This window comes from Harpia harpyja, chromosome 12 (genome assembly GCF_026419915.1).
Source record: "Harpia harpyja isolate bHarHar1 chromosome 12, bHarHar1 primary haplotype, whole genome shotgun sequence".
Classification (NCBI taxonomy): Eukaryota; Metazoa; Chordata; class Aves; order Accipitriformes; family Accipitridae; genus Harpia; species Harpia harpyja.
The window spans coordinates 40,575,722-40,647,810 of NC_068951.1; the positions used below are offsets into that span (position 1 = coordinate 40,575,722).

General features: G+C 37.3%; 1 protein-coding gene across 5 annotated transcripts; it reads left to right on the plus strand.

Annotated features, from left to right (window-relative positions):
* Nucleotides 1-1,822: 1,822 nt before the first annotated feature.
* Nucleotides 1,823-30,246, plus strand: ZBBX (zinc finger B-box domain containing). 5 transcript variants are annotated; one of them, XM_052804587.1, is made up of 20 exons: nt 1,823-1,919; nt 7,067-7,132; nt 7,823-7,947; nt 8,524-8,637; nt 10,204-10,297; nt 12,661-12,709; nt 12,859-12,968; nt 17,294-17,461; nt 17,924-18,098; nt 19,009-19,129; nt 19,692-19,819; nt 20,048-20,151; nt 20,487-20,593; nt 21,538-21,569; nt 24,215-24,462; nt 25,275-25,434; nt 25,979-26,134; nt 27,109-27,345; nt 28,915-29,050; nt 30,027-30,246. In XM_052804587.1, the coding sequence occupies exons 3-20, from the start codon at nt 7,880-7,882 to the stop codon at nt 30,100-30,102; spliced, it is 2,283 nt and encodes a 760-aa protein (XP_052660547.1). In that variant the 5' UTR covers nt 1,823-1,919; nt 7,067-7,132; nt 7,823-7,879; the 3' UTR covers nt 30,103-30,246. The 5 variants fall into 5 exon arrangements, with proteins under 5 accessions (XP_052660547.1, XP_052660545.1, XP_052660544.1 ...); XM_052804585.1 differs by having other exon boundaries at nt 7,860-7,947; XM_052804584.1 differs by lacking the exon at nt 1,823-1,919 and adding an exon at nt 3,944-4,654 and having other exon boundaries at nt 7,860-7,947.
* Nucleotides 30,247-72,089: the final 41,843 nt, after the last annotated feature.

A 72,089-nucleotide genomic window follows, 5' to 3' on the forward strand; every position in this document is an offset into this window, starting at 1 on the left:
TTATCTTTTCTGTTCCTTCTTCGTTTTCAGTACTAAAGGAACTCATAGCTCTCCAGCCTCAGAAAGCTTGAAATCTCGGGTCCGGGACCTCACCTTCACAGGAGGCCATGTCTCCCTGTCTGTATCAGTCTCTGCTGTAGGCACGCTGGTGCTACAGCCCACCACAGACGCAGGAAGGATGGGGATGCTGACTTTTCTGAAGAGAAGCCTTCTCTCCTCCTTTGGCAGCTTACCGCTACAGCCCACCTCTCCGGACTGGCATGCAGCTCATGTCCTCGGTGAATGGCAGGAGGCTGGATGGAAGTAAAATTGGCCAAATCGAGCCCGAGGGCCACAAACTGTATCATAGTCATCTATCTCAAGGGCTCAGCCTTACGGTGTGGAAATGTGGTCAGGGAACACGGTGCAGGGAGTTGATGAGGAATGCCCAAATACCTGGTCTTCATCTATCTGTAAACTGCCCAGTACTGAACTCAACAGACCTTCTAACTTTCCCATGCATCTTTTATCTCCGCATCTTTCATCTCGGCAACGAGTGGGCTAAGTCCTATGTACCTTACCTAAAGTTAAAGAGGAAATCCATTTAAAAACCTCTTAAGAGTTTCAGAGTTCATCAGTCCAGATGCAGTAAAAGCTGCTTCCAATTATTCCACAATAGGAATAAGCAGCCTTTTATTTTGTTTGAAACTCAAGCTTGAAACAAATTTAAGGGTTGCAAATCAAAGTAGGAATGTGGGTTGGTACAAAACCCTGAAAGTCAGTCTTGGTAAGGTTCTTGCCTCTGTGCTCAGGTGTTCTTTCTAACTGTAGCTTTAAATACAGAGTTTCAAAAACAGTTTAAAAATATTTTAATATGGACTGAATAAACAAACCCCACAAATTTAACAGATCTGGTTTCCCTTGTTGTCAAGAGCAGTATGAGAACAAAGGTAGGTAATGGCAACAGGAATAGCCTTAAGAAACACAGAAGGTTTATAACTTATAGCACGACTCCACCAGATGGATTTTAGTTGAATTTCAGTTGTTTTTTTTTCCTTAGTTCAATTTCAGTTGTTTTTTTTCCTTATAAACTTTACATTTACTTTCAAGAAAAGTGACGCTGGGAGAAATTAGGCATGCACTCCTTTATTTTGTGTCATCTACATTTGTGAAAGTTGATTGCCAAAATATGAAATGGTGTTTGATTATGAAAATCAGACCTAAGTAAATGAAACAAAAAATAGAACTGAACACCAGAGAAGACATATAAAATGGCTGAAACTTAAATAATCTCATTATAACTATGGTGACGTATAGAACGCCAGCATCAAATTCTGCATTACTTCATCTCACATGTATGTAAATCTAGTGGTCCAAACCTCATACAAAACAGGCTCTTGATACTCTTCCAGCTAAAGTACTTGATCCAAAGCTCACAAAGTCAGTATGAATCATTTGAGTTTTGGAAGCTGAATGCCAATTTTTCTGCCGAAAATTATCTTACATATAAACTAAAAGGAAAGTCTTGCTTTTTTCCTAGCAGCAACTTTGTAATTAAAAGTAGTCTTCAGTATTGTAACAATGATTGGGACATAATTTATCTAGAATAATGTATTACTTTTACATTCTTTAAAGATAACAGGTAAGTATCCCATGTACAATGCCTTTCAGTATGGCATTATTATAGAATATGTGATATGAAGAACTGTATTTACATGGCTACTAACAACATGGTTTTCCTACAGGAAAGAACATGTTTAAATGCTACAAAACAGCGGTCCAGATAAGGTCCAGAATACACATGGGCTGTCGCTAATGGCACAGTTACACTGTGCACACTGCTCTGCTCTGTCACAACAAAGACAGGACAGAAAGATGCAGACACCGGGGTTTAGGATGGTATAGCCTCCTCTGTATTCAGCTACCGGTCATTTTTAAAGGTGAGGTTTATGTAACCATCTTCTAAAAGTAAATTTTTTCCTGATGCCGATGTCACTTTTTATTCTGAAGTACTCTTTTACTGCTAGGTAAGAGAGCCTAAGCTGGCTCCAGTTTGCATGGTCTTTGGAATTATTTTGTTAACACAGATAATAACTTACTTCTGTATTTTCACCAAAACATTTTTGGTCAAACAGAAAACAACTCCAAATTTGTTTCAAAGAAGAGAGCATTAGGACATGTTTTGAAATTGATAGACATTATGCAAACTACGGTTCCTTCTCAAGATCAAAAAATCCATATGTGCTTCCACAGGCTCTCAACACAAAAATTGCCTGTCAGGGTAAAATCTTGAAAACTGTACTGTAACCAGGATGATGAAGGAAAATTACTGCCAGACAGATTATATAGTCAAGAAAGCCAGTGTAAGTTATTTTGTGCCTCCTAGCTTGAATACATATGGGACAAATGCAAATTTTCCAAATGAAATACAGCTTAGAGTGCATAAATTTCAAACAGATAATAGTTTGCACTTATTAATGCTTGGCTTGGATGTTAAACAGAGTGCTTTTTCCTGAAATGCCAGCTTTTCTGTAAAGACTGTTTTTTCCCCTAAAGGAGCATCAATTATAAATAATGGTCTAGCCACCAAAACTGGAAGGGCTAGACTCGAAGCAAATAAACTGAAAAAATATGATTGATTAAAAAATTATCTTGCCATGCACTCTAGGTATCCTTTGAGGGAATGGCATGGGAATTATTGCTTATTGGCAGATACATAAATACCTGGTCTGGAATAGCCAAGAAGTGATGCACAGATCTACAACAGCACTTATCTACAGGATGGGCATAGATAGGGCTTTTCTGAAAAATTAAATGTCACAAGGAAGCCCTATAGCTCTCTGGGTCCTGAGCACTAACTAAAGGTTAGCATTAGCGGTGGATAATGGGATAACTTGTATGAAAAGCTATTCCAAGCCTCCTTGCACTCAGCTAGGTTGATTTAGATTTAACTGCTTAAAGCATGGCACTGAATCAGCAGGAAGAGTATATTGGTTCCTCCAGAGATGAAGTTCTGAATAAATAGTAAGTTAAAATGAAAACACAGAAGAGCCCAGACACAAAGCTAAACAGAGGCGTGTTTTGCAGTGGCTTTGGGAATAAAGGTTGAAACGTGATGGGAAGACTTGCAGCAGAAGCAGTATGGGTGCTGGGGAGAGGACGCGGCTTCCTTTTGCAGCACAGCCATGTACCAATTGGGTTTATCTACCGAAAGGTGGATCCAAGCCAGCTCTAATTCAGCGGCTATGGGAGGACAGTCAGTACAATTTGAGGCGATTCCCCCATTGCCATGCTTTCCAGGGCATCCCCTCCCACGCAGTTCATACAGGCGTTACCCCGTGCAGTAGCGTGAAAACACCAGCCACGTATTTTTGTTTTCGCTGTAGAAAAGCCTTTGCGCTTATCGTGGGGGAAAACAACCGTGAGGAAAGTACATCCTGAAAACTTAGAAGTCAGGGGACAGAAGCGCTGTGAAGGCGTCACGGTCTCTCAGGATTTTCGGAGGGCCTCGCTCTCGCCTTGCGGGCCCCACGGCTGTCGATGGTGTGCGTGGCGGCGGCAGCACCGCGTCTACTTGACGCAAAGGGGCTTTGAGGGTCAGCTTTAAAGCCAGCGAGGGAAAAATTCAGCCAGAGGGAGCCGGGGGCCTGGCTTCGCTCCTCTTCAGCGACGGCTGGAGCGCGGAGCTCTTGGGCCACGCATGGAAACTTCTGGCGGGAACGGGGCCTGCAGGGCAGCCCTTGGACAACCGAGAGACGTAGCTCACAGGAGCCGGTGCTGGCCTGGGGGTTTGAATTTAGCTCAATACGAACGTGGCCTCACAGGCACCTCCACAGGAGCCGGGGCCCGACTGACCGCCCCTGCTGAGCACAACCCCCCCCCCCGCCGCACGGAGTAGTCTCTCCCCACATCCCGCCCACCCCCACAGCCTCAAATGGACTCTCCTTCTCCTCACGCGGGCCGCGCGGCCGCCGCTGCCATGGCAACGGCGCACCGCGGGGCGGGAAGCGGCGGCGGCGGCGGCAGCGCTGAGGGGAAGCGGGGCCGGGAGCGTACCGGACCGGGAGCGGTACAGCACCGGTTCGCCCGCGGAGGGGTGAGCCGCAGGGAGAGCCCCAGGCGGCGGCCAGGGGGGACGTTAGGTGCGGTGGGACGCGGGGGCGGAAGCCCGAGCCTGTTGGCGGGGAGGGGGCGGCCCCGCCGTGGGGAGTTCTCCTCAGGGGCGAAGGTTCCCGCCCGAAGCAAGCGCGTCCCTCCCCGGCAGTTGCCGGTGCCGAAGGGCTGAGAGAATATTTGGGGGCAGGTGCAGGCGGCCCCTGATTCTGCCTGGGAGTGCCCCCCGCCGCCTACCCTCACAGTTTGAATTTGTATTCCTTCTCTACACTTTTCTCTTAAATGTAAATCTTCCTGCCCTCCCTCACGGCTTTCTGGTTTTGGGTTACAGTTCTAGGCAGTTTCCTTCTTCCCTGTCCTTCCTACCTTTCGTCAGTCGTCTTGAAAAACAGAGCCATCGGTAACGAAACAAACAAGAAAAGCCCGCTGCTTTGACAGCAGGGCTTTTTTAATTCCCTTTTTTTGTCTGCCCTTGTGCATTATTCCTGGAGCTGTCGTCTGGACTGACTGAAATCTATAAGCGTTGCTTAGCAGAGACTAGAGTTTGATAGAAGCATTAAAGGCAAGTACTGACTTTGCTCCATTTATTCACCTGTTCTTATCCCCACCTGCTCCTTCACTTGCTCTGCTTGCTTCTGGGCAATGCTTCTGCAGAAGTTCACAGGGTAGTTACTGTAGCTGTATAATGTGGATGCTAAGGCATTTATCTCATAAAAAATACTTGGTAATGTGATTTGATTTTTTTTTTTTTTAGTAGACTGCTTGGAGAGAGCCATTCTGCTAGTGTCTTTTGTGTCTGAAGTTACTTAAAATGTAGTTGACATCGTAGTTTTTGGTTAAACAGTGAAGATGCACAACTGGTAGAAATAGGTGTTGACTTTGCTGAATCAGTGAGACTACATCCTTCCAACGTGTGACAAAATTTCTAAGTGTGGGGAAAATAATTTAGGGAAAGTATTATTTAGCTGTTTTAATTTGGTTTTCGTGATCTTACTTTATACATGTTGTATGGCATTAAACACAGAAATGGATAATTTGTTTAAAAATAGAAAATAAATTTTGAAATGGTTGATGTCACAGATATTGGGGCATGGGGAATATGAGTTTATCCCAAGAGACATTAGCATACCTGACTGCTGGATTTAGACTAGCTGTTTACAAGGCAATCAAAGTTTGTCTGTTTTTTTTTTTTAATGCGACTTTTTTTTTTTTTAATTACTAACTAATGAAATGATAAATGGCATTGTTTGGAAGGACCAGAAGACTCAGAGTGTCAATTGATATAATTAACAGTAAATGGGTGGAGAGCAATGCTAGACCAATTCTTTGTTACACTAAGAATTCTTCTTCAAAGGAAATAGTTTGGTTTGAATTATTGGCAAGTGGATAGGACTCAGCCTAGCATGAAATCCATGCTCATGGTTATGATAATTGGATGTGAGCTATTACATATACGGTAGTATCCCTTTGGATTTTATGGGTTTATTGATGTGAGAAAGCTGTTGGAGTTTAGTCTGTTCTAGTTAAACTCCCGTTGTCTGAAATAAACTGCACCCCTCTTCAGCTGTCTTTAAGTTATAAAGCTATCTTTAAATTGATTAGGAAGAAATTTAAGCTAAGTGGAGATACAGGGTATATGGAATTCATGTTCATTTAGCTATGCAGGCTTTAAAATTAAGTTGACTTAAATTTCATTTAGCAGAAACACCAGTTTTTGTTTTGTTCGGTTGCACTGTATATCCATTAGCAGCACTGAGGGATCAGCTGGAATGATGAAATTTGAGTACTAGTGTGCGTAGAAGAGCAGGCAGAAAGGCTGTGGATAATTAATGCTTGATTTATTTATGTTGATGAGTTGCTTTACTGTTTGCCTCACTGGAAAATTGTCTTCCGTATTAGAAAGAGAAAAGGGATTCATTAAACAAAAAGCACACAGAAAAAGAAAACTCTTGTCTGTATTTAAATTACAAGTCTGTTTCCAAGTACGGAGTTTGTTTCTGAGGAGTTCGGGTTTGCCATATTAGTCCTTGCCTTTGGTGGATGTCCCTGGCAGTCCTGACAGCCCATCTCATGGGTACTGAAGGATGCCTTACAAGCTAAGTGTGCATATTTCCCCAAATAGGGTATGTTTAACTTTGAATGTTACAGTCTCAGTGTTTAACAGCTGTTCTTATAAAAAAATTAGGTTTATGGTCTAATAGCTGTTAAATGAATTCATGTATTTTTTCAGAACAATTCAGGTTTTTGATCTCCTCCTGTCTATCTATATACCCTGTTATAGGTAACTTGATGCTTTTTTTCCCACCCAGTATTACTGTATTCCTGAAACTTTGCAGATGATACTGTCACAACTTTTAAGTTACCTCTTTAAATATTTGCTTTCACTGGAATATGTTAAAAGTTTATAAAAAAAAAAAATCATTTATATGAGTTAACTACTTTCCTTCCTTGAGCTTGGTATGTTGGCTTCTGTCGTTTACCTCCATTTTTACTATTATGTAGAATTTGGGCTACATCAAAACCAGCGTGTTATCCCTGCCTGTCTAGATGCGCTAGTCCTGTTAGCACACGCTCGCCAATAGAAGAACCTTTTTCTATTTAAACTTAATAGAATCTTGTTTTATCTTAGAATGTGATAAAAGAATAATTGTTTCAAAACGATAAGGAAGAATTGAGTGCTTGGTTTTTCTGGCATGGTAAGAACATGTTTTGTGCACTGTCAGCACAGCATTTCTGTCAGCACTGAAATGTCATTGCTTTTAGGTTCTGTGGCACCAGATGTTTTAACTGTTTGTAATGTTCCATTGACAGGCGTTTTGCCTCGTGGACTGACGTATTATTTGGACACATTTTAACTGTATTAATGGTCATTTTCAGGTTTATGTGCAAACAGGCAGCTGAGCTTTTGCTCTTGAGCTCAGTTATACGTTTGATGTACTTAAAGTACTAAGCTTCTCCACATCATTTCAATTAGGTCCTGCTTTCAGCTGGAATCTGATAGCCAACAGTTGAAGAACTGTTTCCAAACATCCTGTCAGCTGTAAGTCTCTGGACTATAAAGGTTTTTTTCCTTTTCCATATGTATCCCAGCAGCACAAGTAAATGTTCAGTTTTGGCACTGTGCTTGAAATCGAGTGTTGGCACGTTTCTTCCAGCAGCCTGCTTAGCCTGTACTAGTTACACTGCAAACATTCTAACGCAGGGAGGGTATGGATGTTAAGCTTCAGTTTGGCCTCTGTGCTGTATGAACTTGTTTGTTGGAATATTGCCTTTAAAATACCACTGGCTTGAAGTTTTGAGAGTAGGGAATAACTCTGTTCTGTGAGTTATTGTATTCTTTTGTATCAATTTGTATATGACAGAAGGCATTTATCTCTCCAAATCAGTTGAGATGGTTTGACTTCATAGCCATTCATACAATTTTCTGCTTCTCTGTGCTGTCTATGGGTCTGGTTCAAGAAAGCTGTGTTTTATTTAATATTAAACTGCTTTCATTGAACTTTAGGGAATTGCCCAAATGAAACAGACAAGTAATCCTTTCCCCTGGTATCATGAATGTAATAAAAAGTTTTTCTTTCAGTTAAATTTAATTTAGAGTTGCTGTAGGATTTTATTGGCACTTCATATAAAGAAGTTCTGTGCTCCATTTGTCTCCTTCTATACACTAACATTTTTGTATTTGTCACAAGTTTTTACTGTTTTAATTTCAATTGAATTCCCATTTCAACAGGTTGCTAACTGTAGATCACTGAAATTCTCTTTTTTAGAAGAGATTATACTGGGTATCATGAACATCAATAATTTTGTAATGCTCCCAGGCTCAAAAACTGGAACCTCGGTGAGATTAAAAGCAAAGTGAGTGCATTTTATCTGATTGTGATAGAGATGTTTTTTTCATCATTTTTAATAAGTTTCAATGCAACATTAAGTAGAAGAGCTTATTTGTGTAAGAGCAAGAAGAATCATGATGTGTTTCTTTTCTAGTATTTTCCCTACACTTTTATCCTTAAGCCTTTCTTTTCTTAGGCTTTAATCTACTTTCTGAGTAAGGTACAGGTCTTATAACTCTGTATATCTAACATATATACTTTGTAAACAAACAATACTAAAGAATTCACTGGGATAGTTTGTTTTAATGCAGACACAATTGTATCAGTTTTATGTTGGCCACTGTAAAGCTTATATTGGAGTAGCCATACCACTGTCAGCATATCCCTCTGTAATGAGGTATTCTTGGGTCCAAGGAGTTTGCACCTGCCCTGCCCTAAATTTTCCAGAACTGTTTTCAGTCTTGCTGGGAGATAGAAGGGTGACATGCCTTAAATGATGAATTTTTCAACTTTTTTTTTCTTGCTGCTTTAAACTTATTCAGATACCTTACTGTCTTTCATGTAATTTCGAATGAATATTTTACTCCTTTAACTCTTCCAGAACTGTCAGAGAATTGCAGTTGGAGAAAGTGCAGTTAGAAACAGAAACCAAAGAGATGGAGAAGAAATTAAGGCAACTACAGTCAAACATGAGCAGAGAAAAAGAAGAGAGAAAGTAGGTTAAACTTCTGTTTCAAAAAAAGGAATCCAATGAGATGTTCCCTCCACACGTCCCCCTGCCCTAGATGGGATCTCTTGCAGAGTTTGGAATTCACAATAGTGTTTACTCTCTTCAATCTTTCCTTGCTACCCTATGACTTTCTTCTTCTTAAACTCCTGTGTGGCAGGAATTATTTATTTATTTATTTATTTAGGAGTAAATGAACAAATCCTTCCTGACAGGGATATTCCTTCAGTGACCGAGATCCCTTTTCCTCATTTATTCCCTCTTCTCTCTTTTTGCCCTGTCTGACTGGATTTGTCACTTTAGTTTTAAAGCAGGAGACAGAAAGTAGTTTCTCCTGCACTATTTCAGTCTTATTTCTGAAGTTTCTAAAGAGGATGCTGTTCTTAGTATTGCTTTGATCCTGTTTTGCATGCATCTGTGTAGCTTCTCAGAAAAACATTTTCTGTATGATGGAAAACACGGCTTGGAAAGTAAGCATAATGTAATGAAGCAAGTGCTAGGGTGGCAGTTTAAATCTCTCAGCTCTGTTACTGACTCACTCTGTTAGCAAATCTCTGCAACATCTGTTTCCCTTTCTTTGTATTTCTGCCTGACATACTTTGTCACTGGAGATACAAGTGCCTTAGATACCTCGGTGCCTTAGTGTTGGTAATGCTAAGAGCCTGCTGTTTGCAGCTCTGTAAACTTCTGCTTGAGCTTTTGAGGCAATGTTTTCCACATAATGCATGGCACTTTTCCACCGTATTGTTCTCATGCAGTTGTTCTTGTATTGTTCTCATGGCCTTGTACCTGCAAACCCTGATAGTGGTGTTGTGGTGAATTCAAATGACAGAAATCATTGGCACTTGCACCACTGGTGGGAAGATCATGCCTCTTCCCTCCTACATGTTTTTCTTACCCCTTGTTTTGTATACTTTAGTTTGTTTTGCTCTATGCTTGGTTTTCTGTAAAATGAAATAGATCAGTCATTTGAATACTTGCTAAATATTATGCAATAGTGTTATAAATATATGCAGTGTGCTAAAGCTGAAAATCACAGTTTAATCTCCCTTAGTCTTAAATTCTTCCCCACTGTTTTCCATGTTCATCACATAGTCAATATCTAAACTGATATTCGCTGAAATCTTAATTGTAGGTATGTGTTCCTGGCTTATTAAAAGATGCTGCATTTTAGCTGTGCTGGACAAATGCCCTAGAGTAAATTGGGACAATGAGGACTTATCTAAAGCGTACTTCTGTTACATTTTTATTCTTCTAAAACCAACCTTAGAGAATTGATGGGATTTTCTTGCATTTAAAAACTTAGACCAATTTGATGGTCTAAAAACAAGTACTTTCTTATACATTTGATGTATTTACTACTATTAAAGTAGACATGAAGCAGGTTTCAATGGAGGGGAGGTATCTGGGTTTTGGGGAATTGATAATCCTGTAGACAAGTATTTTATTTTTGTGATGCTCTGTTCTTATTTAAAAACCTGAAGGAAAACTTTTATGCTTCTTTTGCTTACAGAAGACATAATTTCTAAGTTCTTTCTTGCTCTTGGTTCATAGGAAATCAAGTGCTTATCATTGGAAATCTGGACAGGCAGGACGAATGACCATCCAAGCCCCAGTTTTGTCACAAAGCAAAGAAAACAATAATAAGGTAGTAAACTATCAGTATATTTGCACGTAAAGATATTTAAAACAAAACTAGATTTAGAACTAGATTTATGCTACAGACATGGGCATTTTAAATACTGTAAAAATAAAAGGTTAAGCACCTTCTGAGTAAAATTTCTGATTTTTTTATTTTTCCATGCCAAGCTTATGGTTCCCTTTGAGCTGGAGGAACATCAAGTTCTGTTTGGCGATCTGTTGTTTTTTTTAATTGCAATAGATAGCAAATTATCATTGCTTCCACAGATTTAATATTGTAAGAGTCTATTTTGTTAGTGATGGAAGTCATCAGGAGCCTGTCCTTCAAATGTCTGATGTCCATTATGAATCTGAAATACAAGGCTTCACGTGAAGTTTTGAGTACAAGTTCTCTATCTTCACAGATAAAAGCGATGAGAAAGGCACACAACATTAAAATATACTACAGTTAAAGTTTTTTTCTTTAACTCAGTCGCTGTGTAATTGCATCTGCATTCACAGTAGAATTCGCATATGACTCTGTAGTTTGTTTCCCCCCCCCTTCTGCATGTCCTGTAATCTTTATTATGATGCTTCTGGATTTCTTTCAGTAAGTACAGAAGGAGACTGAGAACCCAAGTTGCCACTTGGCCCACAGTAGCTGGAAATGTCTTACATTCATCCCCTGAGGACTGATGGTAGTTGGTCAAGTGTGGGTTAAACAGACCTTTGAAGTATTCTCTTGAACAAGGACTGGACTCAGTCTGTTCTCTTGGACTGAGGCTGAATGCTTCTGAGTGTTTTAAAATGTGGATTAGGTTTATCAATTGACTCTTGTTCTATGTTGTCCTTGCTCAGACCTAAAAGGAGGGATGTAGAACTTTCCTGCTAAATCACTGAAATTTTTTTTTTTCTTTTTAATATGTACTCAATGGGGTATTTTCCCCTTATTTCCTTTTGGAAATGGCTAGGGCAGTTTTGCTCAAACTCTCAAAAAATACTAAGGATAAGGCAGACGTATGGGAATGTTAAAAAGTGGTCAAATGTGTAAGTAGCTGAAGACTGGACCTTGTAGGGAGTGTTATCACTTCCAACTGTAATAACCTAGTCTTAATACTTAATTCTCTGGTGAAATAAATTCATCATTTTAATAGCTTAGGCTCTTGTCCTTGAGGCTTTATACATCATAGAAACAAGCATTAGGTGTATCCGTCATCAAATAACGTTCACGAGTGCTGTTAAAATACCAATTGTGATAACAGAGCTTATGTTCTTTACTTGTTCCATGAATTAGTACGAAAAATCTGTAGGGGATCCCCAAATCCAAACTAATTCAACTTAGAGATACTTCCTCTTTCCTTTAGCAGACATTGATGTGTCTGGAGAGGCACACAAATTGGATTGAGTGGGACATAAAAAGAGTTTTCTCTTTTTTTTTTTTCTTTTTTTTTTTTTTTTTTCTGGAAGCCATGCTATGTATGCTGTGTTGAGATGAAAGCTGTTAATTAAGAGACACGATTTGAAACTGGCTAAAATAAAGCTGATACAAGTCTGAAGAGAAAAACAGACAATGACAACTTCAGACTAAGCCGTCGCAGTTGCTATTTGAAGTCTTTTGAAGCAGCAGCAGTTTGGTGTGAAGGTCTTCTCAGCCAACATGCTCAATTTCAATAAAATTGCCTACTTGCCTGTGAGTAGAAGAGAGGATCAGAATGAAAAGGTTTTCTTTAACCCACCTCTTTCTTTTTCCCTTTCCCTTTCTCTGAGACAAGTAACTCGGAGATGTTACTACTTCAAAGACTTCAGATTTCAGCTGTGATGGCTAAGGAGAAGATGCGTGGGGCAGAATTTTCAAAAGGGCAAAATTAAAATGCCTGCAGATGCATAAGGTGGAGGGGGGGAGGTGAGGATGCAGTGTGGACTCTGTTTGTAGGGAAAAACTGAGGAGCAAAAATGCTGAAAATTATTAGTTACTGGAGTGCTAAATCATGGAAGGGTAATAAGAAGCAGAAGGAAAGCAAACTAACACCTTCCCACTGCAACAAACTATAGGTAGATAAATGTGCGGATTATATGTGCAGTAGACTTCACTGGTGGACGTTTGAGCTTAAGTCACTATGGTTATGAAAGTTCTGCAGGTCTATGCTTGTGGCAAACACTTGCTGTGTACCTGGCTGGGCAAACGAGGACTATGTCATTTGATGAATGGGGAGGGAAACTGGTCATAGACTTAATGGCTGTCATAAGCAAAACATGGAGTTTTCTCTTTAAATACCTACTTAGCTGTTTTCCTAGAAAGAGTAACATATTAATTCTCTAGAAGTTACACTTTTATTCATTTTCATTAGCACTCTATATATATATATATATAAAAAATATTCTTCCATTTAGGTTTCTTCAGGAAAAGTGAAGTTGCAAATACTTAAGGAACAGATTCAAGGTAAACACACCTTTTTTAACTGAATAAAAACTCACAAACTTCTGGTAGAGTATCTGTTTTTTGGAGGTTGCTGCAATTAAGCAATAAAGAAATCAGAGACTGGAGTACTGTTTTTTGGGTTGGTTTTTTTTCTTTTTTTTTCTTTTCAGAGCCAGTGAAAGAACCATTTCAGCATGAAATGGCAAATGCTGTAGCTCATGAAAAATCTGAAGTGAAGGGGATAGCATGTGGACTGTGTGAAATTAAGAGCGTGCTGCTGGTAAGTAAATGGTTTAAAAATTACTCTATAGCAACAGAATATAATGTGTATATATAGTAACTTTGTGGCAGTATCTAGACATATTATAAAGTGTAATACACTGTAAAATTAATTACCTTGGGTTTTTCCAGGCTGTAACCTGTGTGTGGTCTGCACAGACAAGCTATCTGACCTGGAATTCACTTCCAGGCTCCTTCATGAATAGATCTATGTATGGAAATACATATGTGCATGCCTAAAACACAGGTGCAGGTCTAAATATTACACGTTGGCTTTTTGTATGTTAGCTTTTCTGTACAATGCAGTTGCATTATGGTAGTCTGTGGAAGTCGTCATACTAGCTGCCACCGGCCCTTCCGTAAAAAGGAATCATTTTGATGGAAGTATTGCTGCTGCTTTGAAATGATAAAGTCGAAGAGCTCATTTGAACTTTTAGCCTTAGTTTTTCTTGTGAATTGAAGATTTTTGAATATCTTTTTTTTGCAGTTTGTTCTGCTGGGAAAAATAAGACTTCTTTAAGATGGTCAGCTTGAGGTGCCATATTGACTATTAGATGTGCAGCAACTTAAAAAGAGGAAAAAATTGCTTAAATATTTGAGATTAATTTGATCCTGCTTTATTTAAATATCTTACCTTTCTGGAATTGAAATCATAGTAATAGTTTTTCTCATCTGTTTCCCAAAATATGTTGGTGATATCCACTTTAATTCTAGGATTTCTCGCTGTGATAACTACTTAGTGAGCATAAGGTAAGGGGAGGTTTTATAGGCTGACCTCCCTGAATGGCAAGGAAACAGATTAAATGATTCTCTTACCAGAACTGTTATTGGTTCTTTAACAGGGAGTTTCTTTCAGCTGTGTTTTTATTAATTTGCCCAGCATGTCCATGTGACTGAAGACGGATGGTCTCTTAGTTAACTAAAGAACACTACCATATGATTAAAGTAAGATGTATGGTTTCAGGCAAATAGGGCAAAATTGAGTAGTCCATGAATACTTTGTAATTTAAAATACTTTGATAAGCGCCAGGGCACATTTTTAATTCTGACTGCTTTCTGAGCTGGCATGTGCTGGCTATGTTAGGAGTGGAAATTAGTATTATCAAGTATGAGGTGATTTATATTTAATAGAGAGATTTTGCCTTTTAACGAGTATAAATAGGAAACCTAGCCTCTGAAATACGAGATAGCCCCATACTATTCAATTTTTGAAGTACCTTGTGTAAATAGAGTAGTTCCATTGTTGAATAAGAAAACAACGTTTTTATTCTAAAAAGAAAAGCACCTGTCTTACAAAGATTCCCGCCCCCTGTAATACATGCCACGATGTATTTGTATTGCTTTTATGGCAAATTAAACCAGTTGGAGCTGCTAACACTCAAAACAAAAGGAACAGGTATTTTATTTGTGGGGGTCTTTTTAACGGTTTTCCTTAGGAAAAAGTGCCTGTGGATTTTAAATTTCTGTTAAGATTACCTGGCATCAAAGCCACTGGGATTTTGCTTCCTTTGATTCTTTAGGTGTGGGCGCTTTTTTTTTTTTTTTTTTTTTTTTTTGTCAGACTGAACGCCCCCAGCAGTGCCAAGGGCGTGTTTTTATTTCGTGCGAGCTTTCAACGCGCAGTCCCATCTGCACCGTAAATCCCTGGTTTTACACCTCGTTTTGCCCGCCCCGCCCCGGCTGTGCGCGGGCTGCTTGGCCGGGGCCGGCCGCCAGGCGGCGCTGCGCCCCCACACGACGCTCCCGCGCGGGTGAGCCCCGCCCCCGGCCCCGCCCCGGCCCCGCCCCCGTCGCCCTTGCCGCTCGTCCGTGTGCGTCTGGCAGAGCCGCTCTTTCTCCTCTCGGGTGTTCTGCTCAGACGTTCGAAGCAATGGGGCGGGCTAGAAATCGTTACCTTTATGGTGAATTGAGCTACGATTTGCTTTTTCCTTAAATGCTTCCGCCCCCCGCCCTTTAGGTGAAGCTGTACTTCCGAGTACTTCATTCCTGATCCCGGAAAGTCTCCCGAATAGCACCTGTAAGATTAAGACAACGCTGGTGGGGAACAAGGCATTGTTTTAACGCTGCTTAGGTTACGAAGGGATTACTTGCACACTATCACATGTGACTTTCTTACTCAGTAGAAAGCTTTTCAGTTAAAAAAAGTTTTCATAGAAGCAAATAGCATAGCTGTTTTATTGCAATCCTTACTGAAAGAAAAAAACCCCATCAGGCTGTCTTTTTCTTGTGCCTTGATGGGTTTTGTACTTAAGCACGCCTCATAGAAAACGCAGTTAAATTGAACCAATGGTAGTGTTATGTAGTTGGAAATATGTAACAAATTGCTGGGTCAGGAGATTTTTACACAGGCTCTTGGAAATATTGTTATTGGTATATTGTTTGAGGCTTTTCCAAATTGTTGGATGTTGAGCATTTTAGGAAAAAAAAATTATCAGTACCAAAAATGGCCAAAGGTGTGTGTTTGTTCATCAAAGACAATTATATACCCCTGTGAGTATATTTAACAGTCTGTGTTACTTGTAATTTAAATATAAGGAAGCTTGAAACTCTGAATTCCTACTTATAATCATGTCTATTCTGTCAGATGCCATTTTAAGCATTCATGATTCTTTCATAGTTGGATTCCACTCACACAGGAATAAAGTGTGATGAAAGTAAAATGTTATACAGTACAGTGGAAACTTAAGTTGTGTGTAATTTTATTATTCAGCTCAGTAATATTCAGTTTCTAACATACAACTTTATGTCGCATATCTGTTATGAAACAATAAAAATTTTATAATTAGGGTAGCAAAGATTTATCCTAGAATTATCGTGGAACACTTAATTGTAACAAACTTAAGTTTCTCATGCATAATATCTGATTGCATTTCATAAATAGGTCGTAAGAACTCTTTTTTTTTTGGATGAAATTGTACATGCATTTTGGATTTTATCTGTTGGACAAACCCACTGTTTTCGTTCTCCTAAGGTTATTCCAAATTTGATTTTGATAAATGGAATGATTTAGTTTTTTTAATGCCTTTTCAAATAGGTATTATTATGCTTGTTTTAATTTTCTTTCATTCCTGTGTTAATGATGACTGTTTTATAGCTGGACTTAATGCATCAAAGAGAAGCCATGTCAGGAACTTTTTATGAAAAAATGTTTGGATTCATATTTCATTGTTATGATTACAAGGAATCCTTTATTGTGAGAATGCAAACTAACGTAAACGTAGAAAATGTAGATAGGGTCTTGACTGAGTGTAAGTCGATTTAACTATTTCAGTTCTGCTGTATGAGATTTTCATGAAGGCAAATTTTACTTTTCAATGGTGTTACAGGATATATCATGCTGTTACCCTGCTAAAATTTATGTGATGATCTCATTCTTTCTTCCCAGAAATATAATCCTTTTAGTAATGCAGTAAATTGTTAAAGCTATTGGTCTGATAAATACATCCTTGTCGAAATGATCCTTGCTTATAGTATGTTAGTAGAAAGATTACATCATTTGATGGAAAAACTTCAGGTGAGAATTTAAGGCAGTTACAGAAGGATACACCATGCTGTGAGCAATGAAAAGCCAGTGATAAATAATCTTTTTGGGACGATGTGTTATCCGGAGTTATGCAGTGGATATAAAAGTTTTTCCATGAGCTGTTTTGCATGGATATAAAAATATTTCACCACACACATCTAAATACAGAGTGTTTAGCATTTTTTGGTTTTTAATAGACTGTAGCAGATCTCTTAAACCTAGAACTGAAAACTGAGTGGTAGCAGTAGTAAGATAACAATGATAAATCTTGACATTTGTAATGCATTCTCTTTTAGACTTTTTTTTTTTTAAAGGGATAAGCCACTTATCTCATTTTTGGTGGTAAACAAACTGGATTGAGATTTTTCAAACTCATCTAGTTCTTTATAGTTTGGTCTTCCCTGGACTATTTTTTTTATGTGTGAACTGGTATTGCAGTTAGTCCCTTCAATGAACATTTTCATTTTGTTGACCTCTACAGATGTGCATCTGTCTACGGAAAAGCTTCAGTAAGCGGAAGTTTATTAATGAAGTACCTAGCTCATAAATTTGTTTAAATGATATGTGCTGCATAAAACACCTCACTTAGTCTGTCCTTTGTAGTACCTGGTGGAATACTTAGATTATTCAATTTTTGCTCACATGTTTGGACACTATTGATTTTTGCACACTACTGAAATTATGTGCTTATGTCACCATTGCTCTTCAATATGTGGTTACCTACCTGCTTTTAATGTGCTGTTTGGTGGAATGTTTGAGTATGTTTATAATAAATTAATGTTTTCATAATGTTTCATGAACAGACAGAAGCCAATACACATGTTGGAAAATTGGAAGTTGTTGATCACTTCATCAAGGAAGTAAATCTGAATGAATCGAAAATTAATCATGAGCAGAAGAAAGTAAATAGCAAGCATCAGGTCACATCAGACAAGTTTTCATCTCTACTAGCGTCAGTAGGCAGCGCTGAGGTAGTGTACAGTTTGGAAAAAAAATATTCTTTTTATTGTTTAGGATGTCTTAGGTAGAGTGGCCTTAGGTTCTTCCACAGTGTGCCAAGTGAGGTATCGGGCTATCAGACTTGTATAGCCCATTGACCTCTGTTCATGTCTGTCAGCATAATATCCATCCTATACATCGGATGTGGGCTATCCATGGCTACTGCTTTCTGCCTACTAAAAGCACTTAAGTTAAATAGGTTTTTTGTGGGCTTATACAAACTTTTTTGTTTTTCTTATTTTGCTCTTGGTACAACGTTGCAAGACCACATAAAAGATGAGTGATTTTGACTACCAGGGTAGCTAGACTAAGCCCAGAAATCAGGGTGCTGCCTTTCCATAGCTTGTACTAAAAACATTGTTGCTATTGTATGTAACTGGGAAGAGGATTATCACCAGAAGTGCTGTATTAATTATGTTGTGGAACTGATTTAGGAACTGTCCTCAGAATCAACCTATACAGGCCTTGAAAATCAGGACAAAGGATTATTACGAAATGGTACATTTAAAAAGGAGGAATCTGCAGAGTCTTTTCAGGAAGCTTTACTCCAATGGAGAAAAGGTAATCGTGATCACAGAGAACACCTGTGTGCCAGTGAGGTCCTATCAGGTATGATTTTTTCAGTTTTAATTGCATTTTAAAAATGTTAGAAGTCCATTTTGGTGAGTTAGTTTTTTGATTAGTGAAGGCAGATGTTCTGTTAGAATCGTAAATGTTTCTGCTTAAGTTTTCTCTGTGTTCCTTTCTAAATTAACAACAACCTCTGATTTTTTTTTTTTTTTTAATAATGTTCAGATTAATGTTTATCTCAATTCTTTTAATGAACTGTGGCATTAGCTTGTGTCCCTCTACTTTTCTATGGCATTGTTTCTCACATGAGACTTTAATATGAACTGTAATGCTCAAGCATAAAGTCACAGCTTTTAACTTGAGACAAAGAATGTGCATGGCTCAGTATTTCATATGTTGTATCAAAGTAGATTTTCTGCTTGCCTTCCACAGACTCTTAATATTTCTTTGTCCCAGTGAAAAGATGCAATCAGTTGAAGTATGCATGGAAAAATATGAAAAAAACCTGTTGTCTGATTGGATTTATGCAAGCTAGTCTCTTTCCTCTAGCTCATGGATGGTTTTTGTTCCTTGTGTATTTTTGTACAAAAAATACTATACCGATTTCTTCTTTTTTTTTTTTTTTTTTCCCCCTTCTTCCTTCTTTCCTGTGATATGGTGGGATTTGTATCTGTGGAGTCATGGATTTTCCCCCACTCCACCCCAACCCGCCTGCAATGTGGTAATCCTCCTTTATGTGAGAAGCTGTAATAAATGAGGTTTTACTGGCTACCCCCACTACTGACTGTGTTGTGTAAATACAATACTGCTGACCATTTCAATTTTGGAATTATTCAAAGACTTAGCTAGGTATAGCCTACTAATGTGACATTCAAAAATAATGTAGTTACATAGCAAGTTTATAAATCTGAATAGCTGTATAATTTTTTTTTTTAAATAATGTTAATAGAATCTATGGGAATTTGTGAGGTACAGACCAACCTTACTGTTATGAAGGAACCTATCCAAATTGAATTCAAGAAGGGTGGCCTGAGCTACATGGAGCAACTCTTGCTTAAGAAATACAGAAGGTATTGTTGAAGTTGCTGGTACTAATGGAAGAAGTCAGAAATACTTAATAGCATTAACAAAAATTCCATTGAAACTTTTTAAATATTAGATATATTATCAAGAGTTAAGGTGACTGTATACAGGGTGCTTTATTTTAATAAAATAGCCATTATAACCAGACTTGATGACTTAATATTTCAGAATTACTGCAGACGTAGTATTTGGAGGGATTCTCTTTGCTATCAGTGTATTGTAGAATTTGAAATCTGTTAGTGATACTTGGTTGGTTGCTTTTGGGGCATTTGCTACAAAATTTTTATAGAGAAAAGCAGTATGATCTTCAGGATACTTTTATAAACATTACAGAGTTGTTTTGTTAGTCCCTGAGGTGCGAGGTCATCTCAATGAAGTTAGGAGGAGTTGCTGCTTTTCAGCAGCAGTTAATACTACTGCAGTAAGTAGTGTGGTGGGTTTTTTTTTTGGGGGGGGGGGTTGTTTGTTTGTTTGTTTGTTTTAATGACTGTGATATTCTATATAAAAAAAATGATGACTTTTAAAGATTGATATCTTTTCCTTTTTTAGAACTCCTGTTGATCAAATTTCTGGTAGTTGCATTAAAGATTTAAGGCCTGTGCAAACACTGAGTGTACATCAGTCTCTGATTGGAGGAGGAAGAGAAGGAGATGACGATGATGTCAATGACTTAACAGGTGTAATAGATTTCTGTTTATTGAATCTAACTGTTAAATACTGTTTGTTGAGGTTTGTTTTTTTTTTGCTATGATTGCTGAACAGTTACATACTTAAGCAGTTTCTGCTTAAAGTAACAATAATGAAATAAATTTATGGTACTTCATAATAAATAAAAAGTTTTCGTTTGTATAAGTGTATCTTGAACAGGAGAAAATTAAATGCATCAAATTAATTATATTTCGTAGTTGAAGAGGTGAAGAGATATTGGACATCTGTTTTTAAAGAGGAAGTACCCAACACTATTTTTGAAAGTGCAGAGTCCTCTTTGAAAATTGAGTTCCTTGATGATGTAAGTATATAATAAAGGACTTCATGAATCTTCACAGTGATCTGAAGTGATTTGTTTAAATGTTGATCTGTTAAATATTTAAAGTAGTAACAGTTAAATAATTTCTAATAAAAAAAAATTGGCGTGTTGATTATCTTTTCCATGCAAATGTGGAAAACTTATCTTTCCAAAGGTTCCCTGTAATTTTTTCTTGTTGTGTCCAGGGATCCTTACTATATAGAAATTATACAAAAATAAAATCTGCAGGCTTTTAATCACTTGAGTTAATGTTGGTTTTTTTAATTTATTTTAATCTATTGCTGAATATGTTTTTTGTTTGTTTGTTTTTTAATTAGTCTTATGGCGAGGACTTGGAAAAATCATCAGACTTTTTGGTGATGGAGGCTGGGGCAATGGGAATGAATAAGCAAGGAAAAACTGAACCACTCAAGCAGTGTAGAAGGTATCAGAAATGCAGAGATTATTTGGAAGAGAAAGGGGAATAATCCTATCTTCTGATTTAGTTACATTCCTAAGAAACAGGCGCTTTTATCTGCAGACAGTCATACTTCATATGAAAGGGGAGAATCCTTGATTCTAAATTGTTTTAAAGCATGGTTAAGATACACGTCTTCTCATCCTTGGTGCAAGAAATGGACTGTGCCAGTAGCACGACACTTAGTTACTGCTTTCCTTTCCTTTACATTTCTTGCAAGATCATGTCTGCAATTTGCTGGTTTTTGTCCTTGAAAGTTTTTATTTGAATGACCTAATGATTTGGTGACTAGTTTGTAAGACTGTTTAAGAACAGTTTGGCAGTTAACAAGCATAGGACACGTTTACTGTTACAGTTAGTGAATAGTAAGTTTGTATCTTCGAGCCACCAAGGTATAGTAATTGCCTGTGACTAGAGAGGCATAACTTTGAAATTTTTTTATTTTGTTTGCTTGATCACTCCAATGTTAAACCATGTGAGATACATTTCTTTATAAGTGTATGTCCTGCATTACAGGTAGAATTTCTGTTTTGTATGCTCTTATCTCAGTAGGAGCAGGGAACAGCACACAGACAAGTCTAACTGGTCAGTGTTGTATACTTTTAAGATCATCTCACTCGACTGATCTTGTAATTCCAGGCAAAACTAAGAGTTGTAATAATTAATGACACATGTGCAATTTTTCTGATCTCCCAAAATTGATTTATGATTAGATGTGATCTGTTTTGTTACATTTTATTCTTCTGGTCTTTCCTCTTTCCTCTGTTTCTAAGTGGTTTAGCAGTTGCAGATCAGAACGACACAGTGCAAGACCTTTTGCAAAGAGAAACTGTAGGCATAATGAGAAAGTCATCTTGTTATTTAACGTCCATAGCTGACACTCAATATTTTTTACCTCTTCCTCTTGACAGAAATCCTGTTTCTTCTAAAGAACTTTTTCAAGGTAAGTTTTGAAAGTACAATATACATAGGTGTATACAGTTCTATCATTTTCATATAGGAGGTAGTAGCCAACTACAGTGGCTGTCTGAAAAAAATAATTAAAGATCATTAAATTATGTAGCATTCCCTGAGCTATGCAGGTCCCACAATTTGATGGGCTGCACAAGCTATTTTGAAATGATAGGCATCTGCTGTGACAGTAATCTGAGCTGTGAGCTCATATTTGAGGGAGAAATTGCCCCAGTGTGAGTTGTATACTGAAAACAAGCCCATTATAAAGCAGATGAAGTGATCTTACAAATCTCTTAGTTTATATATACTGTATTAGATTTAATGTATGGCTGTAATGCATGAGTGTTTTAGATCACTTGAAGAATTTGTAAAAGTGCAACTTAACAATTTGATGGCAAGGTTCACTCTATTACTTACTATACGGGAGAAACGTAAAAGGAAAAATCGAGCCAGAATCTATTTTCCATGATTTGCACGTGATCGGAGATGCAAAAAGGTAAGGGAGACCGTCCTGTTGAGTCACGAAGTTCAGAATGGACCCCCTTGCTTTCTAAAATCCTTCTCCGAGAGGAGTCTAGGTGTGGCTGGATCCAGACTTAGTCTCAGACTTTGTCAATGGTTTATGTCTAAAAGATTATATGTGCACAATCAATCCTCTATATCAGTTAGGATTTCAATGTTCAGCATGCTATTAATCACTTACCAGTCTGTCCAGTGTTAGTTCGCTCTGAAGTTTGAGCCCTCTGTTTCCCGAAACAGACTTTCAGGCATCGAGTCTTATAAAAATAATTTAAGAGAGTGGTACAGCAGCAGGATCAGCTCAAGCTGGGTGCCCTTACAGACTACTCACCCACCCCTCATGTTTTCTTCACACTCTCCTTGTGCACCTTCCACGTGCCCTTTGGTCCAATAGTGATTCTGGTCTGAGATCTTCTGACACCTTCTGACTCCTTATTGGATTCCTTCGCTGTCTCCAGACAGGCTGTTTGTTATCTCGTTGAGTTGCAGGTGCTGTTGACAGTTGTAGCCTTTAAGCCTCCTTGTCTCCTGATTTACGCTGACTCTGGAGGCCCCTGTTTTGACTAAGTAGGTACACGTTCAGTCAATCTATGTGAAGTTTTAGAGCTTGTGGCCTAAGGCTTCAGCAAATCTAGCTACTCATGCTAAGTAAGTAAAGCTAAGCAAACACCATACTAACACAACATTACAACTTTTAGTGAATCATTCTATTTAAAACTTACTTATTTAAGCTAAACAACTAATATCTCTTAACATTGAGAGGCGTCCCTGCTCAAGGGGAGAGCTGCCTGGCGTGCATTCTAGTTGCTGTCCAGGGAGAACTCAAATTGGGCTCATCCAGCGATCGGTCGCTGGTAAAAGATCTTTCTGCTGGAGATCGCTGCCATGCAGCCACGCTGCCTGGCAGGGAGAGCTCAAAGAAGGCTCACTTAGGCTGTCATATTTGTGGGATAAAGTGGTTGGCTCTTAGTCATATTGCATACAGTGGGGGAGGTATGCACGAGACTCCTTGTACCCACAACTTTCACTGTGCCTCTCTGCTCCTTGGTGGGTTTTCTAGAGGAGTTCTTGGCCCGGGTATGGCTCAGGCCTTTACCTCCTTTGGAGCCTGTACCAAACTGCTGCTGGTTTGGTTAAGGGGGGTTGAGTGTATCCATCACAACAGCATGTGTCCTTTTTATGTCGAAAAATGCTTTTAGGTTGAGAAACTGTATAAATAATTACCTGTTCTGCATTAAAGATCATCATTTGTGTATAAGTATTCCAGTGTCTGTTGCATGTCAGTGAAATCACTACGAAAGTTCGGCAGCTTTATTCTGTGGCACACTTAAGGGGTCCCAAAGATCTTACTCTGTGTCCTAAAAGTATGTAAAATACATTGTCACTTTTTTAATATTAAGAAATAAGTTAGAATATAAGGGTAATTAATTTCTTATTCTTGCAAGTACTGAACAATTGCTCCAGCACTTCAGGACCTAGCCCTTGTTCTCTTTGTGCTTAATTCAAGAATCTGCTTATTTAAGTCTTCATATGTGATCAAGCAAGTAAGAGCTGACTAATAGGATGTGATTTATGTGCTGCTTTGGGCACAGGATAAAAAATAAAATGGCTATGTCTTGTATAAACAAAGAAAAACAGCTTGCAGAATAATTCCCAGCCTGATAGTATGTATTTCAAACCATTATACTACTTTTAAAGAAATTTTATGAAATTGCTACTATTGCAGTTCTTACTCTGGCTCTGGTTGGATTATAGCATTCAAAATGTAAAAAAATTACATTAGCATGAAGTAGTAGTTGGAAACGTGTTAAGATTATTATCAAGATATAATGTTTTCATAGACAGTGATGTACAGGAACATATGCATTAGATACCGAACTTGTACTACTGCCTGGTAAGTCTAGTCCGTGTATGTTGGCATCTCTGGATATCAGGCTGGAAGCTAATGAAAGTTAACTGTTCTTATTTGTAATTTTATGGCTTAGGGATAACCTCAATGGAGGTTTCATATTTTAAGTTCATGAAGAAAATATAGTAGGCTTGCAGGTTATAACTCATATTCATTTCCATTTAAAAAAAATTCCTATTTTCATGATTTTTACTGTACTCTTGTAGAAAAAATGGTTGTCTGCAGTCATCTTGAAAGAAGTGCAATGCAAAAGGAGAGTGTTAAACTAAAAACTATAAGAAGATCACTTAGCTCCTGTAAACTACCTGAGAAGATTTCTAACCCTACTGAACTAATGAGCAACAAATATCTCCTTGAGACACAGCTGCAGAAAAACAATAAAGATTCACAGGAACTGGACAGCATCTGCAATAGTCAGAGTTTGGTTTTCCCTGTAATTACAAGGTCTTCAGTGGTAAAATACTGTATCTTTGATTGCTAAATAGATAAACTATGCTGCTTAATCTACTTTCCCAGTTTAGCATGAGGCAACATACCATGTTCCTGAATCAATTGAGAGATAGTGATAGTTGTATGCTTATCAGGAAATATTCTACCACTTTTCCGCATTCTCTTCTAGAAACCCCTTCCTTTCCAAAGCAATCATGAGTATAGTTTTAATCAGAAGATTGTCACTGCCTGCCACATTTCATATGTAGGGGATGAAGGCCTCTGTGCTTTCCACTTTGTATTGTCAGTCTTCTGTTGATGTTGGAAAAAAAGCAAAAGAAAGAACAGACTAGTCTCAGACAAAAAAAAAAAAAAGGTGTGTTGGGGGAGAAAGCAGCTCTTCCCATGTTAGCATCAAGGTCACTTCACCTCTCGATTGAATGTACGTACTCTTATCTAACCTAAATTATTAAATGTTCTTTTGCTGAAAATAAAACTGAAAGCAAAAAATCATGGAGGGGGTTGGGACATTAGATTTGGACTAATTGTTAAACAGTATTACTTTAGCTGATGTACACAAAGATAAGTGAAAACAAAGAAAAACTGCTTTTCATGTCCACAGTGGAAGAATGGACTCAAACTCCCACAACATCAGCAACTGAAGTTTGTAGGATTTTAAAGCATATGTCATGCAAAACCCATCATCCTTATGAATATCTATTACACCAGGCTATCAGAATCATTCCAAGTTTTATGAAATGAGCATTTTATTAATATAAACTTGCAAGGGCAACTTAGGAAATTTCCTGTTTCTAATATCTTTGTGTTTTATTCAAGTTGCAGGATATAGCCAAAAGACAGAAATCTGTTTCTACACGGTATTGGGGACTTGAAGGTTTCTTTGTTGTAGGTACAAACCCTAAACAAGTAATGCTTGAAGCACGTTCTTCACTGTGTGCTGACTCTAGCCCTATGGATAGTAATATCCTGTTTCCAGGTAATCGTGTATGAATAAAATTCTCAAACAATATACATGTTTACCACTGTTGCTGTAAGACGCCCTTCTCTTCATGTAACTTGGATCTAGCTTACTTTTAGAAGTCACTTTGGAATAACAGTCATGCCAACACACACAACTGGTGCTGTGGAAGGATAAAATAAACTTACTGTGTTGAGCTAAATTACATCAATATAGTGCCATAGATTTATATGCTTCTTTATATCCCCTGAGAATTTGGTTCCAGTAGGAATTTCTGCATTTCTTTGTGCATAATATACATCACAAAAAAAATGCTTTTAATGGTCTGTGTGAAACAACATGTCAAATGATTGGTGAACATGAATATTAATTTGATCAAGTATATCACTTGAATTCAAGCTTGTTACTGTGTTATATATGATTTTTTTTTTACATTATCTGTAGAAAATTTGTTGCATGACTTCTTTAAATCACACACATTAAATGCAGCAAATATAGTAACAGTAAAAGCATATTAATACAAAACCTGCAAATAATTTCCTCTAATACTTTTTAATTTCAGGAGAGGGAAAGTGGGTTACTGAAAGGAGCTTAAGTGAATATGCTGATGACTCTGTAGTTCAAGGTGTCTTAGAAAGTCAGCTAAATAGACCTTCAGGTGGTTTGGAGACTCAGAATAGAATTTCTCCCCTGATGGTAGCATGGAGGTTATACCCAGGTAAGGACAGCAACAGCTTTGAGGTCCTAGTTTAACAGGTTAATTTTTCTTATGTAAAAAGTAGAGGCGCTGTCTGCGATGATTCTGTTGAATTTACGTCATTTTTATATATTCATCTATGGTTTTGTATTTTGGGTATAATGGCTTGTATACATGGCATTGTTTTCATAAGAATGAGCTTTTGAGTTAAAAATTATCTCTTTCCAGCTGTCACTAATAGTTTTTTTTTTTTATTGTGCTTAGTTTCTACTCCTGCCTCTACCCCATTACTACCCTCTTATCTTGAATGTTTAAATACATGATCTTGTTCTAGACAGTTTTTATTATTACTGTGTGTTTTGTAGTACCTAGTACAATACGGTTTTGATCTAATAAAAGATTTCTTCATGCTACTGAAATAAGTCTTATTATATGAACTATAAGAAACAAGGAAACAAGTAATGCATAACTGCATCTGCACTTTTTAGTTACTTTTCTCAATTTCAACTGTCTCCATTTCAAGGAATGTAGCTTACATTATTTCTCTCATCTTAAGCAACCATTTGGCATTTTAATTTTGAAAACGCTATGTGCAGAAATTGAAACTGTCAATTTTGAATCCCAGAAACATATTTGAAAGTGTCTGTATTTTATTCATGTTGCCTTAAATTAAAAAAAGACAGAACCAAAGTTTTAAGCTTTCTACACACATTCTCAGTCTCTCCCCTCCTCCAACCTTGTGCCATTTTATATAATACTTAAATAATATTTTTCTTCTGAAAGATGCCCCCGAAGTATGAGGTGCTACTTCCCAATATAATTTGTAAACTCTTTATTAATATTTATTAATTCACAATCCTAAGCAACATTAATAATCTGTTCCGATCAATTCATAATTTTAACTACAATTCGTGTCATTAATGAGCTGAGATATAATTCTCTTCATGTGTGAAATCCTGAATTATTTGAAGTTGTGACCATTTCTGTTATTTCAGGGAATGACTCTAGAAGACCTTGGTCAACTAATGTGCTACACTGTAAACCGACTGGAAATTGTCCAACAAACACACAGCCAAGACCAAAGAGTTCACCTATGCATATGTTTAGAATTGATACTGAGATATCAAAATACAAGTGCCTTGACAGAACTAAACAAGATGAGTATGTTTGGGGATATAATGCTGACCAAGAAGCCCTACTTGCTCTGGAAAAAGAATTATATAGTCATGCAGGTAAGTGGTAATACTGCATTTTTTTCCTCATGCTTACAAGTAACATAATGAAAACAAGTAGCTCTTTCATTTGCCTTTGCAGATCTAACTGATTTTGAAGCAAAAATATACTAAAGCATTTGATGATGCAAGGCTCTTTTGTGGTTGAACAGTGATTCATTTCCATTTGATCATACTTTAACCTACCGTTAATTTAGTAGAAGCAAACTGTTTCACACAACTTTCTTAAGTTTTTTTTATCCCTTGCGTTTTGTTGCAAAAAACCTGCAGGATGTGCTAGGTATTATTTCAGATCATAAATTTCTTTTAAATAGGTATCCTTTCCTTGCATATTTAATGGTGAACACCTCAGGTGTTGTTAGAAGCTAGATGTGATTTGATGCAAGGGTAGCAAGAAGGGGAAGAGATGGACAGGAAATTTTATAAATCTGTCGTGACAAGAACTGCCACTAGTAAGGCACAATAGACATTGTTTTACCTCTCATTTTGGGTTTGAGTCAACCCCCTTTCCTCTGTCTTTTTAAACCCATCTCCTTGTTTTTTGAGGGTAGGGGAGGTGGCAGGCAGGCACGGTCAGTTGGTTATGGTTGAACAGAATGAATGAGTTCTGGTTTTGTTCCTTGAATACAGGAAAAAAATGATTGGGATGCTTCTGTTCCATCTCATTGAATGGATAGGTCAAGTGTCTAAGACACTTCATGCCGTAAGCAGCCTTGATAGGCTGCATCTCTTAGGCTGTCACGTGGTCCCTCCCTTCTGAGTTGCTATGGTGCTTTTATATTGGCAGGTCCTAGCTATGATTCATTTTCAGGAAACAAAAGTAGTTTGGATTCCAGTGTGTTCTATCTTTTAAAATGTTGTTACCTTAGGTTTTGCTGTATTTTTTCACACAGCTCTTCTGAGGCTTCCAAATACCATATTTCAGGACAGCTCCCCTTCCATCAGAACCCATGTGTTTTTGGAAGAGTTTCTCTTGTTAATGCTGGAAAAATGAACATCCATGCTGAATATGCTCAGAGAATAGGGAGGGAAGTTCTTGTTGAACTGTCCCATTCTTTGTCTCCCTTTTCATTCCACTTCCTTCAAATACTTTTCACTTGCTTGTAAGTTCATAGCAGAGACTTATGGCTAGCTGGGAAAATAGTAATTTACTTGCATGTGTGTTGTATAAAAAGCATAGACAGTGACCCCAGTTGATCATCTTTTTGTATTGGTGGATGTGGGATATATCCTGTTACTCTGTTTTAAATATGTGCTACATTCATTTGCTACTGTATTTTGAGGTTACGTAGGTATTAGTGGGCCCTATGTATAAGGTTTCACATTGTACTGGCATAAACATCTTGAAGCAAACCCTCTCCCTTTACTTCTAATGGTACAGGAATCATATAATAAAAAGTCATAATTTATTTGAGGGCTTGTAGTGACATCGTTCATTAGCTAGAGTTGTTTTGAGACTTTTAATGGCAAGTTTTCATTGATAATGTGAAATTCTTTAAAATGTATAAGGTGTAGATACTGTGGGTTTTTTGTTTATATTTGTTCCTGAAATGACCTAAAATATTTCAGGTCCTGAAAAACCTTACAGCTTAACTTCTGAAGATGTAACCTCCTCCAGCAGTGACTCAGAGAAGATATGTAGAAATACTACAGATTTCCATAAAAACCCGGAGCTAAAAGACCACAGCAGAGTTGATACTCTCAGGTAAGTTAAACTTGCTGAGCATGTTTTTATGGTATTGTAAAATGCTTAATATGCCAAACATCTCGCCAGAACTGAAATAAAAACAGTCTTGACTTTCTGATTGTACTTTACATGCTGATTACAAATGTCAGCATGATCTATTTTGTATCTTGGTGTTCTAAGCCATCACTCTCAGGCAGCTCAGATTAAGAATTAAGCCACGTATTTTGTTGTTGAGACTCCAAACTAAAAATTTGGGGATTATGTTTTTCTAATGCATTAGCCTTTTTTAATATACAGCACTGAGATTTATAAAGTATGTCTATTACAAATCATCTAAGTTCTTTGGTTGTAAGGTACCTTTAAAAAGAGCAGTTCTGAGCAGGTGAGCCAATAACACATAACTCGCCATAGTCTATGATATATCTATTATATTGCCTTGGAGACTAAGGAGATTACTGGAAACAAGGAAGTTCCACAAAGTTCTGTCTGTCATTGGTTTCTGACTATGATCTCGTAACTAGTAAGGGTCAGTGAGACACTGTGAGGTTAGCTACATGCTATGAGAATATAGCTGATTCAGAGATTTGTGGTTGGTTAGGGTTTTTTTTGTTTTGTTTTGTTTTTTAATGTTCATAATATTGAAATCGCAGGTCAGTAGAAAACTAAACAATATTTGCAAATAGTGCAGATAGTATAAATGAGACTCACTTTCCTAGCTTACCTGTTCTAGGATGTGGGATTTCTCTATTAAGGCACTATAGTGACAAAGTTATTTACTACTTACTTGTTTAAGAGGTGAAAATGTATGTGACAAAAACCAAGGGGAAAAATTAATATAGTAGCTTGCAATGTATGTATACTTGCAAAATACACAGCAAAAGCTATTTTCATGCCTTTTAGTTCTACATAAGTGAATATATGTCGCTAAGGCTTAAAGCAGAGTAGCTTGAGGAATTTGAGCTGCTGAAAATCACTGTGGTATGTTTCTTTTAAGGGGCTGGGATGAAAGCCAAATGGATGATGAGGAAGAAATTCTGGAGGATAAGCAACAGGTTCTTGCATTACAGTGAACATGCAAAGAACTTAATGTAATTTCTATCTTTGTGTATCATGCAAAACCAAGAAGCAGATGAAGAGATGTCTTAAGTGCTGCTCAAGATATTATTTATTAAGGATTATTTTGTAAAACTGTCAATAAAAAAATCTTAAAAATCCCTTGGTTTTGGCTCTTTTATTAAAATGAAGAAGTAACAGAATAAAAGAAAACTGGTCTTGTGCTATTATTTTTTAGGATTTTTTTTATTCTTTAATTTTTGTTCATATAAGGTTCCTTGCCCTCAGATTGAATTTTATGTCTCCAAATGCCAAGCTGAGGGGTAACGTGCAGGAGGTGTTAATGGAGCGTTCTTAAATTGGCAATCTCAATATGGCCAAGTTTATATGGTGAGATGCATAGTAGAAAGAGTAATAGGTCTAGTATACTTTACTCCTTATCGTATATTTTACCACTAAGGCACTTTTGCCTTGCAGAATGGAAATTAACAGTTTTACACAGTATATTTTACTCTTCCTGCTACACTTTCTTCTTCTTAATTTCAGTAGGTAGCATATACTAGCAGTAAACTTGGCTGTCTCTGCTCAGCATCAATGGGAAGTCAGTTCTCTTTCTGCACTGTAGTACTTTCTCTGTTTCAATATGCCAGTTCGGAGTGGCCTAGGTTCAGCATACCAAATTCAGCTGTACTGTAGGTTGCTATCTTACAGGCCTTTTAAGATTAAGAGAACAAAGAGGAAATACAGTTGAAAGATGATCTTGGGTGGTTTTGATTTCACCAAACCATTTTAATTTCTCCATCTCATTGCGACGAGGCCTCAACTGTACTTTTGAACTTGCTGTATCTGTGTTATATAAAAAGGTTTCTTCTTCCTCCTCTTCTCCCCTTCCCAGTTAATGTAAGGTTAAATGCAATTAATATAACTTCAGTAAAAGGTCACGTGGCTGTTACCTGCCTACATGGTACTTTGATGTAAAGAGGGTTTGGTGACTTTCTGCTCTCTTTTTGAGGAGATGCTTAGTTGTACCCAGTAGTTGAGTAGTTTTCTGTGGAGGTGGCAGGAAGTTAGAGAGTTTTGAAACGATCTAAGTGGTGTCTTTTGGTAACATCTTTAGGATTCTCAGACACAGCAGCATGCTTCAGCTTTCTTTAAAGATTTTTCCTTCATCATGTTCTATTTGAATGTGGTGGATGCTTTTTTACTTCTTATATTAGCTTCTTCCACTATGGTTTTTAAGATGCTTTTCAAAGCACCTTAAAAGCTTTCCTCCTCCCCTCTCTGCCTCCAGTTTTGATCAAAAAAAGTATATCAAATTGCAGTCACAAAGATTTCTGTCTCATTGTCTTGGGAAATTTTGAAAGTGGGATTAATTAAAAGCTTTTTGTCTGACAATTGTTCTTACCCATTTATGGGTAAATCACCTGAGAGGACTCTAAAATTCATGGTAATTGTTCACAGAAACATTCATATAGAAAGAGAAATTTTATATCCTGTTTTACATCTTCCATCTATGTTCCACAGTTCTCTCATAACTGCTTTAAATGAGGAGTTTACAGAAGATGAAATTCAGAGAGCAACACTGTACGTGCTTTTGATCATGTTATCCATTTTATATTTAATGAAAGGATTATGTGTCTACTTCAGTCGTTTTTCACCACAGCGACAGTGATCAGTAAGTTATCATACTTCATGTCAGATGTCTTTTATTAAAGGTCATGATTTCCATCACTAAATTGGTTAATTAGGAAATGCAGACAGTTTTCAATAAATTAATTTTGTTTATAGTCTCAAATGTTTAAAGATGTCTTTGCGTGCTCATCTTGAAAAACTTGTGATTCTGTGTTCAATGGTGGCAAGTGACCTTCCTTAATGTATCAGTGGAAACATTCCAATATATTATTTAGGTTCTGACAATTAAACACATACTTGTTTGTATTCTTCCCATGCCATAGGACTCTAATGCATGCATTTGTCATCTGTTCCCCCCATCAATTATGCACTAATATTAGACAACATAGACAGCAATCTTTTCAACAATTTCTTTTACAGGAACAAGTAGTTCAGTAACCCTAATTCATAAAAACTAGAGCCATCAGGCTGAACAGACCGTTGATTTGATTTCCTGCCTCATTTCTTGTCTTTAAGGTGAGGGCATATTTTCCACTTCAGTTTTCTTTATAAAGTTTACCGTATATTGATGTTTTATTGCAGTAGTTCTTTGCCAGAAATTCTAAGAATAAAATCAGAAAGCAGGTGTTCAACTTTGTAGATTAAGGGCAGTGTTTTTCTCTCATGAATATAAACTTTTCTTTCTTTTTGAGTTACTTTTCCAAATATTCCTATTACACTCATTTCCCTTCCACAGATAGGCTGACTGCTTCCATGCTGTTCCCAGACCTTTTTAACTAGAAAACTGATGAAGCAGGTGCTACTGTAGTGTGTGCCCAGAGCCCTGAACAGTCAGGTTAATCTTTTGTGTTTGTGCTTGTTGGAGATACCTAGAAAGTCACTGACTGGTTTCAACATCTGATTTTAGCAGTTTTCCCTTCCCATCCCTTTTTCTTGAAGGAAAAAAAAATGTTTCTGGTAATACCTCTGACAAACTTTTGACTAAAAATAAGCTTCCTTCAATGTATTAGTAATCTCTTTGGTTAGTCAGTGATGATATAAATGCATCTCAGTTTTGTATTCCTAGGTTTAACACACTTGAAGATGTCTTTGTTGTGTTGAATTTTTTTTTTTTTTCTTTCTTCAAGATATAGTGGTGGAACTGATATCCTAACTAGAAGACCAAAAAGAGCATCTGAACTGATGCAGTTTTGTGACATTGCTTGTTTTTCTGTTGCAAATAGAACACGTGTAGTGTTGAAAGCTTGCTGCTTATGATTATGGATGTGGTTTAATGTACTTCTCTGCGTTTCTGCCTTGATACAGATACAACGTGCAAATGGTTATGTTTGGGTTTGCTTTTTCAATTTGGTTTGGTTTTTTTATTTCTTCCTGTGCCTGTTCTAGGGATGGCTAGAGCTAAACTCAAGTGTCAAGGGATTTGCACAGAAAAATGGTCTTTTCTGTCCATTTAGAGAAAGAGAAAAGAAGGGGGGGGAAAGTGAAAGACCGGTTTGTTTTTCTGAGCTTCTAGGGTGAGTCTACATGTCTTTTTGTGTACATTAACTTTTGGGAGCCTGATATTACAAAACATAAATCCTACGAATTAACTTGACAATCAATTTGGATTTTGAAAGAGGATATCGCATTCATTATTGTATTAAAGTATTCTAGGATTCATGTGGACACACCTACTTTTCAGTAGTATGGCAGACTCTACAGGTCTCTCTTTTTTTGCTTTTTTGAATGTGGCCTTTTTCTGCTTTCCACCAACTCGCAGTATAATATACATTGAGGTAAAAGGCTGCTTGGTGGGCAGATGGGCTTACTATTTTTTTGGGTTATACAGTACAAGAATGGGTGAACCTGGCAAGGATTGGATTACTGGAGAGATTTTGAGGGCTCCTTTGGTATCTTGGGAGCTAATGTTTCCTTTCTGTCCTTTCAACTAAAGAAAATACATGAGGCATGATTTTTGTGTGTGATGTTTAAATATTAGTATTCTAACAGTCTCAGCTTTTTTTCCCCATGATTTTTTTGTGAAGAGCTTGGTGTGAGACCCAGGAAAAATCTGACTCCACCACTCCTCTGCTTAGAAACTTGTTGCAAACATATTTAGTACAAGAGAATGGAATAATTTGGGAAGGATGAAAACCTAGGAAGTGTCGTCTGTCCATTGTCAAGTTTTATGACCAAGAGCAGTGTACTTGTGCAGCTTACATGTCAGAGTGTTGCTGATCTAAGCAATGAGGGTTAGCATATGGCAATAATCAGGTGTTTCTAGATGCTTGTCGGAACTCTTGTGCTTCAAAGAGATCTTCTGCCCATCTCTGATTGGGAGACTCTAGCCATGTATTAAAATTTTGAGCTTTACTAGCCACAGTTCATTACAGAATTCTTTCCTACCAGCCAGTATTTCCTTTTTCTTATACCCCAAACTGATGGTGTATTGAGTGAAGCTCATACTGTTCTCTTGAAATTACCTTTCTCTGCATATCTACCAGATTGCCTGGCACCAGTGGATGACTTTTACAGGTAAATCTAGCTGGTAGCAAGTTGCCAAATATTTTTCAGTCTGTTTCTGTATCTTGGTGTTTTAAATATCAGTTCTTCCTCCAGCTTGCCAGCAGAGAAATATCCAGCATAATGATAAAGGAATCAAGTGAAATTTATGTTATTCCCAAGCGCTATAATTCCAAGACTTCTATTCCCCTCGTCTTCCTCTAGGTATCTTAGTGCGTTTCAGGGAAGGTCACAGAATCGCTGGTGAAGTAGCATCAGACTGGCACTATCCATCCAGGGTGCTGTGCTGTTATGTCAGATTCTGATGTGTGTTTATGTAGTTGCTTAATACAAACCAGCCATGTTTCCATGACCGTTAATGAGCAAGTTTGCAGTGTAAAATATATGTGCCTTGTTCTCAAAATGCAGACAAACTTAACAGCTGTTAACTTCAGTTGAATGCTTATTTCTAAAGCACTTACCTGGGAGTCCTTGAAATATTTTAATTGGCTGCCATTTGGCTGGCTGCCTGATAATGTCTAACTTTGGTTGTTTTTTGGTTTTTGGGTTTTTTTTGTTTTTTTATGTAGAAGGGGCACTCATCCAAGTAGTGAAGTTACAGAAACCACATGAAGTGCTATCTACTTCTGCTAATATAGTTGGCTGTACACACAAGAACGTGTTAAGATTGGGAAGTGAGAATTGAGATTTTCCTGTTCATGTTTCATTTCAACCAGTTCTGGCAATGAGTGAATTACACTGAAAATACTGTTTGTGACTCTGCTTGTGCTGGTACTGTAAAGGTCTCTGGTACATATTCTAAGACTCTTCCTCTAATAGAGCAGAGCTCTGTTTTACTGTTTGATTCTAACGTTTAATAGACTTCATGATGCTGTCATTTGCTGCATCTCATTTATAAAAATTAAGGGTTGTTCTTTCCTCCATCATAATATAGCTTACACGCATCTCATTCAATTACCAGAAACACACAAAACCAATTAGTTTTAATTTATCCAGACCCTTTAGATCAGGGAAAAATACATCTGTCTTTTTCATTTGAAAAATGAATTCTGCAAATTGCAAGCCATCAACACAAGGGCATTTCTAAATTATTTTGGTCGAGAGAAGTGTTCCGTGACTTTCTATTTAATTAGGATTAATTAGGTTGTTGAATATGCTTATGCTTTTTGTAAGGGAGGGAAACATGTTAATCTCCTTTTTATTAATATTACAGGTCAGTTAACAAGCACAAGAAATGGAAGCCTCAAAAAACCCCAAAACTAATTTTCCCTATATTGAGGGATGTAAAGACCCTCAAAAAAAGAGCTATCTTTGATTTCAGTAAAACAGAGGGATTTCAAATGCTGATTTCCAAAGGAATTAGAACAAAGATGTTAAGGAACAAATATTCAGAAGAATATCTTTTCCAGAGGCTTTGTTTTACTTCAGTCGAAAATGGCACTTGCATGGGCTTTTTGAGAAGCAGAGGTCAGGTTTTGGAGTCTGTATCAAAAGGTCATTTCAGGTTGACTTCTGAGCAGTAGTTAATAAGGAAGGCAAAGTTTGCAGTGGCAAGTGTGAAACCTTGGTAGGTCAGAATTAGATTCTGTATACTAGTTTAACTAAAAAGTCTGGGGGAAAAAAAAGAACCCAACAAAAACCCCTCAGCAAATCCTTCAGGATTTGGCCCTATGTGCACGTAAAACATTTCTCTGAACCTAATACAACAAAAATTACCTAGTATTAATATGTTGAAGAATACAAACATATTTTTACAGGGTTTTTTTGGCAATGTTTCAGTTATGGTACTTCTACCTTTTTTCTAAAAATTATTTTGCAAGAAGAAATAGTAAAATTCGATCAATTTATTTTCTTTTCCTTTGCCTGGTGTGAGTCTTCCATGTGTTACATTTGCTGTAGATTTGTCTATACGAGGTTGAAAATTCAGGGTTAAAGGAACTCCTTACTTCCTTGGGAGAGGCCTTCCATTGTTTTCTGCTGTAGTAAGTTTTTCTGTACCATAAAATAATGGCAGTGGATGCAGGAACTCTTAAATAAGCAATTGCATAAAGATGTAGAGGTGATCCTTGTGAATTGGGAATTCTGCTTGGATCTACTTAAGATTCTGTTTGTAACCATAAAGGGCTGTAAATTGGGCAATCTGTTCTGTTGGGGGAACTTGATGTGATAAAGAAATGACTGAGACGGAGGAATAAAAAACTGTCTATGTTCCTCAGTTGAACCACGGAATACATGCCAGCATGGCTTTCAACTTTGCACAGTTTTTCTTCCTCAAAAACTATTTTGAGGGGAGAAAGAGGGCAAAGTATTTTGCCAGTTGTGTTGCTGGGACAGCTTCGGTTTCTCAGCTGACTAGAAGATTAACAATGACTCTATTTTAAAGGAGGGTGCCTATCTAGTTTGGAAACCCATATGAATGAGAAATAGGAGCTGGAGAAAGTGTAGGACAACTTTTGCTAGAGGTTTTGAACAAAATCAGTCCAAGTATCTGTTGGGGGAGAACTATTTGTAGTCCTTAAATGGTTCTTTGAGTCTAAACCTCTGTTCTGTGTACTGATGCATTTCTCTATAGAAACTGTATTTCCTTGCTTTGTGCCTGTGCTCACGCTTCCCACAGCAAGGTGAAATTATAAGGGAACTTCTCTGGGCAGATGTGTCTCAGAAACATTTTGGTTTTGAAGGAGGCCAAGACCACAGGGCCTGGAAGGAAATAGTCCCTGAGCCTGTGTCTGCCTGTGTCACTATGACCTGGAGATGGTACAGATTCACTGTTTGGGCTCCAAGAGCTCATCTGTGATAGTGTCTAATCTTTTTATACGTATAGTGGCCCACAATGTGGTACACACAAACTATTTCTACCAGTGCTGTTTCTGAACCAGAGCCCTGACAAAGCATTTTATTTTTTTATTGTAAGTTTGAACCATTTCTACAGGGAAACCTGAAGAAAAGTTAATTGAATGTGGCTCTGTTTGAAAAATGTGAACATTTTTCTTAACGTACTATGGATACATAGTCCTGAAAAAGTAATGCTCAGTTGCATCACTTCTGTCTGCCTACTGTAGCTTACCAAATACATATATACCTTCTCCACTACAATATTTCATTTTCCTATTTACTATATTACATTAGAATTACTATTAAATTATCAATTAGAGCCATCATGTGTTGCTTAAAACACAGCTACTGTTCCTGGCATTATTTGCATTTAGCTGTTAAAGTGCTGTAAAAATAGCTTTTATGAACACAATTAGAATACCAGCTATGCAACAGAAAGAAGAAAGAGCTTTTTTTTTATTAAAAAAAAAAAAAACCAACACAAAATCCCAGAAACTTTTGGGGCAAAGAGGTACCATATCATCTGTCTTTAATTCCAATCATTAAGCTTTCACAGATTATTTCTGTCTTGGCTAAGCTGTTCTTACACTGTTGTTTCCTCCCCCCACCGATTGTTAGTATATCCATGAAAACAGTACTAAAACATGCTAATCAAGGTTACAGCCTCATTCTGCTGCACAACATTCTTTGTAAGTGAGGTGGCCTGTGCTTCGGAAAAGTTGAACAGCGGAAGCAGGCCAGAAAGGAGTGACGGAACAGAATAATGACAACAGTTTTTAGAATCGAAAGAGCTACAGTTATAGATACAATCTGTCCTCTCCTGCCCAACCCCCATTTTTTCTTACCTTCTGATTTTTGCATTTTTAAAGGTGACTTTAACAGCTTGTGTCCATTTAAAAGATGACAAGTTGGTTTTGTTGTGTATTTTTTTGGAAGTAGAAACAGGAGCAGAGATAAGGGCTCTGATTACTTTTTACTACCATTGGTAAAAAGAGGAGAATATCCTGGCCTCCCTTTCAGCATAGATTATGCAAATGGCTTAATTTTGAATGATGAAATCTTAAGAACATCCAGGGACAGCCTATCTGTTCTTAATAAAGTCTGTGGGAGTCTTGCCAGTGAAAAAGCACATAATGTTCTTAGTCACATTTTTGCTTTCACTGTTTAAATGCCTTTGGAATCCATTTTATAAAATGTACTACATAATGCAGTATCTTTCTGCATCACTGTAATGGACTCCACTGCCTGCATTAGCTACTGCATACTGGACTTCATCTGCTTTCACCCTAGTGAGTCAACTTAATGTACAGAATTGCTTGGAAAGGGCTTGGAGTGTCAAGAGCAGTACCCCTATGTACTGTTTATTAAAAGAAGAGCTCCTGGAAATAATTTCCAAAGTCTCTCAACTGCTATGAACTTTCTCAAGTGTAGGAGACAGGGTTCAGGCTAATAAACTGCCTGAGAAATAGAGAGCTAAGGAAATAATTTTCAAAAAAATGCTCTAGTACAGAGAACATATTCTGTCCCTGGCGTGGTCTGGTGACTGGCTTGACTTCTGCTGTAAGCTAACCATTAAAACCTTTTTACATTACCCAATTTTTACAAGCCCCTGTCCATCTTTTTTTTATTTAAAGCTATGATATGACTTCTAAAATGATTCCCAGACATGCAAAATTTCATCACTAGTAGGTATGGTCATAGTAGGCGCTAAGAGCGACAGTCAAAAAGTTCTTGCATTCTGCTGTCTAAATTTCTTGTGCTTATTTGCAGTGCTTGCAAGATTAAAGTGGAAGGAAATAAAATCTTCAACTTGGTTGCAGGTAGACTAATATTTCCCATGCAGGAAGCTGTAGTATTTAATAAGAACCTGGTTATAAATTAGTGTTTTCTCCTTGTGATGTAGCAAAGAGTAGGAAACATAAAACTGGGCACAAGCAATTCTAAATTATGTTTGTGTGGCTCTATTTCCCTTTTCAAACTACTTGCTGTTGAATGCTTTGAAATTTCATGCCTTGTATGGGTTTGAGATGGGAATGGGAAAAAAAAAATTCCATTTTGATGGAGTGCAGCACTAAGCTTCAGTTTCAATGTAGATATTAAGCAAGCTAATTAGATTTTTTTCAATTTTCAAGCTGGAATGCTTCATAGCCAATAATGAAAGACATTGCTAAATTAAATAAATTAGAATTTGCTCTGTTTGTAGGAAATGCAGTACGGCTAGAGACAATAACCTGCTTTGTGTGGAATATTTTTGCTGGTTTATGTTTTTAACGGAGGTATTGAAGCAACCGCAGGTGTTTTCTGCTGTCTGTTTAAGAACTGGTTAGATTGTTAAATTCTTGCATAGGCTGAAGGTTTAAGAACTGGTTCAACCATGACATTATTAGCCAGGCCAAAGTTAAGATAGATTAGCTAGCAATAATGGTAAATAACGTTCATAGTTCTGAATTTTATTGTTGCTGAGTTAGCTTTAATTTTACTACAAACTTTTTAGGCCTTGTTGGCAAGAACCCATTTTCACGGAAAATTTTTGAAATTAACAGTATAATTTGTATTTAAAGGGTACTGGAAATCATCCTGGTGTTTTACAAACTGCTTGAAAGAATAAGGGGATTACTGTTCTGAGGAGTTTACAGTTTAAAATGCAGTTCACTTCATCAAAAACCGATACAGAAATGTGATGATTACCCGTTATTTTTTTCTATATTGCATGGGGAACATGAAATATCTTTTCATGATTTAACAGACATTTATACCTTACAGCACTTCAAAAGACAGTGTTTTATAGTTATATGCAATTCCATTCTGCAGTACAAATTAAAACTTGCTTAACTTCCTTAGATAAGCATCACCAAGTAACATTTCTTATGCCGCATGAGATGACTCCGTTCTGAAAGTCAAAATAGCTTTCTAGAGAATATTTTGCATGTTAATTTTTCTACCTGAATGTGTTTGGCAATATAATTCTGGAAAAGTTTATGACTTTGCTTATATAACTTATGTGTATAACACTTGAATATAGCAATAATCTTAAAGTAAACCATTTTCCTTCCACTTCCCTGAAGCATTTTATACTGAAACTTTAAAAGTTGGGATGTTCAACTTCTACATTATTATCTCTTGTATTTACAATGTTCCTACAATGTGAAGCTGCAGAAACAAGAACTGTGTAGCAGTACTAAGAGCATGGCTTATGGCACAGCGTGTAGGGAGTCTCGTGTATGCTGAGAAAATTACATTACGCAAACTATTTCAAAACAGTGGGGTTTGTTTTTCACTTACAGGACTTTGTCTGCAGGGTGTTTATCATTACTACTTTGTATGGCATCTACATTTAACAAGGCAGCTGAAGAATGATGAGGTTTCTTTCCTGACAATTTTTTAAACAAAGTCGAATGCTTACTGCTCAACAGAAGCTTTTTTTCATTTAGTCAAATATCAGAAAAAGAAATAACTGTAGAGTTTTATTAGTTGCAGATAACTTGCCCAGACAGCTGTACTCACAGCATGTTGTCAAAATAAAACTTGTCTCAGAAGCCAAAGCAGCCTAGGAAGCTAATCCATTTAAAACACATAGCAAAACTTATAGGCCACTCCAAGGTATTAAAAAATGTTAAGTAGTCTGCCAAGGTGTAGGCAAATCAGTGTCAGAGTAATGCAGTATTTTTCCTGCTTGGTGTTAAGACTGTTACTGCTTTCTGCTGAGTATTCTGGAAAGCAAGAAAACTAAAGTGCAATAATGTTTAATAACAGTTCATCTAGTGAAAGAAGATGATTAGGGCCAGATGTCCTGTCCAGGAAAAATCTACTGGGAAGAGGAGGAGCTCCACTGGAAAACCTCTGAAGCCCTAATGGCAAGTCCTTCGCATTCTTCCTCCAAAAGAGGTATTTTAATGATCTTTGAAAAGCCAGAAGAGGCGAGCAGATTTGTTGCTCTTCTCTTGGGAGCTCCCAGTTCTAATACCAGCATTGTTGCCCATACTAATTCAATGGGTGACTGTGTCCTGAAAGTCTCTCACTTTCCACAAAGGTTAACAGGCCTTACGTTAACAACGCCTTTTTAAAATGTTTTAAAATTTCTTAAAATGTCTCAGTATGAATGTAAATAAGAAAAGGAAAGGAGCTAAGCCTTGTGAGGCTAGGCATGAGCTTTGTTTCATGTGAAAATATTTGATTTGTCAAGTTTGAGTGACTTTAAATACCACAGTAAGATTTTCAGATTATTGGACAACAGGATTTGAGTCAAAATGAGAAGCTGAATATGGATATAGGCACAAACTTAAGAAATCAAATGGAATAAACTGAAACACTTTTAGAAATTTTTCTGAAAGAAATAACAGCAGTATGCATGTTACTGGCAGCATTTGTTTTCTGTACAGTGAGGCTAAATTGGACATGAGTGCATCTTCTACTGACAGAGCTTTCATGTTTTCAAGTTTTCTGCAGACTCTTGCTACATACAGTTTTGTAGCTCATGTTGCAGAGCATGAATTGTGTGGTTGGTGCCCACTTCACTCGTGGAGTGCTACACGTCAGTGACTGCATCCAGGAATTCAACCGGTGCTTGAAGAAAAGCATGCTGAAAAGTGCTAAATATCCTGATGCGTGCTATTGCTATTTCTTCTTAATTAAAAAAGGCAGCATAATGTCTCCTTCTTTGGTGATATCTATTCTATATTTGACTCTTCATTTGGATTCAAATTCTGTTGTCTTACGATGTGAAAAACTCTCTATGCTTTTAAAAGTCACTCATAATTTACAAATCAGTTAAATATTTTTTCATGAATGACAACCAAGGATTTGTGCGTGCAAGTTATCACTGCATAAAATGGGCTATTTAAAGTAAAATCTATTTGCTTCAGAGAGAAGAAAAATGCTCTGAATTTGAATGATGTGTCAAAATGTCAACCAAATTGTCAGCCAAATGTGGAAGCTATTCCATTCTTAGGTTCATGTTATATAAAAGATAACTGAGGAATGTTGTAGCTGGTTTGATTTGTTTTGTTTAGTGGAAGTATTTTTTTTATTAAAAATGACTTTTTCAGTAATCCTTTTTGACAGTAAACAGCCAAACTTTTATCTAGGTTTCTGAATAAACTGCCTGTTTCCAAAATCTTCTATGCAAAGTATTGTGGGTGTTGAACACCGTTAGAGATCTAGCCCAGTTTCCTCCCACATTCTTCTGTGCTTTCTTTTCATGTTCTCCAACCACCCTTGTCCCCTTTTGTTCCAGTAATGCTAATCAAGGTGCAATACATTGCAAGGTAAAGCAAATAAACTGTTATTGTGTAAACATTTGTAATTCCTTCTCCTTTTCCTTTATCTCCTGTTGTAAGAGGCATCAACTGCTTGTTCCTCAAACTTTGCTTCTTATCCTTAATCTTTTCTTTTCCTTCCCGTTGTAGCTGGTAATGAACAAACGGAGTGGAGAGAAGAGACAAGAAAAAGATGTGGCAGATTGCATAGCAGAGTTGGTCTTTAATGGTAAGTTTTCTCTTTCGGGCACTTGCTACAGAAATTTCTGGTCTCCGGGACTGATGTATCCAGGCCTCTTCCTCCACCCGACCACCCTCTCCACCCCAATCCTTGCCGCAGTCAAGGGAAGGTTCTCCTGATTTTTTTCTCGATTCCCTAATGTTAGGCAGTGCCTTGACCTCTGTTCCTCAGCAGGATTTCTGGCTCCAGCCTTTGTTTTGTTCATCAGTGTTCCTCTCTGGTAGGCAGCCCTCAGCAGGGATGTTGCTAATACCTTCTAAACACTTTGTATAGATCTCAGGTCAGGAAACTAAAATCATCGATCGCTATTCTTCTGTATGTGTGACAGTCAAGAACTAAAAGCTCCCACAAGATTCACACGACACGATTCTTCCATACCAAGTCCAACTTTGGAAGATGTGTACATTTCCATCAAATGAAAATGATTTACTTACTTTGGGTTATTAGAAATGTAGCATCCACTAGGCAAAGCCCTATTAAAATCAGCTTGGGTTCCAGGTTATTTTTTAGAAGATGAGGGAAGTAGGGAAAGGAACAGTAGAGAGAAAGACAGAGTAGGTTTAATTGTATGGATGCATACAGTATGTGTATATGACTGTGAAACTAAGGAACTGTTTCATACTTTTTCATAGGGGAACTAAATTTAAAATGGAAAGATTACATATTGCAAGAGCAGCAATGTATTTATAGATGCTTAACCTTACGTTCATATGTTTTCAGAGTGTGTGCGTATAAAAGCAGTGTAAATGGCCTAATAAAGGCAAATGATTTGTAGCAAGATTGTGGAATATATAGCAGCTTTAGTGTTACGACTTCGGTCAGATTCCCTTATGATACCTACCTCACTTAACCCACTCGGAAAGACGGCAAACAAGCTATGTCTTGTAGAAAAACAGGTGCCACGTCTGAAGTTGAGTTTTTCTAGGTAAATGATATTGCAAAATGTGAGTTTTCTGTAGGGTTTGTTGAACTGAATTGACCTTTGTAACACAGCTTTATTCTCTTTAGCAATCCTCAGGTTTTGAAACAAATCAATAAATTGAGCAGTAACACTTCACAAAGACCAGATGGTCTTCACCCAATACTTCTAAGGGAATTAAAATGTGAAATTACCAGACTGCTGCTGTGGTATACCACTTAAATCTCCCTCAGTGCAGAAGGAATAGCAGGGAGTAACTATTACACCAGCCTTTTTAGTGTTTCAGTGTGTAGCTGAATTCAAAGACAAGGAAGTCTGACTTTTTCCTTATGCTGTACTAATAAGGTAGTCAGAGGAATGGATAAACACATGTTGGAGAGTTATCACTGTAACTTTTATGAAGACAAACAGTACCTGGAAGATCACAGTTCCATGGAGAAGTTAACAAGTATGTTGATGTGGGTGACGACTTACATACTGTGCATAGATTTTTCCAAAAAGCCTCTTAAAAATTATAAAAAGCTTTTAGGAAATTGAACAAGCACTGGATTAAAAAGCAGGCCTTTTATGCATTTGTAACTTATTAAAAAAAAAAAAAAAGGAACCGAAGGACAGGATTGTATTTTTCCTTGTGGAGGACTATTACAATGGCTGAACTGTGTAACAAATGTGGTCTGGAAAAGGAGGTAAATGGGTGACAATTTGCTGTTGATACAAAATTACTCAGAATATTCTAATTAAAACTGACGGTGGAAGCTTACAGAAATGATTGGATGACAGAGGAAATTGAATATTGATAAATGAATTAGTCTGTGGGTGGGAAGGAATCTTAGTCAAAGTCATGGATGAGTTTGAAATTTGCTAGTTGGGAAATAATCATTGTCTATAGTTCCTTGAAAATGTTAGCTGAATGGCAATCAAGCTGCCACATATGTAATTCTTTATGTAGATGCTAGTTATGCTACATTGTTTAGTATACAGTGGCACTGTTGATGTAATGTTCAAAGGAGGATTCAAATTCCCTGCCTCCTCTAGGAAAAAAAATTCTCCGTTAGAGGCCCTAGAAGAAGCAGTCCTGTATCAGCAAGTCTAATCCTTATTTTGCAGGCAGCATGTAATTTTTTTTTTTGTTTGGTTGGTTTGTTTATTTGGTTGGTTGTTTTGGTTGGTTGGTTTTTGTTGTTGTTCCAATGTTTGGGAGGTGCTTCCAGAACCTCACTGCTCTAAGAGTCAAGTTGGAACCTTCATCTTGCTGCCAGATTAACTTTGAATTTATTTATTAATTTATTTGGCCATCAGAAATGTATTTATTTTTAAATAGCATTTTTAGTTTAAATGGATCTTCTCTCTCCATTAGTGCTTTTGTTTCCATTCATTGTATCTAATGAGAAGCAGCAAATAAAACCCAAAAGACGGTACTGTGCTAAACTGGTCAAAGATAACGCTCTCTTTCAGGATGTCCCCCTTGGTCCTCATAATAGCATATGACTAATTAATCTTTTTATGAATACAGTTATGTTTGGTAAAAAAAGGTATGATAGTTACATTGTTTAGTCATGTAGTTAAATGGTTTAGAAGAGGTTTAATGCAGCCTTCCATACAAGCAAGTGAATGACTTCTGGGATTCCATGAAGACTGACTGTATAATGCTCATAAAATTGCTTATTTGTTGCATAGATGTGAAATTTGGCATTTGGCAGAGCTAGAAGAAAACATTTGGATGCTTTTGATCAAAGGTGCTTATGGAACATTATATTGCAAAGCATCAAGTAAGTGATAAGAATATATAATGGCACAGTTTGAGAAAGAATGATGCTCTCATCAATAGGAGTTGGTAAATTTTGGGGAAAATTCGCTGTATAGTTTCTTAGTTTCTTATTTCTCTAATAAAGCTTAATGCTTACATATAACATTCAAATAAGATGCTTTAAATAATGGGGTTTTAAGACAGGCACTAAAGCCCAAATTTATCTAAAATTAAGAAAATTAGCTACAGAAGAATGGTCTTCTGTAGCACGTGACAAAGAACTTTGTAAGTTGCTAAGTGGAAGCTAAATAATTTTCTCACTATCAAGTGTTCAACTTTATGCAAGTATAAATAATTTCTTTTACCACTAGTTCAGTAACTGGAAACACTGTGTCCAAGCAAAAGGAGTGGTTTAGCTTACATTGCTTTTTTGAGGGCTGTATTATGTTGCAAATCTAAGGCTATTCTATAAATAATAAAGAATTTGTGTATTTTTCAGGGATATGTGTTCTGTAATTTCCTAGGCAAACATAACAAAGGAGAGAACCTTCTTCCCCCATTGAATAGAGAACAGTTAATCTTGCATTTGACAATTCTGTAATCTGATTTATATCCAGTTTACTGCTGGCCACCTGCGAACAATTTTTTTTTTTTTTTTTTTTTTTTTAATCTTGAGAGCACTCATTTGTCAGTGAAGGATTATTACCTTGGACTGGCTCAGGATCTTGGGCCTGCCACAACAGCTGGGTGCTTAATTCAGACATTTGGAGTTACTGAATCTTGATTTTTGGTAGGGGTCTCAGTAGGCTTGTAGAATGACTGCTGCGCTCTGTTTTAAAAGGAAAATTGCCTTTCATGCTGTCGTGTTTGCTACAGTCATCTCCTGTGAAGGTGAAGTTATGTCCCATTGCATGCAAAATGAAAAGTAAAGTAACCTAACTGGCTGACTAGTCTTCTAGACACTAAAATGAAACAGTCCTTAACTTTTGATAATGGTATTAATATTGTTTTTGTGTTGTAATAATTTAGATAAAATGTTTTTACTTGTTCCAATTTTTTGGGGGGGGGGGGGGGCGGGTCAGGAGGGGGAGCAGTTCTCTCCTGTAATGTGGTACAGGTCCCCTGATCTTCAGCTCAAATATTTACATTCTTTTTTTTCTTTGTTCAGTGACTATCTGAGTCCCTGGAGTAATAATGCCATCATTATGCCAGTGATGCACTGTTCTGTCTTGCTTTTTCATCAGATTCAAACTATTCAACTACTTTTTCTTGCTCAGTGCTTGGCTAAGGTTGGCTGAAACTGTGTAAGGGCAGTGGATAGAGGGAGGTTATCTGAGATACTACAGATATTTCTCCTTCCTCTCTTGGTAGAATGGCTTATTATTCATTTGAATATCTTGCTTTATCAGGTCCTTATTTGAACTCTTCTGAACTTACCTGTTGCACTGGTGGCCAAAAATATTCATTTGTGTTTACATTTTTGGACTTCTTTCAGGACCAAACACATCTGTCTGTAGATGACTTTTAAGGCTTCTTGTTTGGCCTGTTGAGGTGTATGGTGTGTGTGACATTTGCATTCTGCAAGCTGAGAAGATTTATGCCCAATATATAATATTAAATCCTGTGCAATATGTTCTATGTATCTAACATGATCGCATGTCACAAATTCTCTTTTCACTGTGTGACTATGCATCTGCTTCCATGTATAATATAAATGGTGAATTTCAGAGGGCATTTAGGGTGAGATTTTCAGAAGTATTTGAAACAGGTGTCACTCGGCAGTTGTCTTGGTCTAACACTTCTTGAGAGTGCCTCAATCCACATACTCAGATATAATAGCTGAAGTGATAGTAAGCTGTCTGAGCAAACAGAACTGTTGATAAAATTAAACTTTGAAGGCGGTATTATAGGAGAAATCTAAATTCTACACTATTACCCCATGCACCGTTGTCCTGTCTGTGATGTGGTTGATGTCGGGTTTATGTATGGGTAGCACATAAAGCAGAGGTTAAAAGCTATGCTTGGACTTTCCTGTAATGAAATTACTGCTTAGGAGCGCTTAGTTAAATATAGAGGGGAGACTTGTATGTGCATTTTCTTTAGATCAGTGCTGCATATTTTTATGGTGTATTTTGAATATTGAGATGGGACTTGAGACTCCGATTTGTGAAAAGAAAATGAAATAAAGGAAGGAACGTGAGCTAAATTAAATAAGCCTATTCCTACCTTGAATGATAAAAAGAACAGGGACTGGCTGAAATACTGCTCTGACGCAAAAATTCACCACAACCAGAAAGTGAAAACTGTAAGCCCTGCTACCGAACAAATCCACCAAGATTATTTGCTTTGAGGGAAGATGAAATGATGCCGATGTCCAGAGGTGCTAATATTTTGGTTGCCACAAGTGTGATCAGCCCTTTCCAGGCATCCACAGTCCAAAGCCTCAAAATGAAAAGCAAAAGGAAGCAAATCAAATTAAGTGTAAAGCTCATTTTACAGCAAAGACAGAGGCCTGAGAATGATGCTATTTAAGTTCTCATTTCCTGTTGCACAACATGCTAAACTGCCATAAACAGACCCAGATGTGATCAATTTAAAAGGTGCTACAAAAAAGCTAGGGAAACATCTGGGAACAGATTTTCCGCTTTTTATTTTACCATTGCTGCAGGACACTGCTTGAAAATACTACACAATCTCTTTCGGCTGTCTACAGAGAAGGATTAGGAGAGGAGGAAACCTAATAACTGACTTTTCACCAGCACGAAATGCATGGAACAAAATTAAAGCAGTCAGAAAAGATAATGGAAGCTAAAGCAGCAATACTTTTGTGACAGTTGAGCCACAAAGTAGAGGCCTCAAGGCAGCCCTGCTATTTGATCCAAAATCAGTCGCAGCTCTTCAGATACTGAAGCAAATGAAAAATCCACTGACAGAGACAATACTGTCTGATGTGTGATGGACACCTAGTGCCATCAGTGCTTTAAAATCTCGAACACATCCACACCCATGCCTTTATAAAAGCATCCACTTGGACACTTGACTGCATTAACTACAGCAATACAGTTGTTTGTGAATACCGTGGTACAGCTGCGCTGAGACGTATGGCCAGATGGATGACATAGGGCTTTCAAATATGGGGGAAATAATGGGCAGCACTGGCAGAGAGCTGTAGAAGGAGGAGCCATTTCGTTCCCTGTGCTAGGGCAAACGCCTTCCAGGTCATATCACCACTCCAGAAGCTGCCTTTGCTGCCATAGGAAAAGCAGAGATAATCAGTACAGGGGTCTAGATGAGAGCTATCAGTCTGGGTGAACTGTGGATTTGGATTCCACAAAACCACAAGTTTGCCTAACTTGATACTTTTTGTTTATTTTATTTTTGCTTTCCATGTCTGAGAGAATTGTTAAAATGAATTATGTCGTACAACAAACTTTGGGATGCCTAGGGCAACACTCAGGTTTTTAATATTTTAGCTGCAGTGTGTCTGTAATATGTAAAAGGACTCCTTCCTTTCTAAACTGCAAATGTTTTATACACTTGCTGATATCAGAAATACGTCTGCTTCTGCTGTGCTGCCTCCACTGATACTGATGTTATTTGGTTTTCACTCACCCTAGCTCCAGTCAGTTATTATTGCTTAAGGGCTTGAAAGAGATGATTACTTAAGTCAGGGAGCAATTTAACATAGGTGGAATGTGAGGAGCTTTCTAAGGAAGGAGATAATGGAGTTAGTTTTAACTCTTGCTGTACACAGCAGAAAAATCCTTTCCTGTCCTTCACAGGAGGTGTTTGTCTTTTTGTCAAAAATGTCTGTGCATCTTGCTTATTTATTCCAACTTCTCCATTCCAGTTTGGGTAGGGACTGAGCTAGGAAGTAATCCTTATCTCTTATAGGGGTGGCCACGTCATTTCTTCCTTATTATTTCTTTTCATTTATCATTTGATTTAGAAAGGACCATCTGTGAGTTTGAATAAACATTTAAGTGCAGGGAGGAATAAAACAATGTTTTATGGATGGTAACTTTTTTTGGTGGCTATTTATATTTATTCAGAAACTCACAGGGAACTCTACAGAGGCCTTCTGCTGTGAGCCTGGAATGATCGTAGTCCTAAGGCTGGTATCAAGCACTGCTTAGAGTCCTTATGGTCTGCTCAGATTAATGAGAGTGGCTGCTCTGTGCGAATAAATGTCATCGGTACAATTTAGCGAATAAATTCATCTAGGACAGGCACAACTTGAGGTCAACTTAATTGAGAAAACTCAAAAAACCCCATTTTATCCTAAAGGAATAGGTTAAACAAAAAGTAAAGTATCCTTCTTATACCCAGGATGCCTCTATTAAGCGAGGATGCTGGAAAAATCAATGAAACAGTAGATTCCTTGTTCTGTCGTACCTCCAGAGTGTGGTCATTCACTGTAATCCCTTGTCACGAGAATCTCTGAGCCCATGCAAGGCGCTTGTCATGCTGAGGTTGCATATCACTAACATCTTTTTATTTCTGAGTGGCAGAATCTGTTTGTCTGATGGATATGCCAAAATGGTTTTAACTCATTGTATCTCTTTCTTACAATCTCACCCACTTAGGGAAGTGTGTGTTGTAGTTCTTAAAAAGCAGGATTATTCTGGATGTTGCATTTTTATCACAGAAAGCTTAGTGCTACTCTCAGTACTGGATTTCCTCTCCTGGAAAATGATGCTATTTTTAAGATTTACTAATTGTAATTTTATATTGGGAAATGTAATGAAGGCTTTTTTTAATTGATTCAAGATTTTCTATCAAATCCTTCAAAGAAAGAGGCCTCTTCATAGAAGTCTTTGATGCTATGCTGCTATTTAACTCTTAATTAACTGTAATACCTAAAAGTGTTGAGGCCCACTGGGAAGAGAACAGAAAGAACAGGAAGTTGCACTGCCAGATTTTTGTTGAAAAGGAAAATGAAAATAGCGTTTAAAATGTCAGGCTTTGAGTATTCAGGAATATGATAGTAAATGAATTAGAGTACTGAAAATGGCTTCTGATGTTGAAGACATCATTAGCCTCAAAAGATGTGGCATAACTTCCTAGAGCATTTCATTTTGAGTTAAGGAAAGGAGACCTAGAAAAAAAGGAATATTCCTTCCTTCTGCAAAAGCAGAAGCAAAGTCTTGAGTACGTTTTCAAGAGAAAACACATTGTACAACATCAATGCAACAACACAAAATCAATAGGAGATTCTGAAGATGCTCCTTTTTGTAAATTCAGCAGCGCTACAGGGGAAAAAAGTGCTGGTCCTTTGAAAACTGTAAAAATTACTGCCTCTGAAGAAATGTTAGCAACATGTATTCAGGAATTATAATAACCAGCTTTGCTTGGAAACTTGCTATTAGCATGATTTTCTGACATGACTACCATGAAAACGTTTATAAATTGGGTCCTGAGAGATTTCATATGGTATTCTAAAGCTTCCTTGTTGGATTTTGAGCAATACATATTGCATACCTACACAAGTGTGGTTATGCAGCACTTAAAAATTATTTCTAATCCAGTTCCTTCCCAGGTCCCCCATTTTAAATATTTTTTTTTCTGTAGGTGTCACTATAGCATAGCAGATAGAAAACACTTCCCTTAATGAAAATATAGAATACACACTGATCAGAAGCAAGCTGTAATCTGGTTTACTGTGCCATGGTTGTCATATCAACGAGGTTTCCCAGCAACTAACAGAATAAATTATTTCATAGATTTATTTACTTATCCTTTCTAATAATGAACCTGATGCAAGAGAATTTTTTTCCCCTTTGTAATTATGCGGCAATTAAGGAAGGCTTCCCAAATCATTTACATTTTGTCATCATGCTAATACAGACAGTTAAAATGAATCTTGTTAATAAAATTGAAGCTGATAGAATTCATGAAGATTTTCCACTTGCACCAAAATGTAGCCATTTCACGTTGCAAAACTTTTTGTATTTCTACTCAACTAATTGCTGAGAGAAGAATTTCGTATATATGGATTTGATGGTGTTGATTTTCATAGCTATTCAAGATGTAAACTTTGCTTGGCTCCCTTTTGCGTGTATTACTTGCTCTCTCTGCTTAGATTATGTGCGTACATAATTTCTTTAAGAAGTGTTGAACAGGGCTTACTATTGTAAAGTATGGTTGAAGGAGATGCCTTGAACCTGCCTCTTACAGCCAGTATTAATACGTACTTCAGCCTAAGTATAAATTTACATCTCCAAAGGAATGAATTGCTGGTAGTCTGGTGGTAAAGGAGAGTGTGTTAGAAGCTGTAGTTTTAGTCCTAGCTTTCAAAAATAATTCTGTGTGTGAGTTATTTCTTCCTTAACCCAATGCTTGTGCAGCATAAAAATGTGTAAAACAGTAATGAGAGCAGACCTAGGGTCACCATTCCACCTTCCGGCAGGGTGTCATAATCACAAGGCTTGCAGCATCATTGTGAATTTTACATTCTTTCTTTGTGGCACATTAATTTGGCATGACTTTGCAAAAAGATTTGCCTTCCTCTTCATTCTTCTACATAGCCCACTCCACAGGATGCTCACTTGGGTATCGTCATCAGCAGTGAATGACGGGGTCTTGAATCCTCTCTGGAGGAAGATTGTATTGACCTGTTTTTCACTTCCCTGGAGGGCTGTTCTAATTATTAAGCTATTATCTAATAATGTAGAAGTGATACTCTGGCAATCATTTAAAGCCAATACAGTTGCTCTTGTCTATTAGCTGTGCTTGGAACATGCTTAATAGATTGGGGTCTCAAGGGTGTTAAGAGGCCCTCTGCTTAATTAGAGACTTGGGATTTATGTATCTGGCTCCTAAGCATTGGGTCCTTTGGATGCAACTTTAAAAGCTTTCAGGCAAAAGGGGAGATTTTGTGAGTTTCTCACCTAGACAATGAATAAGAATGTGGGTTTTTGGGTGGTAGTTTTGATTTAAGCTCTAAAAATCTGTACAAAGCATTTGGGAGCTAGCCTTTGTGTGCATACCTAATGGATCAAATTGCTAGAGATGCTGAAGTATCACACTGCCACGTGGTCTTGAATAAGAGCTGGAAACCAAGTTCTGGCCTTTAGCCTCTCAAGTAGTAGGTGTGTTAAAGAAAGATTTCTTGCACGCAAGCTGTCTTGGATTTCCACTCTGTTCAAATTACTATGTAATTTATATCACACCTTCTAATAAACTCTCCTTCTGCTTCCTTGGAGAATACAGCTCTTGAAGTTAATTAAATAGAGAAGCTATGTGAAGCTCAGAAGAAACTAGAGCAGCTCTGATTGTCTGACTGTAGGAGATCATCTCAAGTAGGCATTTGGGCACTTATTAGCAAACTGGGAAATTACATGTTAAGAACCAGGGATTGTATATGCTGTGCAAAATCTAAGGAAAGATCTTTGTCCACGTCTGGGGAGAAAAAAAATAAGTGTTTAGTGAATGAAGAGGGGCGAAAAAAACCCCCAAACTTGTTTGGTGAACCATCAAAAGAAATTTAATCTGTTTAATAGAAATAGATTTTACTAGCTCAGTTTGGGCATAAAAGTGGAGCTTTTATTTGCATAGGACAGAGTCTAAATGCACTGGCATAGGGTCTACTGGTTTACATTAGTTTGAAATGGAATATTTTCAGAAGATATGACATAGTCACTCTTGGGAACAGAATTCTCTCTCCTTTCAGAAGAGCTGTCTCCCAGCCTTTCTGTAGCTTTAATGATCTATGTTATCGAAGGAAATGGAATTAGAATAATACTTCTATACTCATCTGGCAAAGATGCACAGATACCCTGATAAAGGCAGGCTCGTAAAACTATGGACAACATTTCTGCAGTTTTGTGTGTTCCTGTGTGGTGAGGTGAGAGCATGACATAAGTTTTAACTACCTCAGGCTGCTCCAGGTAGTAATACTGTGATAAATCTGAACTTTTTATTTTAGGAGAACTTACACGGTGACTTGCTCCAGATACTCGTACTCTGTGGGGGCTGTATCTATGGTAGCCTAACACTAAATGAAACTACTCCTCATAGGATGTTGGTTTAATGTGCAGTTTGCTATCATTATGTTCTGGTGGGTTTTTCTGTTTGTCTTTTTTTACTCTTTGTACAAGTTTTATCACTCCATTGCCCTGTATGTGTCTAATATATAGTGTGTACGCTCTTCGGAGCTTCAGCTGCTTGTTTCCTTCCTGTGCCCCATCCTTGAGCCTCAAGCACTATCATAATAAATTGTTTTACAAGATTTGACACTTTTATTGATTATCTCTTTTCCTCACTTCTGGAACCTGTCCAAGATTTATTCCCTGGTTTTTTTCTATCTGACCTTTTGGCATTTGTGGATCTTGGTTGCTATGTAGTTTACTAGTGAAATTCTAAGACCCTTCTCAGTGTGTAGCCTCTACTCATTGTTCCTTCATGCTGGGGTTGTTTCTCTTAAGAGACGAGTCCTAGAATATAAATGAGTATAAATCCCCAGAAAGAACAGGACACAATAATCTTCATAGTGGGAGAGAAGAGAAGATGTTGAAGTCTAAGTAGTAATTATTAGCTTTAGGCACCTTCTGATAATTTCAAGGAACCAAGATAAGTTTCTGAGTAATTCAGCTCAACATCTCCTTCTGGGAGTTGTGTGATCACTTTCCTGTAAAATACAACCTTTACAATATATATTTGATAGGTGTGATTTGTTTTTGAAGGACTAATAAGTAACATTAATATTTACTGAAGTTGTTCAACTGCTTATTTCGTGTTGAAGCTTCACTATCTGTGATTGTCTTTATAATAACCAGTATATGAAGGAAACATGGTTTTGAGAGTCTGTTCTACTTAGCCGAAAGCAATGGAGTCATTTATTGTTGGCTAAGACTACTTCATCTCTGTTTGTCCCAATAAGACTCTAAATCACTGGTGGGGTAAATTCATTTATCATGAATGTAAGAATAGAGTCTGCTGTTTCACTAGCTGGGATAAAATTACCAGACTATTAGTTCTCATGCTTCAGGATATAAATAGATCATTAGATAGGTTCAGTGATTTTTCTTCCTATACTAGCCAGATCCTTTATGTTTTTTGACAATATTAGATATTTTACTTGAAGCATGTGGTATAAGCCAGTGCTGCAGACAAGTTAAAGCTACTAGGCGTTTCTTGAACCTTCACACTCCCAGGGCTACTTCATCAATCTCAGATTCCTCCCTCCCTCATTCTTTGTACTCTATCCTCCAACCAGGTAAAAAGAAAGAAATTAAAAAGGAGGACAGATGAAAAAGGATGAAATTGTATACAATGCATTGAAATTGCAGGCAGGATTCTGTACAGCACTTAATTTCTTATACTTTTTTTGGTGGAAAATTAAACTGTGGTAATTTTGAAGTAAGGATTTTGTTGTAGAGGGTATGGAATATTAATATAATATAGCAAGAAGAGAAGAAACTAAAAAATAGGAGAGGAAAAAGATGAATAATTTATAAGAAAACACTTTCTTCAACTCATTAAAATGGCCTGACAGTCATGGAAACTTAAGATTTTTCTTGTTCAAGAAGAAAGCAGAACACATGCAAATGAACTTTTAAAACTAACCAAATGAATTTTTTTCCCCTCTTTAAGTCTTTAGAAAGAGAAAAAAAGTTAGTAAGATAGTTCAGATTAAAGTTTTTACTACAATGATATTCACGATGATATTTAAATTTCCATGAACAGATCACTGTGAGTAACTAAACCTGACATTTAAAAAAGTGACTTCACTCCTTCAGTTTCCAGTGACAGGTGAGTGAGTGATTGCAAAGTAACGACAGATATTTTTTCTTCTACTTCAAACAGATTTGAATATATGATCTAGGAAGGGTAGGGTAAGAAACAGGGTTTAGCTATATGCTGCTCCTTTTTAGATCTTTCCTAAGAAGGAGTACTGGGGTAGTTGTTCTCTATAGCAGTTTCTTCCAAGGCCAAGAGCTTGGCCTTTCGTTGCGGTGGTGCTCTGTGCCTTTGCACTCTTTTGTTTCTCCCCTAGAGTATAGTTCTGATGGCAGCAGTAAGTTTCTCCAGGTGTATCTTTTGCAAAAGCCATGTTGCCGTAGAGCTGGAAGAAATGGTGGGGACATGTGGCAGCTTTGCATAGATGGGTCCTACCTCAGAAAGCCCCAGGATTCAGAGTACTGCAAATCTTGGAAGTTAATGCTTATCCCCAGAGTTTTCTATCCAAATTTACAAAAATTGGGGATTTTCACAAGGCATTCTTTATTTATAGAAAGGGTTTCTTTTTCAGAATAATTTTCAGGCCTTCATCATAAAAATAAAAACTTGAAACAAAACTTTTTTAACCATACATTTTATTTTCTTCAAATTTTGGAAAATGTCAGTGGTGATTCTTTTGGTATGGAAAACTTTTAAAGGATGGGGAGATCTAAGAGAAAGAGTGTGTAATTTCCTATCTTGCAGTTCTAAGTCAATTGCCTAAGGTTACCATCCCCAAATTAGGACAGAGTGAATATAATCAAATTAACATTTAAAGAGATTGGGGAATGCAGAGTTATGGCTGGGGTTTTTTTATTTGTTTGTTTGTTTGTTTTCTGAAATAAGCCGTCCCAACTATTTCAACAGCAGTCCATTGGAATAAAAACTTATTATGACTTTCCTTTCCCCAAAAGAATGAATCAGTCTGCAATCAAAAAATGCTGTGCATCACACCACCATCTAGTGTTAGCTGGGCGAACTTCTGGATAGTCTGTAGACAAGTTATCGTGTACAGATAATGAAAAGTTCTAGAAAAAGAACAAAGAATGATGGAGTGAGGAACAGTAATAACCTCATCATCTGATCTACTGTCTTAGGTTTTGCAAGCACAGAAAGCAAGGTAATGTGTTCTATGAAGGACCAAGGCCTGGAGACCTTGAAGGAGGACAGTTAAGGCAGCGAAAAGCAGTGTTTCATTCTGCATCTCACAGTTTTCTGATGGGTGAGATGTTCATGGTTTTGGTTTTGTTTTTCTTTTTTTGATTCTTGAAATATTCCACGAATGCATTTTTACTGATATGACCCATCAGTTTTAACTTCCCCTTAGCACATTTTTTTCCACTTGCAATATAAAATGCTGTAACGAAACAGATTAATAAGGGCTGCCATACTTCACTAATGCCAAATTATTAATCCTTTTGCCTTTTTGGACTGTTATTTCTAATGTTAAAAATAGTGTGGGTATCTTTTCCTGTCTCTGCTGCCATCCAAGTAAATGCAGGGGGAAATAAACTAAATGAAGACCCTTCCTGTTTTGAAAAAAAAATCTTCCAGCTCTTATTTGATCCATCTTTGCTAATGTAGCTTAGGTTTGTATTCAGCTTCTATCCATCACTTGAATGGGATTATTTGTGTGACTGCTGTTCCTGGTTTTGCTCTACCCTTAGAAGGCTTTTTTTTGATTCTTTTCTTCTGAATGTTGTTCAAAAATGCCCTGAGGAATCATTCTTGTTGTTCAGATGGATGCTCTGAGGATACTCTGTTTTTGTCTGGGTGTTGGACGTAAAGCAATGTGATCCCTCACAGCTGCTTTGCAGGAGCTGTAAGTGACCTGTTCAGTTCTAGAAGTCTTGGATGTGTCTGCCATGCTTATGCAGACTGTCTCTCAGAGCCACAGCAGTTCTGTCTGTTCAAGAAAGCATGAGACCTACAGTTAATTTGTGCATATATAGCAAATCCAATGCATCTCTGTAGTGCTGGATTTACTGCATGGTACAGAGCAGCTGTGCTCTCTTCTGCATATATTTGTGCCCAGGAAATCTCACACCAGAAATATAACAACCAGCCTTAGAGCCGAAGCTGTTTCATTTACACAATGTCTCTTAGCAAAAGAAAATACTTTAAAACATAAAATGGTTTATAAGTGATTGCCTGAACTAAATATACTCCTTTGACATAACATTTTTCTAGCTTTGCAGCTTTGTTTTTCGCTAAAGTATAACTGCTCGGAGAGCTAATCTCTTAACCCTACACAGTCATTTGTTCTACTAGTTTAGAGAAAAAAACATGCAAGGAAGGGATGATAACCTGGAGACAGGTTTTTGCCTTGTGAATTTTTGACCAGAAACCTGATGAATACTGATGATTAAAAGAACAATTGCAACTATGTTGATCTAGATTATAAGAAAATCCTGTTTAAGAGTGGAGCAGGTCATACACAATTGACCTGGAACTATTCTTTGTACATTCAGCTGTGCTCGGCCAGTTTGATCCTATTATTTTCAAAGATAAAGGAATGTACGTTAACACTTGCTGTTTGGATGGAACCTTCAAAACAAATAAAACGGCAACAGGAGTTTAATGTATGGCAATGCATAATGCATTACCAGGCCCCTAAATTCCAGCCTGGAGACTGGCAGTCAGCTCAGTGAGAGATGCATGAGATGGGGAGATTAAAACTGTTGTCCAAAAACTGGACTATGGCTGTCTCTGGTGAATATTGTGACCGTGATTCATTTTAGCTGCATGCTAAGGCAAACCAGCTGTCTAATCTTGGCTCTGTTTTGTGGCATACAATGAAACCATGGCTTGTTGATTTCACACCTTTCATGTGTTACTAACAAGATACAACATGATTTTATGTACTTTGTTTTCTTATTGTGCATGTCTTTAATTTGGAATAGAAAGACTCCTTTAAGATCAAAGATTTCTTTGGCTTCTTTACGAGCAGATGATAATTAATTGAAACCTAAATCCAACTCTACAGTTATTCCAAATAAGCTAAAAACAAAGAAACAACAAAAAACCTCAAGGTACTCTATTTGTTTATCCATTAACATGGTCTATTTTTATCTTTAACAAAGTTGCTGATGTTCATCTTTTCCCCATTGAAAGTCTTTTGGATAATGCCTTACATCCAAACATACATCTGAGGGTTTTTTTTTCATCAAGACAGTGGGCTATATTTTTAAATGTGCCATGCACCATAATCTCTTGTAGTTGCATGAAGAACTTATTTTCAAAATATGTGTCTGTAAAATATTTTTAAAGCTTACTCCAAACTTTTTTTGATACATGAAAGGCCCTAGACATCAGATTGATCGGTGTGATTTTTTTTTTTTTTTTTATATGCACTTACACATTTTTGAACAAGGAATTTTAAGTCTTCTGTGCTGCTCTTTAAAATCTTTCATAGATCTTTTATATAAGAACAGTCAGCCAGATTTTCTTTTGGTTGTTCTTCTAAGCCTCATTCTATTTTTTTTATTCCTACCAAAGGAAGTATCTATCGTTGTTACCAAGTATATAGCAGTTCCTGAGAATGCACTCTTCTAATCAAATCCAGAGTTCCTACTCCAGAACCTTACTCGATTCAGCAGGGCTCTATGATGCTGCGACAATTTTCTTGAACAAAACGGAAACAGGAGAGGAGTCACCTAGTTGGAAAAATTGAGAGTTCGGATAACATTGGTATTTTACAAGAATGATGATAGCAGCCTTCGCTATTTAGCTGCTGGAGGGCACAGAAGAAATCCTGGGTTGCAAATGGTGCAGAACTGAAAATTTTAGAGGTTTTGTGTTCCGTTGACAGAAGTGGAACAACTTGTCAAGGAAAGCAAAGAAGGCAGTTTAGAGAGGCACTGGTTGTGGTAATTCACATCCTTCCGAGGATCTTCTGAGGCCACGTACTTAGGTGATTTGGTAGAGTGGTCTCATACTGCTACAGTCTATGACTTAAACCATACTTTAGCCCCAAAGTGATACCCCTTGCAACTTTCTCATTATTTCATTACTAATATGGTCTTACAGCTCTAGAACAAAACTTGTAATTTCCAGCGTTACATGGCTTTCCTTCATCTTCTGTTGCTAGCAATAGCAACAAGAGAGAGGTTAATCTCTCTGACTGTCTGCAGCTGTGAACTGACTCAGCTTTTGCAATTCCTGATGAAATTCTGATAAAAGTGGCATAAATCATCCTGTTGAGAGCTGTGTATAAATACATCTTGACAGATGCTGGAGTTTTGGGAAGACTCTGAACTAGTTATCCCAGACCTGCCTAGGGGTCCTACACTGACTCTCTAGTGCAAACAATTTCTATAAACTGTGGCTGGTTTTACCACTTAGCTATTTTAGCTTCTGCTTTGGTTTTTTTTTTGTTTTGTTTTTTGTCTTCGGTGTCTTGAGCATTGGATAATGTTGTATGCATGTAAAATACTCAAATGTCTCAAGTCAGACCTCTTCAGGAAGGCAGAAATTTATTACTTTTTTCACATGGTGTTTTAAGCTCTGCTATGCCTAGGGTAATTCATATAGCTAGTGGGATTTTTTGTCTGCTTCTCCTTACCTCCTCTCAGATGAAAGGACAGATACTGCTTTTATTCACAGAATGTGTATGTACTTTTATAGCACCTTGGCTAACTTTCCTTTTCTTGGCTACAGCTCAAGCCCTTGAACTTCTGACACTGTTTTACCTTGCTGGATCTGTTTCAAGATTAAACTGCAGAGTATGTCAGCTTTTCAACAGGAATAGGCTTTAACAGAGAACATGCTAGGAAGATGATTTACCTTCTGCCCTAATTATTTTCCTCCTCAAAATGTTTGTCATCTCGGCAATGGCAGAAATAACAAATGAGCAGCCACCAAATATAAATAGCTGAAGCTGAACAGTCAAAACAAATAGTCTCAGACTGAACTTTATTGGCCTCAACAATTTAGCAAATACAAATAATGGTTTAAATGTGAAGATAGTAAATGTGGAACTGTGCCCAGTTTGCAAACAAAAAGGTAGGCTTCTGTCCACTGCTCTGTTGTCAGACAGCATTTTCAGGGTGAAATTCTCTGCTTTTATCTCATTAGAGGTACAGCCTGTGAAAGGATGTAAAGCTGAGACAGGAGGTCTGAGGTTAACTCAGTTTTTGTCCTCTGGCTGGGGTCTCCCTGTCCTCTGCCCGGTGAGTGACCTAGGACTGCTGTGCTCTTCTCTCACCTCCCATGGGTGCTGGCTGGGCACTTCTCAGGAGGAGGCTGGTTTCTGCAGTAGATTTTTGTAAGGGCTGTAAAGGCTCCCCAGATAGCTTAGCCTTGAGGGCCTGCCTTCATTAACGAGTGTCTTTGTTAATATGGCTGCCTTACTGGCCACACACAGAGGTCTCCTAGTTTTTACTTTAACTACAGTTTGCGAAAGGCTCTTTGGAAGCATATCTGCAGGTCTTGTGCCTTTCTCCTTGGTCAAAGAGAGGCTTGGACTACATTTGTATAACAACAGCCCTTTATATGGCATAATAAGTTTGGAGTGAGGTGAAAATACGTTTTTTCCAAAAGCGATTTGCTGTACTAACTACATTTCCATGTTGTTATGGGTTTTGCAGGTCAGACTTCCTAAGGGCCCAGCTTAGATGAAGCAATGGTTTAAAAGTAGGTACCTGAAAGGGACACTCAGAGCATTTTGGAGTTCCATTTCTCACATGTTCTTTTAAAGGTAAGTGGCTCATTCTGCTTTACTCTGTGTGTGTCTCGGTGCTGTTCATATGAGTTAAATGTGGGTGTGACTGTGGGCATAACACACACCTGTGTGTTAAGTGTTCTTTGAACTCGGCCTTTAAACTTCCTCCAGGGACTTCTCCAAGAGAGTCAGAGCTTCATTTCTTTCTGAACTGGGACAACGTTTATGTGGGAACTAGGTGCTTAGGTGTTCGGCTTCTGGACATGTAGAAGAACCTATATGTAGGTGCTAATGAAGAACTGTATTGCAAAAGAACCAGTTGGGTTTTTATTGTTTCAAGGCCAACCTTCCTTTGGAGAAAAGATGGTCTTGTTTATTTTTGGTGTCTGAGGTATAGGATGTTGGACATTATGTGGAATATAGGTGGTCTGGATTTCAGTGTGTCCTACAATGCAAGATGTTAGCAATGATTGTTTGTAATCATGTGCCAAGTTAGAACTAGAGAATTAGAAAAAAAACTGATAAAAAATGAACAAACTTGTCTGTGATAACACCTGGGTTGATAGTGCTAAAGAATTTAGGTTAATAAGCTCTGCCTGCTGTGTTACCTAGTTTTAATCCAAATTCTTGTGTGTTCGGTGAATACACCGCTGAGTTTCAGAGTCCCTTCTTCAGGCACCAAAACAGGTTAAGAAACCCCAAGAACATTCTGCTAAATGTATTAGGCCATATTCATTGATATGCTCTGGCTACTTTGTGCTGCTCCGGTGATGCAAAGCAGCCATAAACCTGGATTAGTGCAGTGGAGCAGTGGGAGACTTCAGTAAAGAAACAGGATGATGTACCTGTAGTTTGCTGTGATATTTGTTTTTCTCTGAGACTTGTATCTAACATATATTAATTGACCAACTTAATAAAATTATAATTTAATGCAGTTCAGTTCTCCCAGGAGTCATGAATATAATAAAATTATGATCCTTTTTTTTTTTTTAAGAGGCATGGACTGTATCTAGGGGTAAGTTTTATTCTGTTTTAATTAGTTATTGCTCATAGTCTTAAAGGACCTTCCATTAGCCGTGAAAAATGAAAATGTCATAATTGGTATCTGCATACTTTTGCCCAGACAGGCGGGAGATGAGAGAACAAGAATGAGCATTTGCTACATATCCATGGAAAGGAGGAATAAGGTTTATTCTGACTGTTGGTTAAAAAGTTGTATTCATTTAGACTCAAAAGGGTATAAAGAAAGAAAAGAGTTATCTCTCAAAGTTTGAGGTCAACCTTAAGGTCTGTGATCACCACCTTTGACTAAATTAGGAAGGTAGTAGGACTATCTTGTCTTGCAGTATTAGACTGTCACAATGCCTACCCTGAAACAGTGAGCAGCTGACATTAAACAGATAGTAAAATGGAAAGCTTTATTTCTAAACTCTTAAAATTATATATGAACCCATTCTAAGAAGAAAATGGAGTATGCATTGCAGAAGAAAGATAAGGCTAGTCTTACTTCTCCCCAGTACAATGCAATGTTTTATACCATCATTTTCTCCTTATTATATTTTATTTGCACTCTATTTCAGCATAATGAACTAAATCTTGGGGGACATAAAAATTTCAGAAGTGGCTAATAACCAAATTCTCTTGTTTGAAACACAGCATAAGTTAAGTAAACTGAGCCAAAGTAGTTATTCTTTTGTTTTATTTATATGTGTAACTATCAACCCTACTTTCACAGTTATGCACTTTCTTTTTGTCCAAAGAACAAACCATTAATAGAAGACAGAATGTCATAACTTCAACTACAGAGTAAATGCATGACCCCAGTCTCTCTTGCTTCTATTCTTTGATTGCTTTCCAGTACAAAATTGATGGTATCTCAGATTAAACTTCCTGAGCATTAGAATCAAGCCCACAGTGAAGAATTTAACAACTTCCCCCATATCACACTGGAGCAAGTATATGTAGTCTCACGTATGCACCCTTCCCCTTTTTTTATTGAGTTTTGGAGAAATACTGAGTCTTTGAATTTGCATAATTTAAAGGCAATCCACATAGAAATTAAGATTAATTACTCTGTTTCTTACGCTACGTTTATTCTTCTTGACTAACTACCAGGTCAGATTCGATGTTGAGCTCTTCAGAGCTGGGTTTTGAGAAGCTGACATGTACGATCTAGCACTGTCTGTAGCTTTTTATATTCATTCTTTTTCTCTTTGTATTCAAAGCATGACTTAGGGCTTGTTTATATGCATTACTGTACCTCTTTAAATTAAGGTGTAATTTAAAATCAGTTTCATTAAACTAGTCCAATAGGCTGTGCAGCCACTCTTATTTCAGCATAAACTAAGTTTATTTCAGGTTAGTGTAAATCAGCTAGGAACACTGTTAGTTTAAAATGTAATAATCCATTAAATTAGACTACAATTGAAGATGTCCTCACAGGATTTTGTGCTGGTATATACTTACTTAAATTAGCTAGAGCAAGTTTATGTGTACACAAGGAATTAGAAATGAAATCAAGCACCTACTATCATAAATTCCATCACCTGGGACCAGTCAATAGCTCAGAGGAATCAGTATTCAGGGAAAGGAGAGTGAGGAAAACAGAGCCTTTCACTTTGCCTGACCAGTGCAAGTGGTCATGGTGTATATGAGGGCTAAATCTTCGTAGGCTGTTTTTCTCCTCACTGCTTTAGGCTCGGTGTAGTCAGTAAAAGTGTCTGAGTAGGTTTAACAGCAATGACTTGTAACGCTGGTTAGGATTGCACCAGTCCTGCAAAAAGCAGGGTAGTGTTATTACCTGTAGCAGAGTGCTTCTCTCCCCTAGGTAGACTGCCTCCTGCACCTGAATTTGTTCTTTCAACTCTAACTGGTGTTATCATTGCATTGCATTGGCTGGTGTCAAGATACCCAGAGATGCTCTAGAAGTTTCCATCTTCCCAGAAGTTTCCTCTGGATTTTTCGCACTGGCTCTTAGCCAGACTGCTGTCCTGCCTACCCCATCCTGAGCTGTCTGCCAGGCAAGGGCAGCCGTGTGTCTGCTGGGTTCCCATGCTGTTAGCTTGAGACCTAGGGCCAGGAAGAAAGAATAGTATGCTTTTTGTGGTTCAGCTAGTAAATTTTATGTGCTTGATTTTTTCATAGCTCAGTCCATCTCTTTCTATTTGCAGATACAATGGGGAGAGTGGATGGAGAGGGGGAGTAATACTAAGAGTGGGGTTTTTGCATGAGGAATGAGCTGTGTTTTGTTGCTCTTCTGCAGGATTTTTAAGAGGGAAATATGCAGGTGCAAAATGGTAAAAATAACCTACGCTCTATATCTGGAAAGTTTATAACACCATCTGTGCTTTGGTACAGCTCTCATCAGCAGAGAAATATTGGGCTGCTTCCCTACTACTAGTGATTTCTTTTACTGAGTTGCCACTTTAAAAAAAAAAAAAAATTGTGTGTTCAGTAATATTTACTGAATTATTTACTAAAATTTTCTTTTGTAACTTGAAATGAATGTATGGAAGATGCAATTTTGGGGCCTGTATTTTTCTTCCACCTAATTTGGGTTGAAATTATTCTTTTACTTTAGCTGAACTGCAAAGATGAAAGAGGGGCAGAGGGGAAGGGGCAGTGTCTTTAGCCTATAATTGAGGTTCCAGCACCTGATTTGATACTTACGGAGCTCTACAGAGTGCCCAGCAGTAAAGAATTGCTCTGGGAATGCTGTGGCAGTGATTCCCTCCCAGCAGGAGTGCCGTCACCCATTTTAACTTCATTCTTTCCATTGCAAAATTAGAGCGGGGATGGGGAAGGTAAGTGTTCATATCTCGAGTTGACATCACTGAAGCACTGTCCTCTTAAAAGCAGTAATAAAGACGACCAGAGTAGATGTTGTTGTCTTATGCTTACAGCAGGTAATATGCACCAAACCTCAGCTGTCATCATGAGGGCAGCTGCTTGGTGTCATATTGATATTAAACAAGCAGGAGCTAAAGGAAATACTAAATGTTTTGTTTGGTTTGGGTTGGGTTTTTTATTTTAAATTTCTCATGGTTCCATGTCAGCATCAGTGAGGACACCCGAACAGCTTTTTTCCTAAATTTTTTTTTGTGCTGTGAAAAAACAGAAGAGGCATTTAGGCTTCAGTCACTCCCACTGCTTATGTGCTGAGTGTGATTTGCATCAGAATAGGTATTTTTCCTTTTTATCTATAAATTCATTTACATAATATTCATCAGTATGCAAGCTGGGACCTGACTTGTACTGGTAAAAGGATTGCTGATATGTGGAGAGATACCTCAGTTTTTTAGTTTATTGTTCAGGCAACAAGTATATGAAGGTACAGCTTGCTGATTACATAATATACACATTGTGAGTTCCACAGTCTTTATCATATATAAGAATGGCTTTATTAAATTTGTACCTTGATGGAGTATTATTTGGTAATCTGCAACACCAAAGTTTATTGGAATAAGAGACTTTTTCTTTTTTTTTTTTTTTTAAATACAAAAGGAAGCCAGCATGAATTTCAATATGAAATTGAATCAAGGTTCTCGATGCACAAACTCACAAACTTTGGGAATACATGAATGTAAGCCCCATCTACATTTTATATCTCCCAGCTGCCTTGGAAAAATAAGCATTAAAAAAAAAAAAAGTAAAGTAAAACATTTAACATATACTGTATCGTTCATGGCAGATTCTAGAAAAGGGGACCCTTGAATCTAGCAGTTTCTGAATTCATGCAGGATTTGTCTGAGGTGAGTTAAAGCACTTTGTGACCAAGCAAGTAGATCTGCAAGGATCCACTGGCTTGATCAGAAAGGAAACATGGTGAAGGTGGGATACCAAATGACTCAGTTTGACCTGAGGTGCTTACTGTCAGCAAAATGTTTGCTAAGAATGCTCTGGTGGGTTTAATATTGCTAAATCATTAAGTACAAAGGAAAGTCAAGTTGCTTTTGTACTTAAGTTGCCTGAAGAAAAATGCTGTGTTAGGTTAATTTTGGAACTTTTGTGAACTTTGAATATATTGTAGCTGGAAATCCAAATAGTTTTTTGTTGGTTTTTGGTTTGGTTTTTTTTTTTTTTAAATAGGAGTTTACTGCCAGATTGGCTGTCTGCCTTCTGTTTCATTGGCTTCTTTTGCTTTTAATTTCAAGATGTAAATAGCTCTCAAATGTTTACAGCTCCTCAAGCAGAATGTACTTCGGTGTTATATATCTTCAGGGGCCTCTGCTGTTTTAAGGAGACCTTATTGAGCTAAACTGTCTTTTACTGTTCAGTTGTGTGTAGCTTTTGAATTTTTATTTATTATTTTTGTGGCACTTTCAATGTAGTTTGAACTGCTAGATGGAAAAGATGGTATCTTTGTGTGCTCTCCCTTGTAGGCACTGATTCTGAAAACCTTTAAGTGTTCACTTAACATAGCTGGCTGTTGTCTTAACCCAATAGCTTGTCTGTGAGTGAGTAAGCACTAGCTTGTGTAGAAGATACTAAGGACATGTCTTAAGGTAGAGAAAATGTAAAATCATTTATATATACTTGGTATGCAGAGCTCTTGATTTTTACATTTCACTTGATTAGATAGTGCACTTGAATTTGCTCTAGGTTATATGTATGCGTATATTTTGGCAAGACGATTGCTAGCCATACTAGAAGAAAAACATATATTGTGTTCAGTATTGTGATTACAATCTGAATATGACCTGTGAGTCACACTTAACATGGTTTCTATTTGTATGTAAAAACCAATAAAAATAAAATGTGGAGTCCAAGCTCAAGCTTCTGAATGCTGCGAAAGTGAGATGGGCTCTCTTTGCACTGTAATCCATGCTCTCTCATTTGAGCCTTTAAGTGATGCGCTTCCTGCTTTTGTTCATTTGTTTCTGAGAGAGAAAAGGCAAACTCAAAATTTACAAGCACTATGGACTGATTGCTGCTCTTTACGTGGTGTAATCCTGGGAACACCACAGACAAGTGCAACCAGGATTGTGGGCCTTACTCCAAAAGATAAAAAAAGAAAGTGGTTGGGTTTTTGGTTTTTTTTTTTCCCTTTTCTCCCTGCTGAAGACAATAGGGAAATATGTGGCAGGACAGATTATCCAGAACAGTTTGTTCTTTCTACTTCTTAATTTCATTTTTCTACAACGTACTGTAAAAAACAGAAAGTACCATTCCTGCCTCAGAATGCAGAAGGCCATGAAACTAACGTCCTGAGGATGCAATGAAACGGGAGGCTGTGGTTCTCTCAGGGATTACAAAGTGAGACCTGAACTTGAAATCCTCACATAAATGAGATGTGCTTCATGGCACATTTAAAATTCTGGTACTTTAACCCCCTCCCTACCAAAACACAAGAAATTCCTTGGCTACATAGTAGAGCAGGAAGTAATACAGGACGATATTGGCACCAGTCAAATGTTTCGACTTAGTACTGAATTTTTTCCTTCATCTTATTTAGATTTGGGGACATTGAATTTAAAGAACCATTTCTTTTTAAAAACAACAATATGTGCTCACCACTGTTTTGCTGCTAATGGATTAAATGCTGATTTAATTCTAGTGCATGTTTATCTATAACTTACTCTTGCTCAACTTTGCAACAGCCTAATGTAATTCTTTCTTAATAATGGTGTTCTGTGTATATATTTTACATTTTCTCATTAACATTGTCTGTCTGTGGTTTTTTCCATCTTGTGTGAGAATTGTTTAGACCTGGTAGACTTTGTAGAGCTATGGATAAAAAAAATTATGAGGAAAATTCATTTATTTTTATGTGGGATTCCTCTCCTGTCCTGTCATCTCTTCTTACCTGGACCTCTGTGGAAGTAACATGAAAATAATGTGGGAGGGAGCGTGACCCTTCAGTGAGATTAAATAACCAGAACATCTCCAAGATCTCTTTTTATGAATTTTTGCTTTCAGTGTTCCCTGTTGTCTAAAAATGTTTGCACATTTGTAATGCTAATAAGGGAACATCATGGATGGAATGGAAATAAGTTACAGTTTTCTATCTCTGTTCGGTCTATCTCCTAATTCTAACTGTCTATTAGGACATCCGTGGCTAATTCTAAGTTGCCCCGGAGAGGTAATAGAACTTACAGAAGACAGTGAACTTTTAGAAATACTGGAAAGGGTCATGGATGTAAAGCTGTAAGGTTTTTCTGTTTTGTTTTATACAAAGTTTAAGCCAGACGAGTATATTAGAAGTTTGGGCTACTTGCTCACCTGGAGTTTATGACTTGGCTCTAACCCAATTCATCTAGTCAAAAGCTAGTCTTGGGTTATATCTTCGTATTTCAGTTAGACAGTAGTGCTGCTTGGTAAGGTTTTATTGGTGCACGACAGACGTGGACTAAAGAAGAACTCCGGTTTCCACAAATGCAGGAACCAGAGGGATTCTGTTTCCCTTCTGAATGTCACATTGGGCTGGATGGAGGATTGGATTCTGCCAAACTTGAGTGATGTGTCACTGTCTGGATGTGTCACTGGATAACCAGCTGGAAAGCACCACCAGTGTTGTATGACAGAGTTAAAAGGTAATTATTGGTTTTTTTAGTTCTTTTACGTGGTTTCATAGAGGATGAATTTCACTAAATGATTCATTTTTGACCGTAATGAAGAAGCACCCAAATTCCTAGTATCTCCATTTCTAAAGTACTATTGTTCTCATCTCTTGATTAGTATGTTCTGGTGCAAACTCATTTTCACATTTGCACTGCAAGACAATGTAAAAGAAGCAGCTCTGCTGTAATTTGAAGGTATTGCCAGAAAATGGTAGGCTTTTACTATAGGTCTCACACTTTCAAATCCTAGGTACTTGGAGACTGACTGAAAGCCAATTTTACAATCATCTTGCCTTTCACTGAACACCTGAATCGACCCAGAAAATGGAACTGCTTAAGGAAAGCTTCAAATTTAGAATTCCATTATTTTTATGGACTTGCATCTCCATTGTGATCAACTGTGTCTTCCCTTGAATGTATGTAGTCATTTGCTTTGTTTCTGTGCTTTATCAGGAATGAATGCAGGTGCATTCCAGTTCAAAGTATGGTATGTGTGACCACATCATGTAGTAACTTGCATGATGTAGGTGTAAGCCCCTCTCATTTTTGTAGCTGAATTACTTTCAGTTAGAACTTTATTTTTCTTAGAAACATTATGCCCATGTGGTTGTTATGAATGCTTAATAGAAATCATAGTTATTTAAAGATATTGTCAACCAGACCATTCCCATTTACCATGCAAACCTCAGGATAAAAATAATCAAGCTTTTTTTCAAGCTGTTTTTTGTTTAAAGTCATGATATACTTACATAATTCATAACTAAGGTAGTTTGTTGTTTGCTTTGTGGAGTTCAAAAGCTATTTTAAGATCTGTCTTGTCCTGCTGTGTTTTGGTTTTGTTTGTTTGTTTTTTGAATCAGGTATGCATTTCAAGACTTCTACTTGTCAAGTTTTGTCTTTGTTGCTGTTCTGGTCAAGCTGCTTATTTTTGCAAAATAGCTGATACCTGGTTGATTTATTAGATGTGCTGTCAGCTTAACTAACTTTTCTATTAACTAGTCACGTGTTAAATTTATTTGACAGTGTTGATGAAAGTGGGAAAATGGAAGTGATTCCGTCCATTCATGTCAATTGCTACAGTAGGGAGAGCTGAATTGTGGCTTACAGGATAGTTTTTGTCCCCTTAATATGAAAATGTCATTCTATCACGCAGCTAAGCTGTAAGAATTTAGACATCTCAGAGCAGTGCTGGGGTGTATGCATATGTATCTCTGTGTGTATATATATAGTCTGTTTGGGCAGGTAGTAAATAAAGGCAGGACTGTGAGTAATTTGATCAAAGAGAGAACTGGATGATGTACTAGCAAGCAGATGTATCCAGTTGTGGGTATAAGGTGCAAAAAACTTAGTGGAACTTAGTCGAAACAATGAATTCAGTTTTAGCTGAGCCCTACAAGCAGGAATGAGGAGAAAAGCCCAGTTCCTTATGCTAGATCCAAACTCTGAACTGGCTGCCAGAGCCACGCTCTGGAAGGATTTACGTGCCAAGCTGCCTATGCTGAACTGAAAAATCTCAGTATTTGCCTGGGCTCTCTTAAAGCACATCATTAAACCTCTCCTTATTGAGAAAACAGCAGCTGAACATGCACTAGAAAATGCTAATTGGGCACTGCATTATCATGGTTTGAGCTATAGAGAGACATCAATAAGATACGCCAAACCAAGTGAATTATATAATTAGACTCCACAGTTCAGTCAGGACAACAGGCATCTTTTTTATTAGAAAATTTGGCTGAATCAATGAAACAGGAAGTTCAATCAACGGATTATGAATCTCAATCCCCAAGGTATATGGAAAAGCAGCTACTGCTTTAATGTATGCAATCTGATCATGAAAGTATAGAAATGTTTATTGAACTAGTAAAGTATGTACTTGAAAATGGAATGACTTCTGTCTTAAATGGTATCTCGTAACACGAAGGTCAATAAAACACTTATGCCGTATGAATCCTAAAGATGATTGTGTATCTCTGAGCTGTTTTCTAGCTGGTTTATGTTCTCAAGTTGATGCAGACAACTATACAGAAAAAACACCAAAGACTATCATTTAAGTAAATTTGTTTTCATCTCAGCATGATAAATTAAATCCTTTTGAAGATATTATGTACTTGAATACATTTAAAGGGCAAGAAGGTCTTATCAACTATTTTGGAAGAGTGTGAGGTTGGAAATGAGGATAAGATTTAATTTATATTTAATTTGTATTGTATATTTATTTTGTATCTATATTTAACTTGTAATGTATATTTATTTTGTATGTCATATTAACTTTGGATTTAATTTTGTCAAGAACCAAGGAAGACAAGTATCACACACTTTTTTTTTTTTATACCTGTATTAGCAGCTGAGAGACAGAATTCTCTGATGGACTTGCAACTGGCAGTCTGAAGACATAGCTCTTCTCAGTTCTGCTGGTTATAGCATGTTTTGTGAAATCTCTTGGCAAGTTCCTTCTCTCTGCTTTCTTCCACTTTTTTTTTCCTGATCTTTTAGAGTTTCTGGCCTCGGCTACAGGACTTTTTTCTATGTGTAAGACATCCAGGAGGAATTGTAATATGAATAATTATTTATCAGTTAAATATGAGTTGTTATAAACAGTTGTTCAGTAACGGAGTGTTCATTGTGTTATCTAAAGCTTCCTTTAGCAATGGTATTTGGAATGGTTTCTCCATGGCATTTTACAGCACATTCACTGATCAGAAGGATTTTGAAATGGCTAATGCCTTCCCATACAATTTGTGTGGTTATGCACTATTAATCCATGCTACAAAATTGGTGAGATATTCAGTTTATTTTTTACAGCAGTTGAATACAAATAATTTTCACTTGTGAATGGAATTTCTTCTCACTCTACAGGGGTTTTTTACATAGCAAAAAGTTTTTCTAGACTTCTTATACACTTATAATAATTGTAGTGGAAAAAATACAGAATTAATCATCTGGAAAGAATTAATGTCAAAAGAAATTAAATAATAACCATAGTTCTTCATATTTTGTCTTGTTTCTGTACAGGAGCTGAAAACTGCAACTTTTAAATATGCATCTAAAGATGTCCATTGCTAATTTTGTCATGTGTAGGATGGACTGAGAAAATGAACAAGCATTTGGGCTGTACAGTCTCTCTCTCTCTCATTAATATGTTTTGGCTTCTGGGATGATTTACTCAGAGGATGTATCAAGATAAGTGTTGCAATATATTTACATTGACAAAAAAACACTGTAAAGAAAATTACTTTTATATATATATACACATATATATACACACAAAAAAAAATATGTATGCATGAAAACTGTAAATTGCATATATTGGTTTGAATTAGTGACATATGTAAGGATTACACATGTATGTGTATAAGGCGGGCATGTGTGTCTGTAAATATATATTACTCCTGAAAAGCTTTAAAAAGCTTCTTACCTCTCATTCTTACCTCAATTCCCAGTATGCCTCTTCCATCTCAGTGTCTTAGTTTCTTGCCTGTTAGCTTAATTTTCTAAGTATCAGAGACCTCCACATTCTGGCAAAATAGTAGGCAAAGCAATGAAACTCCATAAACACCACTGTTTCCTTTACCCTAATATTTTTAAAAATTGTCTCCTGCAGTAGACTCCCAGATTGAGACTGGGTCATTCATTCTCATGGCAATTACATCCTAAAACCCCCCACAAGAGTAACCACGAATAAACAATTTTTTGAAAGTAGTGTCTATGTAAATTATGATTCCTCACCTCGGCAAGTCCCTGCTCCGTTACTCTTTCATTTGAAAAGCTATTTTTAACAGGTTTTAACCTCCTATCATTTGCCACTTCCTAGTAAGTCTATGAAGTACACAAGAACAGACATATAGGAGGATTTTTCTGTCTTGTCCAACTGAGTTCCTAATTCAGATATGGATGGGAAGTAAAGATATAATGATGTGTTTGACTGTTAAGTC

Bases quoted from the DNA above. Each gene is read 5' to 3' on its own strand.
- ZBBX (XM_052804587.1), top strand. From the start codon at position 7,880: ATGAACATCAATAATTTTGTAATGCTCCCAGGCTCAAAAACTGGAACC. The intron at 10,298-12,660 runs GTAGTAAACTAT...TCTTCCATTTAG, and splicing joins GCAAAGAAAACAATAATAAG to GTTTCTTCAGGAAAAGTGAA. The intron at 20,594-21,537 runs GTATCAGAAATG...TCCTCTTGACAG, and splicing joins CCACTCAAGCAGTGTAGAAG to AAATCCTGTTTCTTCTAAAG.